This window comes from Pristiophorus japonicus, unplaced genomic scaffold (assembly GCF_044704955.1).
Source record: "Pristiophorus japonicus isolate sPriJap1 unplaced genomic scaffold, sPriJap1.hap1 HAP1_SCAFFOLD_531, whole genome shotgun sequence".
Classification (NCBI taxonomy): domain Eukaryota; kingdom Metazoa; phylum Chordata; class Chondrichthyes; family Pristiophoridae; genus Pristiophorus; species Pristiophorus japonicus.
Window position 1 is genome coordinate 24,976 of NW_027254438.1, and position 54,296 is coordinate 79,271.

The 54,296-nt window shown below is 50.0% G+C and overlaps 1 protein-coding gene across 1 annotated transcript; it reads right to left on the reverse strand.

The window, feature by feature from the left end:
* Positions 1-1,143: 1,143 nt before the first annotated feature.
* LOC139254077 (pancreatic secretory granule membrane major glycoprotein GP2-like) lies at positions 1,144-44,628 on the reverse strand. The gene is made up of 9 exons (XM_070873622.1): positions 44,577-44,628; positions 43,668-43,717; positions 31,380-31,524; positions 31,081-31,157; positions 30,826-30,987; positions 25,221-25,316; positions 16,985-17,080; positions 4,955-5,040; positions 1,144-3,369 (listed from the first exon to the last, which is right to left on the reverse strand). Exons 2-9 carry the CDS (start codon positions 43,699-43,701, stop codon positions 3,286-3,288), a joined length of 780 nt encoding a protein of 259 aa, XP_070729723.1. The 5' UTR covers positions 43,702-43,717; positions 44,577-44,628; the 3' UTR covers positions 1,144-3,285.
* Between the last annotated feature and the right edge of the window lie 9,668 nt (positions 44,629-54,296).

Here is a 54,296-nt window from a genome sequence, read left to right on the forward strand (position 1 = left end):
CACACTCCCCGGGGACCCCCTGTAAATACCGACACACTCCCCGGGGACTCCCTGTAAATACTGACACACTCCCTGGGGACCCCCGTAAATACTGACACACTCCCCGGGGACCCCCTGTAAATACTGAGACACTCCCTGGGGACCCCTGTAAATACTGACACACTCCCCGGGGACTCCCTGTAAATACTGACACACTCCCTGGGGACCCCCGTAAATACTGACACACTCCCCGGGGACCCCCTGTAAATACTGACACACTCCCCGGGGACCCCCTGTAAATACTGACACACTCCCCGGGACTCCCTGTAAATACTGACACACTCCCCGGGGACCCCCTGTAAATACTGACACACTCCCCGGGGACCCCCTGTAAATACCGACACACTCCCCGGGGACCCCCTGTAAATACTGACACACTCCCCGGGGACCCCCTGTAAATACCGACACACTCCCCGGAGACTCCCTGTAAATACCGACACACTCCCTGGGGACCCCCTGTAAATACTGACACACTCCCCGGGGACCCCCTGTAAATACTGACACACTCCCCGGGGACCCCCTGTAAATACCGACACACTCCCCGGAGACTCCCTGTAAATACTGATCCATTGGTTGGTCCTTTACTCTTTGGAGTTTAGAAGAATGAGAGGTGATCTTACTTAAAAGTATAAGATTCTGAGGGGGCTGGACAGGGTAGATGCAGTGAGGATGTTTCCCCTCGAACGGGAATCTAGAACTAGGGGACATAGTCTCAGAATAAGGGGTCGTACAGTTAAGACGGAGTTAAGGAGGAATTTCTTCTGGTGAATCTGTGGAATTCCCTGTCCCAGAGAGCTGTGGGGGCTGTGTCACTGAATTTATTTAAGGCGGGGATAGACAGATTTTTGAGTGATAAGGGAGTGAAAGGGTTATGGGGAGCGGGCGGGGAAGTGGAGCTGAGACCATGATCAGATCAGCCACGATGGTATTAAATGGCGGAGCAGGCTCGAGGGGGCTTATGGCCCACTCCTGCTCCTATTTCTTATGTTCTTATCAGTGAAAAAAACACCGGCATTTTCTGATCAGCTTTTCTGGCCATTCCACCAAGATCAATAAGTTTTTGGACACGTGCAGGTGAAGCGTTTGTTGATTTATTGAGCAGTACAGATCATGCAGTAGCGTTTAAACACACAGTAAAAAGACAGGGCTTACAGACACAGCCGATGTTGAAGGGGGCTCAAAGGGCCTTACAGTTCTGAGCTCAGTTTTCAGGCCCCTACAAACCCCCTTTGCAAAGCAAATCCTCATTCCGGTCCGTCACTTTATTGCTACATCGCTGAGCTCCAGGTTCCTCCCTTGTCCAAATCTCCATCAGTGGAAGGTACAACTGCCCTGACCATGTCTGGCTCACCTCTCCAGGTTTCCACCGTCACACCACAGAACGGGGAACCAACCACTGGCTCATTTCCACAAGCCGCCTGTTGACTGACGTGGGTCAGGATGCAATCCTTCGGCTTCTCCACTTCCTCAGGAATAAAACTCCGTGTCAGGAGAATCTCACCGGACCCGCCCGTGACCAGTAACTTCGACACCCTCACTTATTTAACACTGCGCTCATGAGCTATGTATATCTCCGGTCCTCCCTCATCTTATCAAAACGTTGAGCTTTTATCGCGTATAATTGCTGTTCTACCAAAGAATATCTTTACTTATAAGTCTGTAATTAATTCTGTAAGAAACATAGAAACATAGACAATAGGTTCAGGAGTGGGCCATTGGGCCCTTCGAGCCTGCACCACCATTCAATAAGATCATGGCTGATCATTCCCTCAGTACCCCTTTCCTGCTTTCTCTCCATACCCCGTGATCCCTTTAGCTGTAAGGGCCACATCTAACTCCCTCTGGAATATATCCAACGAACTGGTCCCAACAACTCTCTGTGGTAGAGAATTCCACAGGTTCACCACTCTCTGGGTGAAGAAGTTTCTCCTCATCTCGGTCCTAAATGGCTTACCCCTTATCCTTAGACTGTGTCCCCTGGTTCTGGACTTCCCCAACATCGGGAACATTCTTCCTGCATCTAACCTGTCCAGTCCCGTCAGTCTGTTCTATGTTTCTATGAGATCCCCTCTCATCCTTCTAAACTCCAGTGGGACCACAAACAACTAATTCCACCCCCGCCCCCACACACACACACACACTCGAGAAACCCTACTTAAAATCAAGATATCTACCCAGAGGCTCGCCTTTCGACAGGACTATAAAAAGATAGGAAACAGGAGCAGGAGTCGGTCATTCGGACCCTTGAACCTGCTCCACCATTCAATAAGATCATGGCTGATCTGATCTCGGCTTACCTGCCCGCTCCCCATCATCCTTCACTCCCTTATCCACCAAAATTCTGTCTATCTCCCCCTTCAGTATGTTCAATGACCCAGCCTCCACAGCTCTCTGGGGCAGAGAATTCCAAACATTCACCAGAAGAAATGTCTCCTCCTCTCCGTTCTCAATGGGGTCCACTTCTGCTTAACCTAAGCCCCCTGGTCCTCGATTCCCCCGCGGGGGGACACATCCTCTCTGCATCTGCCCTGTCCAGCCCCCTCAGTACCTTATATGTTTCAATCAGACCCCCTCTCATTCTCCTAAACTCCAATGTGTACAGATAGAACCAGCTCACCGCTTCTGATCATAATTCCTGTCCCTTCATCACCTGAACAAAGGTTTCGTTTTGTCTCACATAACTGCTGTTCTACCAAAGAATATATTTACTGATAAGTCTATAATTAATTGTGTGTGGACCAAAACCAGCGCATTCCCTCCCCGCTCTCGAGAAAGCCCAATTACAATGATGACCTCCATCCAGAGGTTGTCCTTTGGCCAGGAGTACCTGCCCGCCCGCCCAGTGTCAGCACTGACTGACAGCTCCCTGACTCTCAGCAACCTCTGCACAATGCTGGGTGGCTGGCTCTTTGCTGAGGTTCTCTTACTGAGCAGGAGGTCCCCTCAGCCTCAAACAGGCCCCAGCTGGAGGCTCGGTCTCACGTCAACAGTCCAGTGGTCACTACTTCAATATGGGATGGTGTTTCCCACGGCTAATGCTCAAAGCTCCCGCGCCCTTGCAGTAGGAAGAGGCATCAATAGCAATACAAGAACAGCACGCCTCTCGTTGGAGATGGACCTTTGGCGGAGAGTTGCCCTGGGTTGAACGAGACGACTGTCGGTCAGGCAGAGCCGGAATCTCGGCAGGCTGTCACACACACAGACGTGGAGACAGTGTCACGGGCTCTGACTGACGGGCTCGCTCGGTCAATTCTCATCCGAAGACTCAACGTCCTCCGCTTTGAAATTGAATTTCTCGTTCGGGCACTGTTCGTTCAACATCTTATTCATCTGCATCGCAGAAAGGAGAACGGGTGAGTGTTGCAGCAAGGGTGGGAGTGCAGGGGCAGAGAGGGGCTAGAGAGAGAGACAGAGAGAGAGGGAAGGGAGGAGAGAGAGAGAGACAGAGACAGAGAGAGGGGATAGAGAGAGGGAGACAGAGAGGGAAGGGAGGAGAGAGAGAGAGAGAGACAGAGACAGAGAGAGAGGGGATAGAGAGAGAGAGACAGAGAGGGAAGGGAGGAGAGAGCGAGAGAGAGAGAGGGGATAGAGAGAGGGAGAGAGAGGGGATAGAGAGACAGACTGAGAGAGTCAGAGAGAGAGAGTGACAGTGATAGATAGAAAGAGAAACGAGGATAGATAGAGTGACAGTGATCAAGAGAGACAGGGGTGATAGAGAGAGAGCGGGGGCAGGGGCGGGGGGAGAGAGAGACACACCGAGAGAGAGAGGGGGTGGTAGATATTGAGACAGAGAGAGTGATAGAGATAGAGAGAGAGAGTGACAGTGACAGAGAGAAAGGGGGGATAGAGAGAGAGAGAGAGAGAAAGAGGGAGAAAGAGAGAGGGGGAGAAAGTGATAATGGCAGAGAGAGAGACAGAGATAAACAGTGACAGAGAGAGAGCGAGATGGGGATAGAGAGAGTTACAGTGACAGAGAGCGTGGAGAGATAGATAGATAGTTCGAGACAGTGTGAGAGAGACACAGACAGTGTGTGAGAGAGACAGACAATGAGATCGATAGCGATAGTGGCAGAGAGAGGAAGACAGCAGGTGAGAGAGAGAAAGAGATAGTGGGTGCGAAATAGAGAGAGAGACAGACATTGAGAGATAGAATGAGAGAGAAAGAGACACAGATGGAGATAGAATGAAAGAGAAAGTGAGAGAGACAGAAAGAGAGAGAGAGAGGGAGAGAAAACAGAGCGACAAAGAGAAATGATCCTACCATCAGGAGGCCCATTCTGTCCCTCGAGTCTGTTACACAGGACCAGGAGGCCCATTCAGCCCCTCGAGCCTGTTACACAGGAACAGGAGGAGGCCCATTCAGTCCCTCGAGCCTGTAACACAGGAACAGGAGGAGGCCCATTCAGCCCCTCGAGCCTGTTACACAGGAACAGGAGGAGGCCCATTCAGCCCCTCGAGCCTGTTACACAGGAACAGGAGGAGGTCCATTCAGCCCCTCGAGCCTGTTACACAGGAACAGGAGGAGGCCCATTCAGCCCCTCGAGTCTGTTACACAGGAACAGGAGGAGGCCCATTCAGCCCCTCGAGTCTGTTACACAGGAACAGGAGGAGGCCCATTCAGCCCCTCGAGCCTGTTACATAGGAACAGGAGGAGGCCCATTCAGCCCCTCGAGCCTGTTACACAGGGACAGGAGGCCCATTCAGCCCCTCGAGCCTGTTACACAGGAACAGGAGGCCCATTGAGCCCCTCGAGCCTGTTACACAGCTCCATGAATGTTGTGTTGGAGGGGACAGGACGATACCCAGAGGGGGAAGTGGAACTGGTGAGGTGTCTAAGGTGAATTCAGACGGCGAGGGAGGGGGATGTGGTGTGGTGTGGCCCCGTGTTGGCCCTCAGTGCCGTGCTGTCTCTCACCTGATCAGCAACGATCTTTTTCTTCGTTTCACCGTCGAGCTTGGTCGATGAAGTAAGCTGCACGTGAATACACCGCTCCTTGGGATCTAAAAACAACAGTCACAACTTCAAAAGGCTAAACAGGGCAAGAGTTCAGCGCAGGTCAAAGGGCTGGATTCAGAATTCTTGCTCATCTCTAGTTCCTGCTCTCCTTCCTCTGTTTTTGCATTCTCTCTCTCTCCTTCCCCTCCCTTTTATTCACTTTCTAGCTCACCCCCTCTTGTCTCCATTCTACTCTCTCTCGATTTGCATTCTGGGCCTTCGTTTGGAAAGCAGTGACAGGATTGGTCCAAGTCAGCATGGATTTATGAAAGGGAATTCCTGCTTGACAAATCTACTGGAATCTTTTGAGGATGTAACTAGTAGAGTGGACAAGAGAGAACCAGTGGATGTGGTGTATTTGGACTTTCAACAGGCTTTTGACAAGGTCCCACACAAGAGATTGGTGTGCAAAATCAAAGCACATGGTATTGGGGGTAATGTACTGACGTGGATAGAGAACTGGTTGGCAGACGGGAAGCGGAGAGTCGGGATAAATGGGTCCTTTTCAGAATGGCAGGCAGTGACTAGTGGAGTGCCGCAGGGCTCAGTGCTGGAACCCCAGCTATTTACAATATACATCAATGATTTAAATGAAGGAATTGAATGTAATATCTCCAAGTTTGCAGATGACTCTAAACCTGGGTGGCGGTGTGAGCTGTGAGGGGGATGCTAAGAGGCTGCAGGGTGACTTGGACAGGTTAGGTGAGTGGGCAAATACATGGCAGATGCAGTATAATGTAGATAAATGTGAGGTTATCCACTATGGGGGCAAAAACAGGAAGGCAGAATATTATCTGAATGGCGGCAGATGAGGAAAAGGGGAGGTGCAACGAGACCTGGGTGTCATGGTTCATCAGTCATTGAAGGTTGGCATGCAGGTACAGCAGGCGGTGAAGAAGGCAAATGGCATGTTGGCCTTCATAGCGAGGGGATTTGTGTATAGGAGCAGGGAGGTCTTACTGCAGTTGTACAGGGCCTTGGTGAGGCCTCACCTGGAATATTGTGTTCAGTTTTGTTCTCCTAATCTGAGGAAGGAAATTCTTGCTATTGAGGGAGTGCAGCGAAGGTTCACCAGACTGATTCCCGGGATGGCTGGACTGACCTATGAAGAAAGACTGGATCAACTGGGCCTTTATACACTGGAGTTTAGAAGGATGAGAGGGGATCTCATAGAAACGTATAAAATTCTAACGGGATTGGACAGGTTAGATGCAGGAAGAATGTTCCCGATGTTGGGGAAGTCCAGAACCAGGGACACAGTCTAAGGATAAGGGGTAAGCCATTTAGGACTGAGATGAGGAGAAACTTCTTCACCCAGAGAGTGGTGAACCTGTGGAATTCCCTGCCACAGAGAGTTGTTGAGGCCAGTTCATTGGATATATTCCAGAGGGAGTTAGATATGGTGCTTGCAGCTAAAGGGATCAAGCGGTATGGAAAGAAAGCAGGAAAGGGGGACTGAGGTGAATGATCAGCCATGATCTTATTGAATGGTGGTGCAGGCTTGAAGGGCCGAATGGCCCACTCCTGAACCTATTTTCTATGTTTCTATTTTTCTACGACTGACAGTGATGGCTCTGCGAGCACACACCTTTTGGGGAGATTCGGGCCCGATCTATTTGCGCCTGACTAGGACACAGGGAGGGATTTCATTTCCCTGAAATGTTCTCACCCTCAACAAAATCCAACTGAAAGTTGGGTGTGGTCAGAGCGTCCACTGATGTAAAACAGTCCCGGAGTTCGAGGGTCAAATAAAAACAACCTGAATTTCAGTGGGATTCTGACTGGTTGATGGACTGGAGAGAGGACAGGAGGGAGAGAGAGACGGAGAGGACAGGAGGGAGAGAGAGACAGAGGACAGGAGGGAGAGAGAGACAGAGAGGACAGGAGGGAGAGAGAGACAGAGAGGACAGGAGGGAGAGAGAGACAGAGAGGACAGCAGGGAGAGAGAGACAGAGAGGACAGGAGGGAGAGAGAGACAGAGGACAGGAGGGAGAGAGACACAGAGAGGACAGGAGGGAGAGAGAGACAGAGAGGACAGGAGGGAGAGAGTGACAGAGGACAGGAGGGAGAGAGAGACAGAGAGGACAGGAGGGATAGAGAGATAGAGGAGGACAGGAGGGAGAGAGAGATAGAGGAGGACAGGAGGGAGAGAGAGATAGAGGAGGATAGGAGGGAGAGGCAGAGAGAGAGGATAGGAGGGAGAGAGAGAGAGAGGATAGGAGGGAGAGAGAGACAGAGAGGATAGGAGGGAGAGGCAGACAGACAGAGAGAGAGGACAGGAGGGAGAGAGAGAGAGAGGACAGGAGGGGGAGAGAGAGAGAGAGAGGACAGGAGGGAGAGAGAGAGAGAGAGAGGACATGAGGGAGAGAGAGAGAGAGAGAGAGGACAGGAAGGAGAGAGAGAGCGAGAGGACAGGAGGGAGAGAGACGGAGAGGACAGGAGGGAGAGAGAGGCGGAGAGGAAAGGAGGGAGAGAGAGATAGAGAGGACAGGAGGGAGAGAGAGATAGAGAGGACAGGAGGGAGAGAGAGGCGGAGAGGACAGGAGGGAGAGAGAGACAGAGAGGACAGGAGGGAGAGAGAGACAGAGAGGACAGGAGGGAGAGAGAGACAGAGAGGATAGGAGGGGAAGGCAGACAGACAGAGAGAGAGATAAAGGCAGGGGCACAGAGAGGAAGAGACATCGTGATAAAGACAAGGACACAGAGAGAAAAAGAGATGGACAGAGAGAGACAGAGATACAGGAAGGGACGCAGAGGGATACAGACAGGGCCACAGAGAGAAAGAGAGACAGACAGAGGGAGATACAGTAATGATGGTGAACAGTCTGCGTAGAATGGACCCTACACGGCAGATACCCAGGTCGAGTGTTAGAAACCAGACTTTATAGAACCCAGAATCACCAAACCCACTCCCCTCAGTCACTGCATTTTTTATTCGGTCCTGGGTTGTGGGCGACACTGGCAAGCCGGCATTTATTGCCCATCTCTAATTGCCCGAGAGACCTTGGTCGTGAGCCGCCTTCGTGAATACGACAGAGTGACTGGCTAATTTCAGAGAGCAGTTAAGTTTCCAAGACATTGCTGTGGGTCAGGAGACGTATAAAGTCCAGAGCAGGTCAGGACAGTAGGTTTACTTCCCTGAAGGACTTAGTATTTATATAACCCATAATAACCCCATCCCACTCCCCTCGGTCACTGCATCCCACTCCCCTCGGTCACTACATCCCACTCCCCTCGGTCACTACATCCCACTGCCCTCGGTCACTGCATCCCACTCCCCTCGGTCACTGCATCCCACTCCCCTCGGTCACTACATCCCACTCCCCTCGGTCACTGCATCCCACTCCCCTCGGTCACTACATCCCACTCCCCTCGGTCACTACATCCCACTCCCCTCGGTCACTACATCCCACTCCCTCGATCACTACATCCCACTCCCCTCGGTCACTACATCCCACTCCCCTCGGTCACTACATCCCACTCCCCTCGGTCACTACATCCCACTCCCCTCGGTCACTACATCCCACTCCCCTCGGTCACTACATCCCACTCCCCTCGGTCACTACATCCCACTCCCCTCGGTTACTACATCCCACTCCCCTCGGTCACTACATCCCACTTCCCTCGGTCACTACATCCCACTCCCCTCGGTCACTACATCCCACTCCCCTCGGTCACTACATCCCACTCCCTCGGTCACTGCATCCCACTCCCCTCGGTCACTACATCCCACTCCCCTCGGTCACTACATCCCACTCCCCTCGGTCACTGCATCCCACTCCCCTCGGTAACTACATCCCACTCCTCGGTCACTACATCCCACTCCCTCGGTCACTACATCCCACTCCCCTCGGTCACTACATCCCACTCCCCTCGGTCACTACATCCCACTCCCCTCGGTCACTACATCCCACTCCCCTCGGTCACTGCATCCCACTCCCCTCGGTCACTGCATCCCACTCCCCTCGGTCACTACATCCCACTCCCCTCGGTCACTACATCCCACTCCCCTCGGTCACTGCATCCCACTCCCCTCGGTCACTACATCCCACTCCCCTCGGTCACTACATCCCACTCCCCTCGGTCACTACATCCCACTCCCCTCGGTCACTACATCCCACTCCCCTCGGTCACTGCATCCCACTCCCCTCGGTCACTGCATCCCACTCCCCTCGGTCACTACATTTCACTCCCCTCGGTCACTACATCCCACTCCCCTCGGTCACTACATTTCACTCCCCTCGGTCACTACATCCCACTCCCCTCGGTCACTACATCCCACTCCCCTCGGTAACTACATCCCACTCCCTCGGTCACTACATCCCACTCCCCTCGGTCACTACATCCCACTCCCTCGGTCACTGCATCCCACTCCCCTCGGTCACTACATCCCACTCCCCTCGGTAACTACATCCCACTCCTCGGTCACTACATCCCACTCCCTCGGTCACTACATCCCACTCCCCTCGGTCACTACATCCCACTCCCCTCAGTCACTACATCCCACTCCCCTCGGTCACTACATCCCACTCCCCTCGGTCACTACATCCCACTCCCCTCGGTCACTACATCCCACTCCCCTCGGTCACTACATCCCACTCCCCTCGGTCACTACATCCCACTCCCCTCGGTCACTGCATCCCACTCCCCTCGGTCACTGCATCCCACTCCCCTCGGTCACTACATCCCACTCCCCTCGGTCACTACATCCCACTCCCCTCGGTCACTACATCCCACTCCCCTCGGTCACTACATCCCACTCCCCTCGGTCACTACATCCCACTCCCCTCGGTCACTACATCCCACTCCCCTCGGTCACTACATCCCACTCCCCTCGGTCACTACATCCCACTCCCCTCGGTCACTACATCCCACTCCCCTCGGTCACTACATCCCACTCCCCTCGGTCACTGCATCCCACTCCCCTCGGTCACTGCATCCCACTCCCCTCGGTCACTGCATCCCACTCCCCTCGGTCACTACATCCCACTCCCCTCGGTCACTACATCCCACTCCCCTCGGTCATTACATCCCACTCCCCTCGGTCACTACATCCCACTCCCCTCGGTCACTACATCCCAGTCCCCTCGGTCACTACATCCCACTCCCCTCGGTCACTACATCCCACTCCCCTCGGTCACTACATCCCACTCCGCTCAGTCACCACATCCCACTCCCCTCGGTCACTACATCCCACTCCCCTCGGTCACTACATCCCACTCCCCTCGGTCACTACATCCCAATCTCCTCGGTCACTACATCCCACTCCCCTCGGTCACTACATCCCACTCCACATCCCACTCCCCTCAGTCACTACATCCCACTCCCCTCGGTCACTACATCCCACTCCCCTCGGTCACTACATCCCACTCCCCTCGGTCACTACATCCCACTCTCCTCAGTCACTACATCCCACTCCCCTCGGTCACTGCATCCCACTCCCCTCGGTCACTACATCCCACTCCCCTCGGTCACTACATCCCACTCCCCTCGGTCACTACATCCCACTCCCCTCGGTCACTGCATCCCACTACCCTCGGTCACTGCATCCCACTTCCCTCGGTCACTACATCCCACTCCCCTCGGTCACTACATCCCACTCCCCTCGGTCACTACATCCCACTCCCCTCGGTCACTGCATCCCACTCCCCTCAGTCACTACATCCCACTCCCCTCGGTCACTACATCCCACTCCCCTCGGTCACTGCATCCCACACCCCTCGGTCACTACATCCCACTCCCCTCGGTCACTACATCCCACTCCCCTCGGTCACTGCATCCCACTCCCCTCGGTCACTGCATCCCACTCCCCTCGGTCACTACATCCCACTCCCCTCGGTCACTGCATCCCACTCCCCTCGGTCACTACATCCAACTCTCGTCGGTCACTACATCCCACTCCCCTCGGTCACTACATCCCACTCCCCTCGGTCACTACATCCCACTCCCCTCGGTCACTGCATCCCACTTCCCTCGGTCACTGCATCCCACTCCCCTCGGTCACTGCATCCCACTCCCCTCGGTCACTACATCCCACTCCCTCGGTCACTACATCCCACTCCCCTCGGTCACTACATCCCACTCCCCTCGGTCACTACATCCCACTCCCCTCGGTCACTACATCCCACTCCCCTCGGTCACTACATCCCACTCCCCTCGGTCACTACATCCCACTCCCCTCGGTCACTGCATCCCACTCCCCTCGGTCACTGCATCCCACTCCCCTCAGTCACTACATCCCACTCCCCTCGGTCACTACATCCCACTCCCCTCGGTCACTACATCCCACTCCCCTCGGTCACTACATCCCACTCCCCTCGGTCACTACATCCCACTCCCCTCGGTCACTACATCCCACTCCCCTCGGTCACTGCATCCCACTCCCCTCGGTCACTGCATCCCACTCCCCTCGGTCACTGCATCCCACTCCCCTCGGTCACTGCATCCCACTCCCCTCGGTCACTACATCCCACTCCCCTCGGTCACTACATCCCACTCCACTCGGTCACTGCATCCCACTCCCCTCGGTCACTGCATCCCACTCCCCTCAGTCACCGCATCCCACTCCCCTCGGTCACTGCATCCCACTCCCCTCGGTCACTACATCCCACTCCCCTCGGTCACTACATTTCACTCCCCTCGGTCACTACATCCCACTCCCCTCGGTCACTACATCCCACTCCCCTCGGTCACTACATCCCACTCCCCTCGGTCACTACATCCCCTTCCCTCGGTCACTACATCCCACTCCCCTCGGTAACTACATCCCACTCCCTCGGTCACTACATCCCACTCCCCTCGGTCACTACATCCCACTCCCTCGGTCACTGCATCCCACTCCCCTCGGTCACTACATCCCACTCCCCTCGGTAACTACATCCCACTCCTCCGTCACTACATCCCACTCCCTCGGTCACTACATCCCACTCCCCTCGGTCACTACATCCCACTCCCCTCGGTCACTACATCCCACTCCCCTCGGTCACTACATCCCACTCCCCTCGGTCACTACATCCCACTCCCCTCGGTCACTACATCCCACTCCCCTCGGTCACTACATCCCACTCCCCTCGGTCACTACATCCCACTCCCCTCGTTCACTACATCCCACTCCCCTCGGTCACTACATCCCACTCCCCTCGGTCACTACATCCCACTCCCCTCGGTCACTACATCCCACTCCCCTCGGTCACTACATCCCACTCCCCTCGGTCACTGCATCCCACTCCCCTCAGTCACTACATCCCACTCCCATCGGTCACTACATCCCACTCCCCTCGGTCACTGCATCCCACTCCCCTCGGTCACTGCATCCCACTCCCCTCGGTCACTGCATCCCACTCCCCTCGGTCACTGCATCCCACTCCCCTCGGTCACTACATCCCACTCCCCTCGGTCACTACATCCCACTCCCCTCGTTCACTACATCCCACTCCCCTCGGTCACTACATCCCACTCCCCTCGGTCACTACATCCCACTCCCCTCGGTCACTACATCCCACTCCCCTCGTTCACTACATCCCACGCCCCTCGGTCACTACATCCCACTCCCCTCGGTCACTACATCCCACTCCCCTCGGTCACTGCATTCCACTCCCCTCGGTCACTACATCCCACTCCCCTCGGTCACTACATCCCACTCCCCTCCGTCACTACATCCCACTCCCCTCGGTCACTGCATCCCACTCCCCTCGGTCACTACATCCCACTCCCCTCGGTCACTACATCCCACTCCCCTCGGTCACTACATCCCACTCCCCTCGTTCACTACATCCCACTCCCCTCGGTCACTACATCCCACTCCCCTCGGTCACTACATCCCACGCCCCTCGGTCACTACATCCCACTCCCCTCGGTCACTACATCCCACTCCCCTCGGTCACTGCATTCCACTCCCCTCGGTCACTACATCCCACTCCCCTCAGTCACTACATCCCACTCCCCTCCGTCACTACATCCCACTCCCCTCGGTCACTACATCCCACTCCCCTCAGTCACTACATCCCACTCCGCTCAGTCACCACATCCCACTCCCCTCGGTCACTACATCCCACTCCCCTCGGTCACTACATCCCACTCCCCTCGGTCACTACATCCCACTCCCCTCGGTCACTACATCCCACTCCCCTCGGTCACCACATCCCACTCCCCTCGGTCACTACATCCCACTCCCCTCGGTCACTACATCCCACTCCCCTCGGTCACTACATCCCACTCCCCTCGTTCACTACATCCCACGCCCCTCGGTCACTACATCCCACTCCCCTCGGTCACTACATCCCACTCCCCTCGGTCACTGCATTCCACTCCCCTCGGTCACTACATCCCACTCCCCTCGGTCACTACATCCCACTCCCCTCCGTCACTACATCCCACTCCCCTCGGTCACTGCATCCCACTCCCCTCGGTCACTACATCCCACTCCCCTCGGTCACTACATCCCACTCCCCTCGGTCACTACATCCCACTCCCCTCGTTCACTACATCCCACTCCCCTCGGTCACTACATCCCACTCCCCTCGGTCACTACATCCCACGCCCCTCGGTCACTACATCCCACTCCCCTCGGTCACTACATCCCACTCCCCTCGGTCACTGCATTCCACTCCCCTCGGTCACTACATCCCACTCCCCTCAGTCACTACATCCCACTCCCCTCCGTCACTACATCCCACTCCCCTCGGTCACTACATCCCACTCCCCTCAGTCACTACATCCCACTCCGCTCAGTCACCACATCCCACTCCCCTCGGTCACTACATCCCACTCCCCTCGGTCACTACATCCCACTCCCCTCGGTCACTACATCCCACTCCCCTCGGTCACTACATCCCACTCCCCTCGGTCACTACATCCCACTCCCCTCGGTCACCACATCCCACTCCCCTCGGTCACTACATCCCACTCCCCTCGGTCACTACATCCCACTCCCCTCGGTCACTACATCCCACTCCCCTCGGTCACTACATCCCACTCCCCTCGGTCACTACATCCCACTCCGCTCAGTCACCACATCCCACTCCCCTCGGTCACTACATCCCACTCCCCTCGGTCACTACATCCCACTCCCCTCGGTCACTACATCCCACTCCCCTCGGTCACTACATCCCACTCCCCTCGGTCACTACATCCCACTCTCCTCCGTCACTACATGCCACTCCCCTCGGTCACTACATCCCACTCCCCTCGGTCACTACATCCCACTCCCCTCGGTCACTACATCCCACTCCCCTCGGTCACTACATCCCACTCCCCTCGGTCACTACATCCCACTCCGCTCAGTCACCACATCCCACTCCCCTCGGTCACTACATCCCACTCCCCTCGGTCACTACATCCCACTCCCCTCGGTCACTACATCCCACTCCCCTCGGTCACTACATCCCACTCCCCTCGGTCACTACATCCCACTCCCCTCGGTCACTACATCCCACTCCCCTCGGTCACTACATCCCACTCCCCTCGGTCACTACATCCCACTCCCCTTGGTCACTACATCCCACTCCGCTCAGTCACCACATCCCACTCCCCTCGGTCACTACATCCCACTCCCCTCGGTCACTACATCCCACTCCCCTCGGTCACTACATCACACTCCCCTCGGTCACTACATCCCACTACCCTCGGTCACTACATCCCACTCCCCTCGGTCACCACATCCCACTCCCCTCGGTCACTACATCCCACTCCCCTCGGTCACTACATCCCACTCCCCTCGGTCACTACATCCCACTCCCCTCGGTCACTACATCCCACTCCCCTCGGTCACTACATCCCACTCCGCTCAGTCACCACATCCCACTCCCCTCTGTCACTACATCCCACTCCCCTCGGTCACTACATCCCACTCCCCTCGGTCACTACATCCCACTCCCCTCGGTCACTACATCCCACTCCCCTCGGTCACTACATCCCACTCCCCTCGGTCACTACATCCCACTCCCCTCGGTCACTACATCCCACTCTCCTCGGTCACTACATCCCACTCCCCTCGGTCACTACATCCCACTCCCCTCGGTCACTACATCCCACTCCCCTCGGTCACTACATCCCACTCCCCTCGGTCACTACATCCCACTCCCCTCGGTCACTACATCCCACTCTCCTCCGTCACTACATGCCACTCCCCTCGGTCACTACATCCCACTCCCCTCGGTCACTACATCCCACTCCCCTCGGTCACTACATCCCACTCCCCTCGGTCACTACATCCAACTCCCCTCGGTCACTACATCCCACTCCCCTCGGTCACTACATCCCACTCCCCTCGGTCACTGCATCCCACTCCCCTCGGTCACTGCATCCCACTCCCCTCGGTCACTACATCCCACTCCCCTCGGTCACTGCATCCCACTATCCTCGGTCACTACATCCCACTCCCCTCGGTCACTGCATCCCACTCCCCTCGGTAACTGCATCCCACTCCCCTCGGTCACTACATCCCACTCCCCTCGGTCACTACATCCCACTCCCCTCGGTCACTACATCCCACTCCCCTCGGTCACTACATCCCACTCCCCTCGGTCACTGCATCCCACTCCCCTCGGTCACTACATCCCACTCCCCTCGGTCACTACATCCCACTCCCCTCGGTCACTACATCCCACTCCCCTCGGTCACTGCATCCCACTCCCCTCGGTCACTACATCCCACTCCCCTCGGTCACTACATCCCACTCCCCTCGGTCACTACATCCCACTCCCCTCGGTCACTACATCCCACTCCCCTCGGTCACTACATCCCACTCCCCTCGGTCACTACATCCCACTCCCCTCGGTCACTACATCCCACTCCCCTCGGTCACAACATCCCACTCCCCTCGGTCACTACATCCCACTCCCCTCGGTCACTTCATCCCACTCCCCTCGGTCACTACATCCCACTCCCCTCGGTCACTACATCCCACTCCCCTCGGTCACTACATCCCACTCCCCTCGGTCACTACATCCCACTCCCCTCGGTCACTACATCCCACTCCCCTCGTTCACTACATCCCACTCCCCTCGGTCACTACATCCCACTCCCCTCGGTCACTACATCCCACTCCCCTCGGTCACTACATCCCACTCCCCTCGGTCACTACATCCCACTCCCCTCGGTCACTGCATCCCACTCCCCTCGGTCACTGCATCCCACTCCCCTCGGTAACTACATCCCACTCCCCTCGGTCACTACATCCCACTCCCCTCGGTCACTACATCCCACGCCCCTCGGTCACTACATCCCACTCCCCTCGGTCACTACATCCCACTCCCCTCGGTCACTGCATCCCACTCCCCTCGGTCACTGCATCCCACTCCCCTCGGTCACTGCATCCCACTCCCCTCGGTCACTACATCCCACTCCCCTCGGTCACTACATCCCACTCCCCTCGGTCACTACATCCCACTCCCCTCGTTCACTACATCCCACTCCCCTCGGTCACTACATCCCACTCCCCTCGGTCACTACATCCCACTCCCCTCGGTCACTACATCCCACTCCCCTCGTTCACTACATCCCACGCCCCTCGGTCACTACATCCCACTCCCCTCGGTCACTACATCCCACTTCCCTCGGTCACTGCATTCCACTCCCCTCGGTCACTACATCCCACTCCCCTCGGTCACTACATCCCACTCCCCTCGGTCACTGCATCCCACTCCCCTCGGTCACTACATCCCACTCCCCTCGGTCACTACATCCCACTCCCCTCGGTCACTACATCCCACTCCCCTCGGTCACTACATCCCACTCCCCTCGGTCACTACATCCCACTCCCCTCAGTCACTACATCCCACTCCCCTCGGTCACTACATCCCACTCCCCTCGGTCACTACATCCCACTCCCCTCGGTCACTACATCCCACTCCCCTCAGTAAGAGACTGGAATTAATCTGCGGGACTGAATATTTATGTAGTTACAGTGGGAGCAAGGAACAGTTAGAATGGACCCCACAAGGCAGATACCTGAGTCCTCAGACACCGCTGGGATAGTGGATGGACGCTCAGTCGATTCTCGAGTCGATTGTTCCTCGGGCCCCTGAGTTGGGGATGTCTCGGTATCTGCAATAAAGGAAGAGAGACATGGGAGAGTGCAGAGTGGAGAACCTCAGAACAGATCATCAGGCTGGTACTAGATCCCCGGAGATTGTCAGACACCAGTGTTTGTATAACGCAGAATCATCCAATCCCATGCCCCTCAGTCTCTACGTCCCACTCCCCTCACTCACTGTATTATTGTTTTATTCAGTCCCAGCATGTGGGAGTCACTGGCAAGGCCAGATGCGGGAAGAATGTTCCCGATGTTGGGGAAGTCCAGAACCAGGGGACACAGTCTTAGGATAAGGGGTAAGCCATTTAGGACCGAGATGAGGAGAAACTTCTTCACTCAGAGAGTGGTGAACCTGTGGAATTCCCGGCCGCAGAGAGTTGTTGGGGCCAGTTCATTGGATATATTCCAGAGGGAGTTAGATGTGGTCCTTACGGCTAAAGGGATCAAGGGGTATGGAGAGAAAGCAGGAAAGGGGTACTAAGGGAATGATCAGCCATGATCTTATTGAATGGTGGTGCAGGCTCGAGGGGCCGAATGGCCTACTCCTGAACCTATTTTCTGTGTTTCTATGTTTTTCTCTCGCCCCTTTTCCTCTCCTCCTGTCCGCTCTTCGGATATGATTTATTTTCTCCCTTTGTGACTTTCTCATAAGGACATAAGGAACAGCAGCAGGAGTCGACCATTCGGCCCCTCGAGCCTGCTCCGCCATTCAGCAGGATCATGGTCAATCATCGGCCTCAACTCCACCTTCCCGCGCTGTCCCCTGTCCCTCTGTACCCCAAAACTTTCCACCTCTGTCTTCAACGTACTCAGTGACTGAGCTCTCCCACATTTGCCCCATCTTTCAGTGAGAGGGAAAGATAGTCAGAGAGAGAGAGAGAGAGCATTAGAGAGACAGAGGGAGAGCGAGACAGATAGAGACAAGGAGAGAGACAAGGAGAGAGACAGTGAGAGAGATAGACAGAGAGAGGCAAAGAGAGAGAGAGAGCATTAGAGAGACAGAGGGAGAGCGAGACAGATAGAGAGTCAGAGAGAGACAAGAAGAGAGACAGTGAGAGAGAGAGAGAGACAGAGAGAGGCAGAGAGAGAGAGAGTTAGAGAGACAGAGGGAGAGCGAGACAGATAGAGACAAGGAGAGAGACAAGGAGAGAGATAGATAGAGAGAGGCAGAGAGAGATAGAGCTACACACAGAGATAGAGAAAGAGTTAGGGAGATCTAGAGAGATGGAGACAGAGAGAAAGGGAGACAGTGACAGAGGCAGAGAGATAGACAGAGAGAGGCATAAATATTGGTCAGTAACTTTTAACATTGTTATTACCAGTTTAAGTGTATCTAAGGGTTAAGACATGGCAGGAGAGCTCGGTCGGGTGTTGTGCTCCTCCTGTACCATGTGGGAACTCAGGGACGCTTCCGGTGTCCCTGACGACTATGTGTGCGGGAAGTGTATCCGCCTCCAGCTCCTGACGGTCCGCGTTACGGAATTGGAGCTGAAGGTGGATTCACTCTGGAGCATCCACGATGCTGAGAATGACGTGAGTATCACGTGTAGTGAGTTGGTCTTACCGCAGGGAAAGGGTCCACAGCCAGATAGGGAATGGAAGACCAGCAGGAAGAGTAGAGCAAGGAAGGTAGTGCAGGGGTCCCCTGCGGTCATCCCCCTGCAAAACAGATACACCGCTTTGGGTACTGTTGAGGGGAATGACTCATCAGGGGAGGGCAGCAGCAGCCAAGTTCATGGCACCGTGGCTGGCTCTGCTGCACAGGAGGGCAAGAAAAAGAGTGGGAGAGCGATAGTGATAGGGGATTCAATTGTGAGGGGAATAGATAGGCGTTTCTGCGGCCGCAACCGAGACTCCAGGATGGTATGTTGCCTCCCTGGTGCAAGGGTCAAGGATGTCTCGGAGCGGGTGCAGGACATTCTGAAATGGGAGGGAGAACAGCCAGTTGTCGTGGTGCACATTGGTACCAACGACATAGGCAAAAAAAGGGATGAGGTCCTACGAAACGAATTTAAGGAGCTAGGAGCTAAATTAAAAAGTAGGACCTCAAAAGTAGTAATCTCGGGATTGCTACCAGTGCCACGTGATAGTCAGAGTAGGAATCGCAGGATAGCGCAGATGAATACGTGGCTTGAGCAGTGGTGCAGCAGGGAGGGATTCAAATTCCTGGGGCATTGGGACCGGTTCTGGGGGAGGTGGGACCAGTACAAACCGGACGGTCTGCACCTGGGCAGGACTGGAACCAATGTCCTCGGGGGAGTGTTTGCTAGTGCTGTTGGGGAGGATTTAAACTAATATGGCAGGGGGATGGGAACCAATGCAGGGAGACAGAGGGAAACAAAAAGGAGCCAAAAGCAAAAGACAGAAAGGAGATGAGGAAAAGTGTAGGGCAGAGAAACCCAAGGCAAAGAACAAAAAGGGCCACTGTACAGCAAAATTCTAAAAGGACAAAGGGTGTTAATAAAACAAGCCTGAAGGCTTTGTGTCTTAATGCAAGGAGTATCCGCAATAAGGTGGATGAATTAATTGTGCAAATAGATGTTAACAAATATGATGTGATTGGGATTACGGAGACGTGGCTCCAGGATGATCAGGGCTGGGAACTCAACATTCAGGGGTATTCAACATTCAGGAAGGATAGAATAAAAGGAAAAGGAGGTGGGGTAGCATTGCTGGTTAAAGAGGAGATTAATGCAATAGTTAGGAAAGACATTAGCTTGGATGATGTGGAATCTATATGGGTAGAGCTGCAGAACACCAAAGGGCAAAAAACGTTAGTAGGAGTTGTGTACAGACCTCCAAACAGTAATAGGGATGTTGGGGAGGGCATCAAACAGGAAATTAGGGGTGCATGCAATAAAGGTGTAGCAGTTATAATGGGTGACTTTAATATGCACATAGATTGGGCTAGCCAAACTGGAAGCAATACGGTGGAGGAGGATTTCCTGGAGTGCATAAGGGATGGTTTTCTAGACCAATATGTTGAGGAACCAACTAGGGGGGAGGCCATCTTAGACTGGGTGTTGTGTAATGAGAGAGGATTAATTAGCAATCTCATTGTGCGAGGCCCCTTGGGGAAGAGTGACCATAATATGGTGGAATTCTGCATTAGGATGGAGAATGAAACAGTAAATTCAGAGACCATGGTCCAGAACTTAAAGAAGGGTAACTTTGAAGGTATGAGGCGAGAATTGGCTAGGATAGATTGGCGAATGATACTTAGGGGGTTGACTGTGGATGGGCAATGGCAGACATTTAGAGACCGCATGGATGAAGTACAACAATTGTACATTCCTGTCTGGCGTAAAAATAAAAAGGGGAAGGTGGCTCAACCGTGGCTATCTAGGGAAATCAGGGATAGTATTAAAGCCAAGGAAGTGGCATACAAATTGGCCAGAAATAGCAGCGAACCTGGGGACTGGGAGAAATTTAGAACTCAGCAGAGGAGGACAAAGGGTTTGATTAGGACAGGGAAAATGGAGTACGAGAAGAAGCTTGCAGGGAACATTAAGGCGGATTGCAAAAGTTTCTATAGGTATGTAAAGAGAAAAAGGTTGGTGAAGACAAACGTAGGTCCCCTGCAGTCAGAATCAGGGGAAGTCATAACGGGGAACAAAGAAATGGCGGATCAATTGAACAAGTACTTTGGTTCGGTATTCACTAAGGAGGATACAAACAACCTTCCGGATATAAAAGGGGTCAGAGGGTCTAGTAAGGAAGAGGAACTGAGGGAAATCTTTATTAGTCGGGAAATTGTGTTGGGGAAATTGATGGGATTGAAGGCAGATAAATCCCCAGGGCCTGATGGCCTGCATCCTAGAGTACTTAAGGAGGTGGCCTTGGAAATAGCGGATGCATTGACAGTCATTTTCCAACATTCCATTGACTCTGGATCAGTTCCTATGGAGTGGAGAGTAGCCAATGTAACCCCACTTTTTAAAAAAGGAGGGAGAGAGAAAACAGGGAATTATAGACCGGTCAGCCTGACCTCAGTAGTGGGTAAAATGATGGAATCAATTATTAAGGATGTCATAGCAGTGCATCTGGAAAATGGTGACATGATAGGTCCAAGTCAGCATGGATTTGTGAAAGGGAAATCATGCTTGACAAATCTTCTGGAATTTTTTGAGGATGTTTCCAGTAAAGTGGACAAAGGAGAACCAGTTGATGTGGTATATTTGGACTTTCAGAAGGCTTTCGACAAGGTCCCACACAAGAGATTAATGTGCAAAGTTAAAGCACATGGGATTGGGGGTAGTGTGCTGACGTGGATTGAGAACTGGTTGTCAGACAGGAAGCAAAGAGTAGGAGTAAACGGGTACTTTTCAGAATGGCAGGCAGTGACTAGTGGAGTGCCGCAAGGTTCTGTGCTGGGGCCCCAGCTGTTTACATTGTACATTAATGATTTAGACGAGGGGATTAAATGCAGTATCTCCAAATTTGCGGATGATACTAAGTTGGGTGGCAGTGTGAGCTGCGAGGAGGATGCTATTAGGCTGCAGAGTGACTTGGATAGGTTAGGTGAGTGGGCAAATGCATGGCAGATGAAGTATAATGTGGATAAATGTGAGGTTATCCACTTTGGTGGTAAAAACAGAGAGACAGACTATTATCTGAATGGTGACAGATTAGGAAAAGGGAAGGTGCAACGAGACCTGGGTGTCATGGTACATCAATCATTGAAGGTTGGCATGCAGGTACAGCAGGCGGTTAAGAAAGCAAATGGCATGTTGGCCTTCATAGCGAGGGGATTTGAATACAGGGGCAGGGAGGTGTTGCTACAGTTGTACAGGGCCTTGGTGAGGCCACACCTGGAGTATTGTGTACAGTTTTGGTCTCCTAACTTGAGGAAGGACATTCTTGCTATTGAGGGAGTGCAGCGAAGGTTCACCAGACTGATTCCCGGGATGGCGGGACTGACCTATCAAGAATGATTGGATCAATTGGGCTTGTATTCACTGGAGTTCAGAAGAATGAGAGGGGACCTCATAGAAACGTTTAAAATTCTGACGGGTTTAGACAGGTTAGATGCAGAAAGAATGTTCCCAATGTTGGGGAAGTCCAGAACCAGGGGTCAAAGTCTGAGGATAAGGGGTAAGCCATTTAGGACCGAGATGAGGAGAAACTTCTTCACCCAGAGAGTGGTGAACCTGTGGAATTCTCTACCACAGAAAGTAGTTGAGGCCAATTCACTAAATATATTCAAAAGGGAGTTAGATGAAGTCCTTACTACTCGGGGGATCAAGGGTTATGGCGAGAAAGCAGGAAGGGGGTACTGAAGTTTCATGTTCAGCCATGAACTCATTGAATGGCGGTGCAGGCTAGAAGGGCTGAATGGCCTGCTCCTGCACCTATTTTCTATGTTTCTATGTTTCTAAAGCTACACACAGAGATAGAGAAAGAATTAGAGACCTGGAGAGATAGAGACAGAGAGAAAGGGAGATATTGAGAGAGGCAGAGAGAGAGGTAGAGAGTGAGAGACGGAGAGGGAGACCGAGACAGGCCGAGAGTCAGGGAGAGACAAATATACAGAGAACGAGAGGTGCGAGAGAGCAAGAGGACGAGAGACAGACACACAGAAGGAGAGGTGCAGAGAGAGAGAGAGAGAGAGAGAGAGACAGACACACAGAAGGAGAGGTGCAGAGAGAGAGAGAGAGAGAGATAGTCTTGGAGAGAGATTGAGAGATAGAAACACAGAGAGAAATAGAAAATGGAGAGAGAGAGAGAGACGAAGAGGCAGAATGAGACAGCAGTAGAGAGTGAGAGAGTGAGAAAAAATATATAGAGAGAGCGACAAAGAGAACGGGAAAGACAGAGAGAGAGAGTCAAAAACATGGAGAGAGACAGAGATAGAGAGTGAGAGAGTGAGAGAGATGTGGAAAGAGACAGACAGAAAGAAAGGGAGATAAACAGAGAGATGACATCAGCGAGAGTGAGGGGGAGTTGTGGGAGCGAGAAGATTAGTGAAGCGGCATATGATATGTTCCAGTGTTGGCCCCAGTGGTTTTACAGTGAATACAAGAGACAGCACCGACCGGGCAAAGTCAGTGACTGACAGTGATGGCTCTGTGTGCACAAACCTGCTTTGGGAGACTCGGGCCCCATCTACTTGCGCCTGACTAAGACAGAGGGAGGGATTTCATTTCCCTGAATTGTTGAGAATCTGAAATGTTCTCAACCTCAACAAAATCCTCCTGAAAGTTGGGTGTGGTCAGGGCGTCCACTGATGTAAAACAGTCCCCGAGTTCGAGGGTCAAATAAAGACAACCTGAATTTCACTGGGATTCTGACTGGTTGATGGACTGGAGAGAGGACAGGAGGGAGAGTGAGACAGAGAGGACAGGAGGGAGAGAGAGACGGAGAGGACAGGAGGGAGAGAGAGACAGAGTGGGCAGGAGGGAGAGAGAGATAGAGAAGACAGGAGGGAGAGAGAAGAGACAGAGAGGACAGGAGGGAGAGAGAGAGAGATGGAGAGGACAGGAGGGAGAGAGAGACGGAGAGGACAGGAGGGAGAGAGAGACAGAGTGGGCAGGAGGGAGAAAGAGATAGAGAGGACAGGAGGGAGAGAGAGATAGAGAGGACAGGAGGGAGAGAGAGACGGAGAGGACAGGAGGGAGAGAGAGACAGAGAGGACAGGAGGGAGAGAGAGACGGAGAGGACAGGAGGGAGAGAGAGACGGAGAGGACAGGAGTGAGAGAGAGATAGAGTGGACAGGAGGGAGAGAGAGAGAGAGAGGACAGGATGGAGAGAGAGAGGACTGGAGGGAGAGAGAGATAGAGAGGACAGGAGGGAGAGAGAGACGGAGAGGACAGGAGGGAGAGAGAGACAGAGAGGACAGGAGTGAGAGAGAGATAGAGGGGACAGGAGGGAGAGAGAGGCGGAGAGGACAGGAGGGAGAGAGAGACGGAGAGGATAGGAGGGGAAGGCAGACAGACAGAGAGAGAGACAGGCAGGGGCACTGAGAGAAAGAGAAATTGTGATAGAGACTGGGACACAGAGAGAAAAAGAGACGGACAGAGAGAGACAGAGATACAGGAAGGGACGCAGAGGGATGCAGACAGGGCCACAGAGAGAAAGAGAGACAGACAGAGGGAGATACAGTAATGATGGTGAACAGTCTGCGTAGAATGGACCCTACACGGCAGATACCCAGGTCGAGTGTTAGAAACCAGACTTTATAGAACCCAGAATCACCAAACCCACTCCCCTCAGTCACTGCATTTTTTATTCGGTCCTGGCTTGTGGGCGACACTGGCAAGCCGGCATTTATTGCCCATCTCTAATTGCCCGAGAGACCTTGGTCGTGAGCCGCCTTCGTGAATACGACTGAGTGACTGGCTAATTTCAGAGAGCAGTTAAGTTTCCAAGACATTGCTGTGGGTCAGGAGACGTATAAAGGCCAGAGCAGGTCAGGACAGTAGGTTTACTTCCCTGAAGGACTTAGTATTTATATAACCCATAATAACCCCATCCCACTCCCCTCGGTCACTACATCCCACTCCCCTCGGTCACTACATCCCACTCCCCTCGGTCACTACATCCCACTCCCCTCGGTCACTACATCCCACTCCCCTCGGTCACTACATCCCACTCCCCTCGGTCACTACATCCCACTCCCCTCGGTCACTACATCCCACTCCCCTCGGTCACTACATCCCACTCCCCTCGGTCACTACATCCCACTCCCCTCGGTCACTACATCCCACTCCTCTCAGTCACTACATCCCACTCCCCTCAGTCACTACATCCCACTCCCCTCGGTCACTACATCCCACTCCCCTCGGTCACTACATCCCACTCCCCTCGGTCACTACATCCCACTCCCCTCCGCCACTACATCTCACTCCCCTCGGTCACTGCATCCCACTCCCCTCGGTCACTACATCCCACTCCCCTCGGTCACTACATCCCACTCCCCTCGGTCACTACATCCCACTCCCCTCGGTCACTACATCCCACTCCCCTCGGTCACTACATTCCACTCCCCTCGGTCACTACATCCCACTCCCCTCGGTCACTACATCCCACTCCCCTCGGTCACTACATCCCACTCCCCTCAGTAAGAGACTGGAATTAATCTGCGGGACTGAATATTTATGTAGTTACAGTGGGAGCAAGGAACAGTTAGAATGGACCCCACAAGGCAGATACCTGAGTCCTCAGACCCCGCTGGGATAGTGGCTGGACGCTCAGTCGATTCTCGAGTCGATTGTTCCTCGGGCCCCTGAGTTGGGGATGTCTCGGTATCTGTAATAAAGGAAGAGAGACATGGGAGAGTGCAGAGTGGAGAACCCCAGAACAGATCATCAGGCTGGTACTAGATCCCCGGAGATTGTCAGACACCAGTGTTTGTATAACGCAGAATCATTCAATCCCATGTCCCTCAGTCTCTACATCCCACTCCCCTCACTCACTGTATTATTGTTTTATTCAGTCCCAGCATGTGGGAGTCACTGGCAAGGCCAGATGCGGGAAGAATGTTCCCGATGTTGGGGAAGTCCAGAACCAGGGGACACTGTCTAAGGATAAGGGGTAAGACATTTAGGACCGAGATGAGGAGAAACTTCTTCACCCAGAGAGTGGTGAACCTGTGGAATTCTCTACCGCAGAGAGTTGTTGGGACCAGTTCATTGGATATATTCCAGAGGGAGTTAGATATGGCCCTTACAGCTAAAGGGATCACGGGGTATGGAGAGAAAGCAGGAAAGGGTTACTGAGGGAATGATCAGCCATGATCTTATTGAATGGTGGTGCAGGCTCGAAGGGCCGAATGGCCTACTCCTGAACCTATTTTCTATGCGTCTATGTTTTTCTCTCGCTCCTTTTCGTCTCCTCCTGTCCGCTCTTCCGATATGATTTATTTTCTCCCTTTGTGACTTTCTCATAAGGACATAAGGAACAGCAGCAGGAGTCGACCATTCGGCCCCTCGAGCCTGCTCCGCCATTCAGCAGTTTCATGGTCAATCATCGGCCTGAACTCCACCTTCCCGCCCTGTCCCCCTGTCCCTCTGCACCCCAAAACTTTCCACCTCTGTCTTCAACGTACTCAGTGACTGAGCTCTCCCACATTTGCCCCATCTTTCAGTGAGAGGGAAAGATAGGCAGAGAGAGAGAGAGCGTTAGAGAGACAGAGGGAGAGCGAGACAGATAGAGACAAGGAGAGAGACAAGAAGAGAGACAGTGAGAGAGATAGACAGAGAGAGAGAGAGAGTTAGAGAGACAGAGGGAGAGCGAGACAGATAGAGAGTCAGAGAGAGACAAGGAGAGAGACAGTGAGAGAGATAGACAGAGAGAGAGAGAGAGTTAGAGAGACAGAGGGAGAGCGAGACAGATAGAGAGTCAGAGAGAGACAAGGAGAGAGACAGTGAGAGAGATAGACAGAGAGAGAGAGAGAGTTAGAGAGACAGAGGGAGAGCGAGACAGATAGAGAGTCAGAGAGAGACAAGGAGAGAGACAGTGAGAGAGATAGACAGAGAGAGAGAGAGAGAGTTAGAGAGACAGAGGGAGAGTGAGACAGATCGAGAGTCAGAGAGAGACAAGGAGGGAGACAGTGAGAGAGATAGACAGAGAGAGGCAGAGAGAGAGAGAGTTAGAGAGACAGAGGGAGAGCGAGACAGATCGAGAGTCAGAGAGAGACAATGAGGGAGACAGTGAGAGAGACAGACAGAGAGAGGCAGAGAGAGACAAGGAGAGAGATAGACAGAGAGAGGCAGAGAGAGAAAGAGCTACACACAGAGATAGAGAAAGAGTTAGAGAGACCTGGAGAGATAGAGACAGTGAGAAAGGGAGATGGAGATAGAGGCAAAGTGATAGACAGAGAGAGAGGGAGAGACAGTGAGAGACAGAGTTACACACAGAGATAGAGAAAGAGTTCGAGAGACCTGGAGCGATAGAGATAGAGAGAGAGGGAGAGGGAGAGGGAGACCGAGACAGGCCGAGAGTCAGGGAGAGACAAATATACAGAGAACGAGAGGTGCGAGAGAGCAAGAGGACGAGAGACAGACACACAGAAGGAGAGGTGCGAGAGAGAGAGAGATAGTCTTGGAGAGAGATAGAAAGACAGACAGAAATAGAAAATGGAGAGAGAGAGAGAGATGAAGAGGCAGAATGAGACAGCAGTAGAGAGTGAGAGAGTGAGAAAAAATATATAGAGAGAGCGACAAAGAGAACGGGAAAGACAGAGAGAGAGTCAAAAACACGGAGAGAGACAGAGATAGAGAGTGAGAGAGTGAGAGAGATGTGGAAAGAGACAGAAAGAAAGGGAGATAAACAGAGAGATGACATCAGCGAGAGTGAGGGGGAGTTGTGGGAGCGAGAAGATTAGTGAAGCAGCATATGATAAGTTCCCGTGTTGGCCCCAGTGGTTTTACAGTGAATACAAGAGACAGCACCGACCGGGCAAAGTCAGTGACTGACAGTGATGGCTCTGTGAGCACAGACCTGCTTTGGGAGACTCGGGCCCGTTCTATTTGCGCCTGACTAAGACAGAGGGAGGGTTTTCATTTCCCGGAATTGTTGAGAATCTGAAATGTCCTCAACCTCAACAAAATCCTCCTGAAAGTTGGGTGTGGTCAGGGCGTCCACTGATGTAAAACAGTCCCCGAGTTCGAGGGTCAAATAAAGACAACCTGAATTTCACTGGGATTCTGACTGGTTGATGGACTGGAGAGAGGACAGGAGGGAGAGTGAGACAGAGAGGACAGGAGGGAGAGAGAGAGACAAGAGGACAGGAGGGAGAGAGAGACGGAGAGGACAGGAGGGAGAGAGAGAGACAAGAGGACAGGAGGGAGAGAGAGACGGAGAGGACAGGAGGGAGAGAGAGAGGGAGAGGACAGGAAGGAGAGGCAGACAGACAGAGAGAGAGGACAGGAGGGAGAGAGAGACGGAGAGGACAGGAGGGGGAGAGAGACAGAGAGGACAGGAGGGAGAGAGAGACGGAGAGGACAGGAGGGATAGAGAGACAGAGAGGACAGGAAGGAGAGGCAGACAGACAGAGAGAGAGGACAGGAGGGAGAGAGAGACGGAGAGGACAGGAGGGAGAGAGAGACGGAGATGACAGGAAGGAGAGGCAGACAGACAGAGAGAGAGACAGGCAGGGGCACAGAGAGGAAGAGACATCGTGATAGAGACAGGGACACAGAGAGAAAAAGAGACGGACAGAGAGAGACAGAGATACAGGAAGGGACGCAGAGGGATGCAGACAGGGCCACAGAGAGACAGAGAGACAGACAGAGAGAGATACAGTAATGATGGTGAACAGTCTGCGTAGAATGGACCCTACACGGCAGATACCCAGGTCGAGTGTTAGAAACCAGACTTTATAGAACCCAGAATCACCAAACCCACTCCCCTCAGTCACTGCATTTTTTATTGGGTCCTGGCTTGTGGGCGACACTGGCAAGCCGGCATTTATTGCCCATCTCTAATTGCCCGAGAGACCTTGGTCGTGAGCCGCCTTCGTGAATACGACTGAGTGACTGGCTCATTTCAGAGAGCAGTTAAGTTTCCAAGACATTGCTGTGGGTCAGGAGACGCATAAAGTCCAGAGCAGGTCAGGACAGTAGGTTTACTTCCCTGAAGGTCTTAGTATTTATATAACCCATAATAACCCCATCCCACTCCCCTTGGTCACTGCATCCCACTCCCCTCGCTCACTACATCCCACTCCCTCGGTCACTACATCCCACTCCCCTCGGTCACTACATCCCACTCCCCTCGGTCACTACATCCCACTCCCCTCGGTCACTACATCCCACTCCCCTCGGTCACTACATCCCACTCCCCTCGGTCACTACATCCCACTCCCCTCGGTCACTACATCCCACTCCCCTCGGTCACGACATCCCACTCCCCTCAGTAAGAGACTGGAATTAATCTGCGGGACTGAATATTTATGTAGTTACAGTGGGAGCAAGGAACAGTTAGAATGGACCACACAAGGCAGATACCTGAGTCCTCAGACCCCACTGGGATAGTGGATGGACGCTCAGTCGATTCTCGAGTTGATTGTTCCTCGGGTCCCTGAGTTGGGGATGTCTCGGTATCTGTAATAAAGGAAGAGAGACATGGGAGAGTGCAGAGTGGAGAACCCCAGAACAGATCATCAGGCTGGTACTAGATCCCCGGAGATTGTCAGACACCAGTGTTTGTATAACGCAGAATCATCCAATCCCATGTCCCTCAGTCTCTACATCCCACTCCCCTCACTCACTGTATTATTGTTTTATTCAGTCCCAGCATGTGGGAGTCACTGGCAAGGCCAGAATTTGTTGCCCATCCCTAATCGCCATTAAGAAAGGGGTGGGGTGCCATCTTCTTGAATAGAACTGAGTAGATTGCTGGGCAATTTCAGAGGGCAGTTCAGAGTCAACCACATTGCTGTGGTTCTGGAGTCACATATCGGCCAGTCCGGGTAAGGACGGCAGATTTCCTTCCCTAAAGGACACTAACCCATTATCATCCCATTCCACTCCCCTCAGTCACTACATCCCACTCCCCTCAGTCTCCCCATCCCACTCCCCTCAGTCTTTTCATCCCACTCCCCTCAGTCACTACATCCCACTCCACTCAGTCACTACATCCCACTCCCCTCAGTCACTACATCCCACTCCCCTCGGTCACTACATCCCACTCCCCTCAGTCACTACATCCCACTCCCCTCAGTCACTACATCCCACTCCCCTCGGTCACTACATCCCACTCCCCTCAGTCTCCCCATCCCACTCCCCTCAGTCTTTTCATCCCACTCCCCTCAGTCACTACATCCCACTCCCCTCGGTCACTACATCCCACTCCCTCAGTCCCCTCAGCCTACTCCCCTCAGTCTTTTCATCCCACTCACCTCAGTCCCCTCAGCCTACTCCCCTCAGTCTTTTCATCCCACTCACCTCAGTCCCCTCAGCCTACTCCCCTCAGTCTCCCCATCCCACTCCCCTCAGTCCCCTCAGCCTACTCCCCTCAGTCTCCCCATTCCACTCCCCTCAGTCACTACATCCCACTCCCTCAGTCCCCTCAGCCTACTCCCCCCAGTCTCCTCATCCCACTCCCCTCAGTCACTACATCCCACTCCCCTCAGTCTTTTCATCCCACTCCCCTCAGTCTCCTCATCCCACTCCCCTCAGTCTCCCCATCCCACTCCCCTCAGTCTCCTCATCCCACTCCCCTCAGTAAGAGACTGGATGACTCTGAGGGACTGAGTATTTCAGCAGTTACACTGGGTGAACAGTCTGTGTAGAATGGACCCCACAAGGCAGATACCTGGGGCTGTAGACCCCGCTGGGATAGTGGATGGACGGGCAGTGGATTCGAGAGTCGATTGTTCCTCGGGCCCCTGAGTTGGGGATGTCTCGGGATCTGTAACAAAGGAAGAGAGACAGGGGAGAGTGGAGAACAGCTGGACAGTTCATCAGGCTGATAATGAAGCCCGGAGATTGTCTTTCTATAACCCCGAATATCGCAATCCCACTCCCCGGGACCTGTAAATCTAGGAGAGGGAGCGTGGGGGGGGCCCAGTGCTACACTGGGGATCTATCGCCATCACTGGGCACCCCAGGGAACAGAGTGTCCGACACACACACTGAGAACAGAGTCTGATTCAGCTCCCTGGAGTTTTGGTGAAAAGATCACTTTGTGTTTCAGACACTTTATCCGTTGTGTCCTATACAACCAGGAGGGGCGCGTGTAACTTTCTTATTGGTGTTGCTGACACGGGACATCCCAGGGTCACCCTCTGGGTCATTCACAATCGCCAATGTACCTGTGCAATAAACAGCGTCACAGTGTGTCGGCTTCAACTGGTAAACGGAGTAACTGGTGCAGTTTTTGATCGTTATCTCCCGGGTATAGTAGCAGGGAGTTGCAAACCAGGTAAAACACACTGTCCCCGTCACTACTCCCTGTCCCACGGTGGGATGAGTTCCTGAAATGAGGATTATAAATATTGAAGAATGTAACGGAGGTGAACAGTGCTGGACAGTGAATGTAAATCTGAGATTATAAAGCCTGAAAGTACCGTTTAACCAGCCTGGGGCCCGTGTGGAGCAGTGATATTCTGGGACCGCAGTCTCCGGAATCTTCCATCCGCCAGAACTGAAACAACAATCACACAGAGTCAGTCAGTCCCTGAACTGATTCAATGATCAACTGAGAGAAGCTGTTCCCCTTTCCCTTTATCCACTCCCTGCCCCATTGCTCTGACTGATGGTCCCGCTCTCTCGACACAACCGCTTCCTAATCTCACACTTTGCTCTCTTCAGTACATTTACTCCTGGTTTATTGATCAGTTTATCTGTCACTTCCCCCTCACGTTACCTTTTAAATCTGTACCATCCTTGGACAAGATTCCCATCACACTGAGTGTTTCCGATGCAGTCAGTCTCACCACAATCCGTGCTCCTCCAGGGCTGGTCCAGGACTGTGTGATTTACACACGGGTCAGTGAGTGTGGAGTCTGCAACTGAGGGACAGAAAGGTGTTTAATGTTAATATAAAGCACAGTTAATGTTACACAGCGCCTTGTACCCCTGAAGCACCAATAAGCTCAGTCTTACTCTCCGCCCTGGTACAAACTCCCCCAAATTAAACCTGGATCCTTTCCTCCTTCTCTAAACCAGGTTCTAATCTGTCTCCCAGCTCAGCCTCCCCTCCAACTCACTGTTCACAGACAGACCTCATGGGGTATCTCAGTCCCCAGGTGAACACTGAGTGTAGAGAGTGGGGACACTGGATGGTCAGTGGCAGATACCATGGGGTATCTCAGTCCCCAGGTGAACGCTGAGTGTCGAGGGTGGGGACACTGGATGGTCAGTGGGAGATACCATGGGGTATCTCAAGTCCCCAGGTGAACACTGAGTGTAGAGGGTGGGGACACTGGATGGTCAGTGGGAGATACCATGGGGTATCTCAGTCCCCGGGTGAACACTGAGTGTAGAGGGTGGGGACACTGGATGATCAATGGGAGATACCATGGGGTATCTCAGTCCTCAGGTGAACACTGAGTGTAGAGGGTGGGGACACTGGATGGTCAGTGGGAGATACCATGGGGTATCTCAATCCCCGGGTGAACACTGAGTGTAGAGGGTGGGGACACTGGATGGTCAATGGGAGATACCATGGGGTATCTCAGTCCCCAGGGGAACACTGAGTGTAGAGGGTGGGGACAATGGATGGTCAGTGGGAGATACCATGGGGTATCTCAGTCCCCGGGTGAACACTGAGTGTAGAGGGTGGGGACACTGGATGGTCAGTGGGAGATACCATGGGGTATCTCAGTCCCTGGGTGAACACTGAATGTAGAGGGTGGGGACACTGGATGGTCAGTGGGAGATACCATGGGGTATCTCAGTCCCCGGGTGAACACTGCGTGTAGAGGGTGGGGGCACTGGATGGTCAGTGGGAGATACCATGGGATATCTCAGTCCCTGGGTGAACACTGAATGTAGAGGGTGGGGACACTGGATGGTCAGTGGGAGATACCATGGGGTATCTCAGTCCCTGGGTGAACACTGAGTTTAGAGGGTGGGGACACTGGATGGTCAGTGGGAGATCCCATGGGGTATCTCAGTCCCTGGGTGAACACTGAATGTAGAGGGTGGGGACACTGGATGGTCAGTGGGAGATACCATGGGGTATCTCAGTCCCCAGGTGAACACTGAGTGTAGAGAGTGGGGACACTGGATGGTCAGTGGGAGATACCATGGGGTATCTCAGTCCCTGGGTGAACACTGAGTGTAGAGAGTGGGGACACTGGATGGTCAGTGGGAGATACCATGGGGTATCTCAGTCCCCAGGTGAACACTGAGTGTAGAGGGGGGGGACACTGGATGGTCAGTGAGAGATACCATGGGGTATCTCAGTTCCCGGGTGAACACTGAGTGTAGAGGGTGGGGACATTCGATGGTCAGTGGGGGATACCATGGGGTATCTCAGTCCCTGGGTGAACACTGAGTTTAGAGGGTGGGGACACTGGATGGTCAGTGGGAGATACCATGGGGTATCTCAGTCCCTGGGTGAACACTGAGTGTAGAGGGTGGGGACACTGGATGGTCAGTGGGAGATACCATGGGGTATCTCAGTCCCCAGGTGAACACTGAGTGTAGAGAGTGGGGACACTGGATGGTCAGTGGGAGATACCATGGGGTATCTCAGTCCCTGGGTGAACACTGAGTGTAGAGAGTGGGGACACTGGATGGTCAGTGGGAGATACCATGGGGTATCTCAGTCCCCAGGTGAACACTGAGTGTAGAGGGGGGGGACACTGGATGGTCAGTGAGAGATACCATGGGGTATCTCAGTTCCCGGGTGAACACTGAGTGTAGAGGGTGGGGACATTCGATGGTCAGTGGGGGATACCATGGGGTATCTCAGTCCCTGGGTGAACACTGAGTTTAGAGGGTGGGGACACTGGATGGTCAGTGGGAGATACCATGGGGTATCTCAGTCCCTGGGTGAACACTGAGTGTAGAGGGTGGGGACACTGGATGGTCAGTGGGAGATACCATGGGGTATCTCAGTCCCCAGGTGAACACTGAGTGTAGAGGGTGGGGACACTGGATGGTCAGTGGGAGATACCATGGGGTATCTCAGTCCCCGGGTGAACACTGAGTGTAGAGGGGGGGACACTGGATGGTCAGTGGGAGATACCATGGGGTATCTCAGTCCCCGGGTGAACACTGAGTGTAGAGGGTGGGGACACTGGATGATCAATGGGAGATACCATGGGGTATCTCAGTCCTCAGGTGAACACTGAGTGTAGAGGGTGGGGACACTGGATGGTCAGTGGGAGATACCATGGGGTATCTCAGTCCCCCGGTGAACACTGAGTGTAGAGGGTGAGGACACTGGATGGTCAGTCAGAGATACCATGGGGTATCTCAGTCCCCAGGTGAACACTGAGTGTAGAGGGTGGGGACACTGGATGGTCAGTGGGGAGATACCATGGGGTATCTCAGTCCCCCGGTGAACACTGAGTGTAGAGGGTGGGGACACTGGATGGTCAGTGGGGAGATACCATGGGGTATCTCAGTCCCCAGGTGAACACTGAGTGTAGAGGGTGGGGACACTGGATGGTCAGTGGGAGATACCATGGGGTATCTCAGTCCCCAGGTGATCACTGAGTGTAGAGGGTGGGGACACTGGATGGTCAGTGGGAGATACCATGGGGTATCTCAGTCCGCGGGTGAACACTGAGTGTAGAGGGTGGGGACACTGGATGGTCAGTGGGAGATACCATGGGGTATCTCAATCCCCAGGTGAACACTGAGTGTAGAGGGTGGGGACACTGGATGGTCAGTGGGAGATACCATGGGGTATCTCAGTCCCCGGGTGAACACTGAGTGTAGAGGTTTGGGACACTGGATCGTCAGTGGGAGATACCATGGGGTATCTCAGTCCCCGGGTGAACACTGAGTGTAGAGAGTGGGGACACTGGATGGTCAGTGGGAGATACCATGGGGTATCTCAGTCCCCAGGTGAACACTGAGTGTAGAGGGTGGGGACACTGGATGGTCAGTGGGAGATACCATGGGGTATCTCAGTCCCCGGGTGAACACTGAGTGTAGAGGGTGGGGACACTGGATGGTCAGTGTCTTAATTCTTGGGTTAAATTCGATTAGAAATAATTCGGTGTTCTTGGTTCTTCATTGATAAACCTATAACATTATTTATATATATATATATATGTATATGTCAATGATGAAGATATTAATCCTGAATCTATAAATGTTGAATATCAAATGTATTTTCATAATATATTGAATATAATCTGATAAATATTCTGATAGAATGACTGAGTGTAGGAATATCACAGAATCACAGAACAGTATAGCACAGAAGGAGGTCACTCGGCCCATCGAATCTGTGCTTGTTGTTTCAAACAGAAATCCAGTTAGTCCCACTCGCTCCCTCTTTCCCCACATCGTTGCGGTTTTTTTTCATCATGTTTGCATCCAATTCCCTTCTGAAGGTTACTATTGAATCTGTTTCCATCAGGCTATCCGGCAATGTATTCAAACTTCTCTATTATTCATTCCTGGGATGTGGGCAAGGCCAGGATTTATTGCCCGACCCGAATGGCCCCTTGACAAGCTGGTTGTGAGCCGCCTGCTTGAACCGCTGCAGTCCGTGTGGTGAAGGTGCTCCCACAGTGCTGTTAGGGAGGGGGTTCCTGGGTTTGGACCCAGCGGCGATGAAGGAACGGCCGATATATTTCCAAGTCGGGATGTGTGTGTGTGACTGGGAGGGGAACGTGGAGGTGGTGGTGTTCCCACGCGCCTGCTGCCCTTGTCCTTCGAGGCGGCAGAGGTCGCGGGTTTGGGATGAGCTCCTGATGAAGCCTTGGCGAGTTGCTGCAGTGCATCTTGTAGACAGTAGCCACGGAGCGCCGGTGGTGGAGGGAGTGAATGTTTAAATCCTTCGATCTAAATCCTTCATGGCTTTAAGCACCTCCCTCAATTCTCCTCTTCACCTTCTCGACACTGAGACCAACAGCCCCAGTTTCTCCAGTCTATCACAGTAACTACAATCCCACATCTCTGTAACCATTCCAGTAAATCCTCTTCTGCACCCTCTCCAAAGCTGCAGATACTTCCTAAAGTGTGGTGCCCAGACTTGGACACAATTCTCCTGCTGGGACCCAAATCGTGAATTTGAAATCTAAATTTTAAGATAAATTTAAGAATGGAACGTGAAGGTGATAAATTAATGATCGTGAGGAATATAAACAAACATACGAATGTAAATGATCATTTAAACGTGCAAATACTTAAGTATCAGTATTACATATAAAAAACAAATCCAGCTGTCTAAATATTAGAAAGAGTTGTGTAAATATAACTATAATATTTACAGTACAAATCCGTTTATATGTGCAAAGAAAGATCGGTGATTTAAGGGCATCTTACAAATAAAAAACATAAGATGAACATTCTTAAATCTCTTGAGGTGTAACCAGACTCGAGGAAGGAGGGGAATTAATAATATCGATTAACAATGCCAATATTAAATATCGATCATAAATAAATCATGCAAATATGAATCGATAATACAAATATTAAGTATCTATTACAAAACCCGAATGAATATTATGAATCAATAAAGCAGTTAAATATCGATCATAAATACATCATGCAAATATGAATCGATAATACAAATATTAAATAACTATTTCAAGTACATAATAAATAATATATGAAGATAAGAAATAGGAGCAGGTGTCGGCCATTTAGCCCCTCGAGCCTGTTGCACCATTATATAAGATCACGGCTGATCTGACCTTGGTCTCAACACTTCCTCGCCCGCTCCCCATAACACCATAATATGAATCAATAATACAAATAATATATATCTATTACAAATACATAATCATTATATGAATCAATAATGAAAATAATAAATAGCTATTAAAATCGCATAATTAATATTAATCAATAATGAAAATATTAAAGATATATTACAAATTCATAAATAATATAAATCGGTAATGCAAATATTAATATCTGACAAATGCATAATAAATAATTTGAATCAATGATGCAAATATTAAATATCTATTACAAATGCTTAATAAATAATATCAATCAGTAACATAAAAATTTAAAATATATTACATCGAAACATAGAAAATAGGTTCAGGAGTCGGCCATTCGGCCCTTGGAGCCTGCACCACCATTCAATAAGATCATGGCTGATCATTCCTTCAGTACCCCTTTCCTGCTTTCTCTCCATACCCCTCGATCCCTTTAGGCGTAAGGACCACATCTAACTCCCTCTGGAATATATCCAATGAACTGGTTTCAACAACTCTCTGCGGCAGGGAATTCCACAGGTTCACCACTCTCTGAGTGAAGAAGTTTCCCCTCATCTCGGTCCTAAATGGCTTACCCCTTATCCTAAAACTGTGTCCCCTGGTTCTGGACTTCCCCAACATCGGGAACATTCTTCCTGCATCTAACCTGTCCAGTCCCGTCAGAATTATATATGTTTCTATGAGATTCCCTCTCATCCTTCTAAACTCCAGTGAATACAGGCCCAGTCGATCCAGTCTCTCCTCATATGTCAGTCCTGCCATCCCGGGAATCAGTCTGGTGAACCTTCGCTGCACTCCCCCAATAGCAAGAACGTCCTTCCTCAGATTAGGAGACCAAAACATAAGAACATAAGAACATAAGAACATGGAACAGGAGTCGGCTATCTAGCCCCTCGAGCCTGCTCCGCCATTCAATAAGATCATGGCTGATCTGGCCGTGGACTCAGCTCCACTTACCCGCCCTCTCCCCGTAACCCTTAATTCCCTTATTGGTTAAACATCTATCTATCTGTGACTTGAATACATTCAATGAGCTAGCCTCAACTGCTTCCCTGGGCAGAGAATTCCACAGATTCACAACCCTCTGGGAGAAGAAATTCCTTCTCAACTCAGTTTAAAATTGGCTCCTCCGTATTTTGAGGCTGTGCCCCCTAGTTCTAGTCTCCCCGACCAGTGGACACAACCTCTCTGCCTCTCTCTTGTCTATCCCTTTCATTATTTTAAATGTTTCTGTAAGATCACCCCTCATCCTTCTGAACTCCAACGAGTAAAGACCCAGTCTACTCAATCTATCATCATAAGGTAACCCCCTCATCTCCGGAATCAGCCTAGTGAACCGTCTCTGTGTCTCCTCCAAAGCTAGTATATCCTTCCTGAAGTAAGGTGACCAAAACTGCACGCAGTGCTCCAGGTGCGGCCTCACCAATACCCTGTACAGTTGCAGCAGGACCTCCCTGCTTTTGTACTCCATCCCTCTCGCAATGAAGGCCAACATCCCATTCGCCTTCCTGATTACCTGCTGCACCTTCAAACTAACTTTTTGGGATTCATGCACAAGGACCCCCAGCTCCCTCTGCAACGCAGCATGTTGTAATTTCTCCCCATTCAAATAATATTCCCTTTTACTGTTTTTTTTCCCAAGGTGGATGACCTCACATTTTCCAACATTGTATTCCATCTGCCAAACCTTAGCCCATTCGCTTAACCTATCTAAATCTCCTTGCAGCCTCTCTGTGTCCTCTACACAACCTGCTTTCCCACTAATCTTTGTGTCGTCTGCAAATTTTGTTGCACTACACTCTGTCCCCTCTTCCAGGTCATCTATGTATATTGTAAACAGTTGTGGTCCCAGCACCGATCCCTGTGGCACACCACTAACCACTGATTTCCAACCGGAAAAGGACCCATTTGTCCCGACTCTCTGCTTTCTGTTGGTCAGCCAATTCTCTATCCATGCTAATACATTTCCTCTGACTCCATGTACCTTTATCTTCTGCAGTAACCTTTTGTGTGGCACCTTATCGAATGCCTTTTGATTACACATGCAGAATAAAATAATAAATCACTAATACAAATATTAAATACTATTGGGGCATGAACTATTTACAATCTATATTAATGATTTGGATGAAGGGATGAGAGTAATGGAGACATGTTTGCTGATGATACAAAGATGGGTGGGAGAGCCAGTTGTGAGCAGGACACAATGTACAAATAGATATAGGCAGGCAAAGTGTGTGGGTAAAAAATTGGCCGATGAAGTATTAGGTGGGAAACTGTGAGGTTATCCACTTTGGGAGGAAAAATAAAAAAGCTAATTATTATTTAAATGGGGAGAAATTGCAAAGTGCGGCAGTACAGCGGGACCTGGGGGTTACTTGTACATGAAACACAAAAGGATAGTGTGCAGGTACAGCAAGTGATCAGGAAGGGCCAATGGTATCTGGGCCTTTATTGCAAAGGGGATGGAATATAAAAGCAGGGAAGTCTTGCTCCAGTTACACAGGGTATTGGTGAGGCCACACCTGGAGTACTGCGTGCACAGTTCTGGTCTCCTTAATTAAGGAGGAATATACTTGCATTGGAAGCAGTTCAGAAAATGTTCACTGGGATGAATGCGAAGATGACGGGTTTGTCTTATGAAGAAAGGTTCAGCCGGTTGGGCCTCTACTCATTGGAGTTTAGAAGAATGAGGTGTGAACTTGTTGAAACATATAAGATTCTGAGGGGGCTCGACAGGGTAGATGCCGAGAGGATTTTCCCCTTGTGGGAAAATCGAGAACTAGGGGGCATAGTTTCCGAATAAGGTGCCGCCCCTTTAGAACGGAGCTGAGGAGGAATTTCTTCTCTCAGAGGGTCGTGTATTTTTGGAAATCTCTGCCCCAGAGAGCTGTGGAGGCTGGGTCATTGATTATATTTAAGGTGGAGATAGACAGATTTTTGAACGATTATGGAGTGAAGGCATATGGGGAGTGGGCGGGGAAGTGGATTTGAGGCCAAGATCAGATCAGCCACGATATTATTGAATGGCGGAGCAGGCTCGAGGGGCCAAATGGTCGACCCCTGCTGCTATTTCTTATGTTCTTATGCTCTATTAACAAATGTGTAATAAACAATATGAATCAGTACTCCAATTATAGAAGATAAGTTACAAGTGCATAATAATTAACATGAATCAATAATGTAAGTATGAAATATCCATCACAAATGCATAATAAATAATATAAATCTGTAATGCAAATATTAAAGTTATAACACAAAAGAATAATGAATAATATAAATCTGTAATGCAAAGATTAAAGTGATATTTTAAAGGAATAATGAATAATATGCATCAATAATGCAATACTTGAGATATATTAAAAATATATAATAAAATCAATAAAAATAGCAAATAGTAAATACTGTAACAAATGCATTATAATTAATAATCAATGGTTCAAATGTGAAATATCGATCACAGATGCATTATAATAATATGAATCAATAAGGCAATACTTGAGATATATTACAAATGTCTAATTAATAATATAAATCTGTAATAAAAATATTAAATACTATACCAAATGTACAATAATTAATATTAATCAAATATGCAAATGTGAAACATCCATCACAAATCCATTATAACAAAATGAATCAATAATGAAAATATTCATGAACATGCAGAATATGAATTAGTAATGAAAAAATAAGATTTATAACAAATGTGTAATAAATCATGTCAATCTTAATGCAAAAATTGAAGATATGTTACAAATGCATAATAATTAATATTAATCAACGATGCAAATGTTGAATATGTATAAAAAATGCATAATACATTAGATGAATCTATAATGCAAATGATTAAGAACTAAAACAAATGTTTAATGATTAATAATAATCAGTAATGCCTATATTAAAGATATAATAAAATATATATAATAAAATATGAATCGATATTGCAAGTATTAAATTCTATGACCAATGCATAATAAATAACATAAATCAGTAATGCAAAAATTAAAGATATATTACAAAGGAATAAAAAATAATATCAATAATGCAATATTTGAGATATATTAAAATGTAAAATTAGTAATATCAATCAGAATTACAAACATTTTATATATATTACAAATGCAGAATACTATTAATCAAAGGTACAAATGTGAAATCTCTATCACAATTGTATAATAATTAACATGAATCGATAATGCAAATACTCAAGATCTATTACAAAGGAATGCTAAAAATATCAATTAGTATTGCAAATATTAAATATCACAACAAATGCATAATAATTAATGTTAATCAAAGATGGAAATGTAAAATATCTATCACAGGTGCATCATAACAAAATGAATCAATAATACAACAATACAATAATACAATATTGCAGAGATTGCAAAGATGCAAATGTGAAATATCACAGGTGCATCATAATGAAATGAATCAATAATGCAATATTTGAGATATATTACTAATGCCTAATAAATAACATAAATCCATAACAAAAATATTAAACACTATACCAAATGCATAATAATTAATATTAGTCAAATATGCAAATGCAAAACATCCATCACAAATGCATTATAAATAATATGTATCAAAATTGAAAACATTCATCAACTATTAAAAATGCAGAATAAGAATTACTAATGAAAAAAATAAGCTATATAACAAAGGCGTAATAAATTATATCAATGCGTAATGCAAAAATTAAAGATATGTTACAGAGGCATATTAATTAATATTAATCAGTAACGCAAATATTAAATACTATTACAAATGCATAATAATTAATATTAATCAAAAATGCAAATGTGAAATATCGATCAGAGATGCATCATAACAAAATGAATCAATAATACAATACTTGAGATATATTACTAATGCCTAATAAATAATATAAATCTGTAATAAAAAGATTAAATACTATACCAAATGTATAATAATTAATCGTAAATAAATCTCTCACAAATGCATAATAAATGGTATGGATCAATAATGAAAAAATTCAGCAACTATTACAAATGCAGAATCTGAATCAGTCATGAAAAAAATAAGCTATATAACAGGCATAATAAATTATAGCAATGTGTAATGCGAAAATTAAAGATATGTTACAGACGCACATTAATTAATATTAATCAGTAATGCAAATATTAAATACTATTGCAAATGCAGAATAATTAATACTAATCAAAGATGCAATTGTGAAATATCGATCACAATTGTATAATAATTAATGACAATCAATAATGCAAATACTCAAGATCTATTACAAAGGAATGCTAAACAATATCAATCAGTATTGTAAATATTAAATACCTGTGACAAATGCATAATAAATACCAGGAATTCGAAATGCAAAAATTAAAGATAGATCACAAATGTATAATAAATAATATTAATCAGTAATGCAAATGTTAAATACTATGACAAATGCATAATAAGTAATATTAATCAAAGATGCAAATGTGAAATATCGATCACAGATGCATTATAACAAAATGAATCAATAAGGCAATACTTGAGATATATTACTAAAGCCTAATAAATAATATAAATCTATAAGAAAAATATTAACTACGATACTATATGCATAATAATTAATATTGATAAAATATGCAAATACGAAACATCTATCACAAATACATAATAAATAGTATGAATCAATAATGAAAAAATTCATTAATTGTTACGAATGGAGAATAAGAATTACTAATGAAAAAAAATAAGATATAATAATGGCGTAATAAATTATATCAATGTGTAATGCAAAAATTAAAGATAGGTTACAGATGCAGAATAATTAATATTAATCAACGATGCAAATGTTAAATATCGATAAAATGCATAATAAATTATATGACTTTATAATATAATGATCAAGAACTATAACAATGTATAATGAATAATATCAGTCAATAATGCAAATATTAAAGATATATTAAAATGCGTATAATATAATATGAATCAACAATAAAAGTTTGAAAGTTTATTACAAGTACATCATACATAATATCAATCAGTATTGCAAATATTAAATATCTGTGACAAATGCATAATAAATACCATGAATTAGTAATGTCAAATTAAAGATATATTATAAATGCATAATGAGTAAAATCAATCATTATTGCAAATATGAAATATTTATTACAATTACATAATAATTAATCATAATCAAAAACGCAAATGTGAAATATCTATCATGAATGTATAATAAATAATTTGAATCAATAACGCAAATATTAAATATCTGTAACTAATGTAAAATGAATAATATGAATCAATAATGCAAATACTAAAGATATGTTAAAATGCATATTATATAATATGAATCAAAAATGCAAGTATTATAGTTTATTACTAACGCATAATAAATAATAAGTCAGTACTGCAAAAATTAATTATACATAACATATGTGTAATAAATAATATAAATCAGTAATGAAAATATTACAAATGTTGAATTTTTACACCTGTTTGGTAATTAAGGTTATGTATATAATATTGTGTAAGTATGTATGGCACGGAATTATAATTAATTTACAGGCGCAGGAAGAGGCAATTTTCCCGACCTGGTCCGAACACTGATTATGCTCCACACGAGCCTCCTCCCAGCCGTCTTCCTCTCAGTCCATCAACATATCCTTCTATTCCTTTCCCTCTGTATGTTCATCGAGCTCAGCCGTGGATAACCTCTGCCTCTCGCCTCAGCCCCTCTGTCTGGTGACGAGCTCCCCATTCTCCCCACTCTCTGGGTAAAGAAGTTTCTCCTGAATTCCCCATTGGATTTATTGGTGACAGATTTATCTTATATTGGTGGCTCCCGAGATCTCGTCTCGTCCATAAGTGGAAACACCTTCCACACGTTCACTGTCAGAATTTTAAAGCCCTCGATCAGGTCCCCCTCAGCTACCCAACTTGTTCAGTGTTTCCTGATAGTTCTAACAGCTCAGTTCTGGTTTCATCTTGTAAAAGTTGACTCGCTCCCTCTCCAGTGCCTCTACATCCCTTTTGTGTAATGTGGAGAACAAAACTGTGCACAGAAATGATGGAATACCTATCACAAATCCATAGCTTCTAAATCTGATCAGTAATTAAAAGTATAAATAATAGCAATGGAAGAATTTCAATTTAAGATCCATGTCGGAACCTCTCCGCTCAGATTTCCAGCCCTGCCACAGACCTGAAGCTGCCCTGATGCAAATCACACACCTGAGGAGATTTTGCAGATTTTCATACATGAAGACATTAAATACACACAGTGCAGTTTGTCGATAATGAAAATGACTTACTCAGATAACCCAGAATAAGCAGCAGATTCCTCATTTTACTGGGGGATATTCTGGAAGTGAAAACAGGGATTTAATATTGGAGAAAGTTGAGGGGACAGGGAGATCAAAGGGAACTGTAAATAGGGAGTTGGACAGGGAATCAGAGGGTACATCAATTTATAATCGGGAAGCTCCACCCCTCTCCCTCACTGGGACCCTACCGACAGAGGTGAGCTCTCCCTCTCTCCCTCACTGGGACACTACAGACAGAGGTGAGCTCTATCTCTCTCTGTCACTGGGACCCTATAGACAGAGGTGAGCTCTCCCTCTCTCCCTCACTGGGTCCCTACAGACAGAGGTAAGCTCTCCCTCACTCCCTCACTGGGACCCTACAGACAGAGGTGAGCTCTCCCTCTCTCCCTCACTGGGACACTACTGACAGAGGTGAGCTCGATCTCTCTCCCTCACTGGGACCCTACAGACAGAGAGGTGAGCTCTATTTCTCTCCCTCACTGGGACCCTACAGACAGAGGTGAGATCTCCCTCTCTCCCTCACTGGGACCCTACAGACAGAGGTGAGCTCCTCCTCTCTCCCTCACTGGGACCCAACAGACAGAGGTGAGCTCTAACTCTCTCCCTCACGGGACACGACAGACAGAGTTCAGTGCCAGCCTCTCTCCTGTCCCCGATAAACACCAGTTCTTTGACTAGAATCCTTCCCTGGTTTTTCCAATTCTCGAATACCACTGGTTAAACCGTGCTGACTCTCTCCCCCCCAGGTCCCTCTCCAGTCTCCCTTGATTATAAACCTTTTAACACAGTCCATTACTGAGGCCTGAACCTGGAGAGGACAAGCTCCACACAGCCCTGGGTCCCAACTTCAGACCCGCTGAGCTGCTGCTAAAATCCCCTCCACACCCCACTGCTTACCCGAGTCTCCAAACGCGGTGTCGCTGTGTGAGATACAGAGTTCTGATCACCGGCAATCTTCTCAGTCCTAGTTAGAGCTCACTGTGAGCAGTGACAGTCTCAGTGACAGCTCATATAACCAGACCCACAGCACCAGAGGTGCGTGCAGCTATCGGCAGTGCTGATTGGCTCTCACCTTATCATTTACTGATGATCTATAACCTGGCAGAATCCATGCAAATGTAACATTTTTAAAAAAGGACCTGTGATAGACAAATGAGTAAACATCTCTTTTGGGCCCATGGTAACCGGGTGGGCTTTTCTGATGCAACAGAATTTGTCTTCAGCTGCCCAGCATGAAGGGTGTCGGGACAGTGGGACTGGGGAGGGTCTGAGCATGTTATGGTCAGTATTGGGGAAAGGTCTGTGTGTGTATTGGGACTGGGGAGGGTCTGAGCATGTTCTGGTCAGTATTGGGGAAAGGTTTGTGTGTGTATTGGGACTGGGGAGGGTCTGAGCATGTTATGGTCAGTATTGAGGAAAGGTCGGTGTGTGTATTGGAACTCTAAAGGCCATGCGAACATTGGAAATAGGAGCAGAATTCGGCCATCTGAGCATGTTATGGTCAGTATTGCGGAAAGGTCTGTGTGTGTATTGGGACTGGGGAGGGTCTGAGTAAGTTATGGTCAGTATTGGGAAAATGTCTGTGTGTGTATTGGAACTCTAAAGGCCATGCGAACATTGGAAATAGGAGCAGGATTCGGCCATTCGGCCCCTCGAACCTGTTCCGCCATTCAATAAGATCATGGCTGATCCTCTACCTCACTCCACCGTCCTGCCCAATCCCCATATCCCTTGGTTCTCAACGTCTATCGATCTCTGTCCTGAATATACTCAATGACTGGTCCTCCACAGCCCTCTGGGGCAGAGAACTCCGAAGATTCACCACCCTCTGAGTGAATAAATTTCTCCTCATCTCAGCCCTAAATGGCCGAGCCCTTATCCTGAGACTGTGTGACCCCTGATTCCGGACTCTCCAGCCAGGGGAGAAAAGAATCTCTCGGTGTCTACCCTGTCAAGCCCTCGAAGAATTGTACACATTTTCAATGAGATGACCGCTCATTGTTCTAAACTCCAGAGAGTATGGGCCCATTCCACTCAATCTCTCGTCACGGGACCTAGTGCCCGATCGCCTTCGGCCGGGAGAGCCAAACTTCGTTCTGCCCAGCACACTGCGTCAGTGCATCAGGCTGAACGTGCCGAGTCAGGGCACCCCTCGGGGGCCGGGTCAGTCCATCCATTGCAGAGCCTGTAGCGATAGCCCTTCCCCCAAAGGTGCAGGGTTTGTCCGGTGCCAACATCAGTGTGTGTATGGGCCTTAAAAGGACTGATTTTTGGTTGCTGTGAAATGCAGCAGGAGCCATGGGACAAGGCCCAACGGTGACGTCACGAAAGGCAGAAACATTTTCATTTCGAACTTTGTGTGATTTGTGGAAAAACACCTTTTGTTCGTGGGGCGGCACCTGGAGTATTGTGAGCAGTTCTGGTCTCCTTACCTCAGGAAGGATACACTTGTCACAGAGGGAGTGCAGCGAAGGTTCACCAGACTGATTCCTGGGATGGCAGGACTGTGGTACGAGGAGAGATTGGGTGGACTGGGCCTGTATTCAGTGGAGTTTAGAAGAATGACAGGGGATCTGATTGAAAGGTATAACATTCTGACGGGGTTGGACAGACTGGATGTGGGGAGTGTGTTTCCCGGGGCTGGGAAGTCTAGAACAAGGGGTCACACTGTCTCAGGATACTGGGGAGGAAATTTAGGAGCGAGATGAGGAGAAATGTTTTCACTCCGAGGGAGGTGAACCTGTGGAATTCTCTACCACAGAAGGCTGTGGGGGCCACGTCACTGAATATATTTAAGAGGGAGATAGATAGGTTTCTAGACACAAAAGGCATCAAGGGGAATGGGGACAAAGCGGGAAGATGGTGTTGAGATAGAGCATCTGTCATGTTCATATTGAATGGTGCTGCAGATTCGAGGGGCCGAATGGCCGACTACTGCTCCTATTTTCTATGTTTCTGTATTTCTAAGTTTTTATGTAACAGAGGGAGGGTGGGAGTCCCGGACCCCGGCAACACTGCCCGCCCAGCGCTCCCCTCCCCCAGGCGGATTTCACCCTCCGCTCCCTCCATTGGAGGAGAGAAGACCGAGAGGTGGTCTTATTGAAACGTGTGAAGATGCTGAGGGGGGCTGGAAGAGGGTCGATGCAGAGAGGATCTTTCCCCCCTGGTGGGGGGGTGGGGAATTCTAGAACTGGAGGGGGATGGGGAATTCTAGAACTCGGGGGGGGCACGGTTTCAGAATGGAGACCAGGATGAATTTCTTCTCCTGAATCTGTGCCATTCTCTGCTCCCGGCGAGATATGGCGACTAAATTTTGGACATTTAGTTTAAGAACAAACACAGAGTCCCATTCCTTGTCCCAGTATGAGTGGGCAAGCCACAGTCAGGGTTCTGGGACTTTGCTTCCTGATCGGGGGCTGTCAGCAGTGCTGCCTGATCTGGTTTCCATAATTCATTCTCCGAGCTCGCCTTAGTTTGCATACGTTGCTAAATGTGCTCCCATTAAAATATACATCTATGTGCCTGATGTGAAGCATCTATTGTTCTCAGTGCATGAGCATCATTTGATAAAGATTACCTCATAGAACCACAGAATGATACAGCACGGAAGGAGACAATTCTGCCCATGGTGTTGTGCCAGATCTATGAAAGAGCGATCCGGTTAATCCCACTCACCCCGCTCGTTCCCCGCAGACCGGGACACCTCACTCCTTCAACTACTTTTCCAATTCCTCTTTTGAAAGTCACCTTTGAATCTGTTCCCACCGCCCTTTCGGGCAGTGCGTTTTATAAGAACATAAATAGGAGCAGGAGTAGGCCATTCGGCCCCTCGATCCTGCTTCACCATTTAATACCATCATGGCTGATCCGATCATGGACACAGCTCCACTTCCCTGCCTGCCCCCTTATCCCCTCATCGGTTAAGGAACTGTCTATCTCTGTCTTAAATGTATTCAATGTCCCGGCTCCCACAGCTCTCTGAGGCAGCGAGTTCCACAGATTTACAACCCTCTGAGAGAAGAAATTCCTCCTCATCTCCGTTTTAAATGGGTGGCCCCTTATTCTAAGACCATGCCCCCTAGTTCTAGTCTCCCCCATCAGTGGGAACATCCTCTCTGCATCCACCTTGTCAAGTCCCCTCATAATCTGATAGGTTTCGATAAGATCACCTCTCATTCTTCTGAACTCCAATGAGTAGAGGCCCAACCTCCTCAACCTTTCCTCATAAGTCAACCCCCTCATCCCCGGAATCAACCGAGTGAACCTTCTCTGAATTCTGTGGAATTCTCTGCCTCAGAGAGCTGTGAAGGCTGGGTCTTTGAATATATTTAAGGTGCAGTTACACAGATTTTTGAGCGATAAGGGAGTGAAGGGTTCTGGGGAGCGGGCGGGGAAGTGGAGTTGAGTCCATGATTGGATCAGCCATGATCGTATTGAATGGCGGAGCAGACTCGAGGGGCCGAATGGCCGACTACTGTGCCTACTTCTTATGTTCTTACGAGTGACTCACCTCCTGACTCCCCAAAGCCTTTCCAAGGCGGGTAGATGGGGTTCAGGTACAGATATAGCAATGATCCCATTGAATGGCGGCGTGGGCTGGAGGGGTTAAATTGCTCTTTCCGTGTTGCGATGACTCTCAGAATTCTCTCTCTCTCTGTCTCTCCTAAGTAGTTTGCATGAGATCTGAAATGTACACCTGTGGCAGATCCTATCGGTGTTTCTGATCTGAACAGTTCTCTGTCTCTCAGCACTCTCTGACGCACACAACAAGCCCCCAGCTTTTTGAAGCCTGCCACTGTCCGAGCTGCAACACACAGCGTGCAACATTCAAATCCGTTAGCCACAGGGATGCAAAGGTCAGGCCCACACAGCATTGACAATGGGCCCACAGTCGCTTCGAGTAACTTCCTTGTCCGCTGGTACTAACAGGGATTGAGAGACTCGGGAACCTGGGGAGGAAGAAGATTGTGGGGGACTATTGGGCACTGGGCCTTTTCACACACACTGCAACACTGGGCGATCGGGTACTACACAGGGATTGGGACCATTGAGGGTCGGGTAGCATTGTGCTAATGTCATGACCCCAGTCTCCCAACACATTGAGATCTGCCTGAATCAGACCAGCCTCTGCTACAGCTCTGACACTCGCACAGATCTTGGTATCGCCTGAAAATTGTGCCCCACACCCTGACTCCAGACCATTAATACAAACTGCAGGACACCCCTGGTGACTGGTCTCTAAACAGATCCAGATCCAACTATAACTGCTCTTTGCCTGTGTCCTGCCAGATAGTTCTGAATCCAGCTCAATATAATTCACCTCACCGCAGAGGCTCCGATCTTATAGAGAAGCCTCTTGTGTGTTACCTCGTCAAAAGCTTTTTGGAAATCTAAGTAGACAATATCTACTGGACTTCCCTCATCCAGCAGCTTTGTAACTTCTTCAAACAATACAATTAGATTTGTGAAACGTGACCCCTTTTTTTCTGAAACCATGTAGTGTGTCCCGAATATGTCTGTCCCGATCCAACTGTTCATATATTGCATCGCTTATGATTCTTTCAAGCATTTTAATGTGAAGCTAAAGGTGCAAAATTAAAGCACATGGTATTGGGGGTAATGTACTGACGTGGATAGAGAACTGGTTGGCAGACAGGAAGCAGAGAGTTGGGATAAACGGGTCATTTTCAGAATGGCAGCCAGTGACGAGTGGAGCAGTGCCACAGGGCTCAGTGCTGGGTACTGCCCCTCCGACAGTGCGGCACTCCCTCAGTACTGCTCCTCCGACAGTACGGCACTCCCTCAGTACTGCTCCTCCGACAGAGCAGCAAAGCCTCAGTACTGCCCCTCCGACAATGCAGCGCTCCCTCAGTACTGCCCCTCCGACAGTGCAGCGCTCCCTCAGTACTGCCCCTCCAACAGTGCTGCACTCCCTCAGTAATGCCCCTCCGACAGTGCTGCACTCCCTCAGTACTGCCCCTCCGACAGTGCAGCGCTCTCTCAGTACTGCCGCTCCGACAGTGCGGCGCTCCCTCAGTACTGCCCCTCCGACAGTGCTGCACTCCCTCAGTGCTGCCCCTCCGACAGTGCGGCACTCCGTCAGTACTGCCCCTCCGACAGTGCGGCACTCCCTCAGTACTGCCCCTCCGACAGTGCTGCACTCCCTCAGTGCTGCCCCTCCGACAGTGCGGCACTCCCTCAGTACTGTCCCTCTGACAGTGCGGCACTCCGTCAGTACTGCCCCTCCGACAGTGCGGCACACCCTCAGTACTGCCCCTCCGACAGTGCAGCACTCCCTCAGTGCTGCCCCTCCGACAGTGCGGCACTCCCTCAGTACTGTCCCTCTGACAGTGCGGCACTCCCTCAGTACTGCCCCTCCGACAGTGCAGCGCTCCCTCAGTACTACTCCTCCGACAGTGCAGCACTCCCTCAGTACTGTCCCTCCGACAGTGCGGCACTCCCTCAGTATGCCCCTCCGACAGCGCAGTACGGCACTCCCTCAGTACTGCTCAGTCTCTGGGATCGGATGCCCAGCCCTTTGACTCAGACACTGCAGTGGGGGGAAAACAGGTTTGAAATCAGGTGGATTTAATGTGCACTGAGCGATTTTGAGATCACTGATGGAGCAGTGCCTGAGCACATTCCAAGAGCATGTGGGAATTAGTGTGGCGATAAAAGCCATCAGACCCTCTCTCTCGCTGGTTTGCCTCCAGACAGGGGATTAACCAGAAAGAAACCACATTCCTTTGCTTGTGTGAAGTTCTCTGCACAGAACTGCTCCCAGCGCTGAACACTCAGAAACACGGTAAGTCTTGCTGAGAGAGAAAGGGTACGAGGGGAGTGGAGCGTTTCTGGCTGTCAGGCGCAAAGGGAGAGTGGTGTGGGGAGAGAAAGAGAGAGGAACAGAGAGAGACAGAGACAAAGGGAGAGAGAGAGAGAGAGAGACAGACAGACAGAGAGAGAGAGACAGAGGGAGAGAGAGAGAAAGAGAGTCAGAGAAAGAGAGTCAGAGAGAGAGAGACAGAGAGAGACAGAGAGACAGAGACAGAGAGACAGAGAGACAGAGAGAGAAAGAGAGTGACTGAGAGAGAGAGAGAGAGACAGAGAGATCGAGAGAGAGAGAGACCGAGCGAGAAAGAGAGAGAGACCGACAGAGAGAGTGAGAAACAGAGAGAGAGAGAGACAGAGAGATCGAGAGAGAGAGAGACTGAGAGAGAAAGAGAGAGAGACCGACAGAGAGAGAGAGAAACAGAGAGAGAGAGAGACAGGCAGAGAGAGAGAGAGAGACAGAGGGAGAGAGAGAGAGAGAGAGACAGACAGACAGAGGGAGAGAGAGAGAGAAAGAGAGAGTGACTAAGAGAGAAAGAGAGAGTGACTAAGAGAGAAAGACAGAGAGACAGAGAGACAGAGAGACAGAGTGAGAGAGAGACAGAGAGACAGAGAGAGAGAAAGAGAGAGTGACTAAGAGAGAGAGAGAGTCAGAGATAGAGAAAGAGACAGAGAGAGATAGAGACAGAGAGACAGAGAGAGAGAGAGAGAGAGACAGAGAGAGAGAGAGGCAGAGAGAGACAGAGAGACAGAGGGAGAGAGAAAGAGAGAGTGACTAAGAGAGAAAGAGAGAGAGAGGGAGAGTCAGAGAGAGTCAGAGAGAGAGAGACAGAGAGACAGAGAGAGAGAGAGACAGAGAGAGATAGAGACAGAGACAGAGAGAGAGAGAGAGTCCGAGTGAGACAGAGAGTGAAACAGAGAGAGAGAGAGAGAGAGAGAGACAGAGTGAGGCAGAGCGAGAGAGAGAGAGAGACCAAGTGAGACAGAGAGAGAGAGAGAGACCGAGTGAGACAGAGAGAGAGAGAGAGAGAGAGAGAGCGAGTGAGACAAAGAGAGAGAGAGAGACGGAGTGAGACAGAGAGAGAGAGAGAGAGAGAGAGAGAGACCGACTGAGAAAGAGAGTGTGACAGAGAGAGAGAGAGAGACCGAGTGAGACAGACAGAGAGAGAGAGAGAGAGACCGAGTGAGACAGCGAGAGAGATAGAGACGGAGTGAGACAGAGAGAGAGAGAGAGACCGAGTGAGACAGAGAGAGAGAGAGAGACTGAGTGAGACAGACAGTGAGAGAGAGAGACCGAGTGAGACAGAGAGAGAGAGAGAGAGACCGAGTGAGACAGAGAGAGAGAGAGAGACCGAATGAGACAGAGAGAGAGAGAGAGACTGAGTGAGACAGACAGAGAGAGAGAGAGAGACCGAGTGAAACAGAGAGAGAGAGAGAGACCGAGTGAGACAGTGAGAGAGAGAGAGACGGAGTGAGACAGAGAGAGAGAGAGACCGAGTGAGACAGAGAGAGAGAGAGAGAGACTGAGTGAGACAGACAGAGAGAGAGAGAGAGAGACGGAGTGAGACAGAGAGAGAGAGAGAGACGGAGTGAGACAGAGGGAGAGAGAGAGACCGAGTGAGACAGAGAGAGAGAGAGAGAGACTGAATGAGACAGACAGAGAGAGAGAGAGAGACGGAGTGAGACAGAGAGAGAGAGAGAGACGGAGTGAGACAGAGAGAGAGAGAGAGAGAGACCGAGTGAGAACTCTCGGTGTCTCAGTTAAACGCCCCAGTGTACAACTGTTGTTGCGATCGGGAACTCACTGCCGGAAAGGTCGCTGGAGACAGATGCAAATTGTGTTTCAAAAGGCAGTTGTTTAATTATTGAAAAGGAAAATGTTGCAGGGCTGTGGGGAGAGAGCGGGGCAAGGGGTCGGTGGGGAGCCGGGGGGGTGGGTGAGATTAATCGGATTGGCCTTTCACAGAGCCAGCAGGGACACGATGGACAGAACAGCCTCATTCTGTGCTGTGACGTTCTGTGACTCTCCGATTCTCTGAATCAAGCTCAGATCCTCAGCGGGCCACGACTGCCCTGTTTTGTGTCTCCTGGTCAGCGCCCCAACAAGGCCGCTTAACGCCGGCTGGCATGGAAAGAGGAGGAGGCCATTCGGCCCCTCGAGCCCGTTCCGCCATTCAATGAGCTCATGGCTGATCTTCGACCTCAACTCCACTTCACCGCCCGATCCCCAAATCTCCACCTCGAATATACTCAGCGACTGAGCTTCCACAGCCCTCTGGGGCAGAGAATTCCACAGTTTCACCTCCCTCTGAGTGAAGGAATTTCTCCTCATCTCCGTCCTAAATGGCCGACCCCTTATCCTGAGACTGTGTGACCGCTGGTTCTAGACTCCCCAGCCCCGGGGTAACACCCTCCCTGCATCTATCCTGTCAAGCCCTGTCAGAATGTTTCAATGCGATCACCTCTCATTCTTCTCAACTCGAGAGAATATCGGCCCAGTCTGTTCAATCTCTCCTCATAGGACAATCCTCCCATCCCAGGAGTCAGTCTGGTGAACCTTCGCTGCACTCCCTCTGTGGCAAGTATATCCTTCCTTCGGTACGGAGATTGGAACTGTACACAATACTCCAGGTGTGGTCTCACCAGGGCCCTGTACAATTATAATAAGACATCTTTACTTTTATCCTCCAATCCTCCTGTAATAAAGGCCAACATACCATTTGCTTTAATCACTTGCTGTAGCTGCAGGTTAACTTTCAGTGATTGGTGTACAAGGACACCCAGGTCCCTCTGAACACCAAATTCTCCCAAACTTTCACCGTTTCAAAAATACTCTGCTTTGCTATTTTTCCGACCAAAATGGACAATTTCACATTTCCCCACATTATATTCCATTTGCCGTGTTCTTGCCCACTCACTGAGCCCGTTTATTTCCCCGTGAAGCCTCTTTGCATCCTCCTCACAACTTACATTCCCACCGAGCTTTGTATCATCAGCAAACTTGGATATATTACACTCGGTCCCCTCAGCCAAATCGTTGATATAGATTCTAAATAGCTGAGTCCCCAGCACTGGTCCCTGCAGTATCCCCACTAGAAACATAGAAAATAGGTGCAGGAGTGGGCCATTCGGCCCTTCGAGCCTGCACCGCCATTCAATAAGACCATGGCTGATCATTCCCTCAGTACCCCATTCCTGTTTTCTCTCCATAACCCTTGATCCCTTTAGCCGTAAGGGGCAGATCTAACTCCCTCTGGAATATATCCAACGAACTGGCCTCAACAACTTTCTGTGGTAGGGAATTCCACAGGTTCACCACTCTCTGGGTGAAGCAGTTTCTCCTCATCTCGGTCCTATATGAGGAGAAACTTCTTCACTCAGAGAAGTTACCAGTTACATTCTGCCAACCCAAAAATGACCCGTTTATTCCGACTCTATGTTTTCTGTCCGTTAACCAATCCTCAGTCCAGGTTCTGTGAATATGATTCTATGGATGAATCGAAAGTTATATGAATGATTTATAGAATCATAGAAATTTACCGCACGGAAGGAGGCCATTTCGGCCCATCGTGTCCGTGCCGGCCGACCAAGAGTGATCTGACCTAATCCCACTTTCCCACTCTGGGTCCGTAACCCTGTATGTTCCGGCACTTCAAGATGCAGTGCCAAATGTGGGGAGTGTTTCTGCCTCTACCCCCCTTTCAGGCCGTGAGCTCCACCCCAGACCCCCACCATCCTCTCGGTGAAGACATTTCCCCTCAAGTCCCCTCTAATCCTCCCCCCAATTAA

Coding starts and splice junctions, on each gene's coding strand:
- LOC139254077 (XM_070873622.1), bottom strand. CDS start 43,701: ATGAGGAATCTGCTGCTTATTCTGGGTTATCTGA. Junction 31,158..31,379: donor GGATGGTACAGATTTAAAAG/GTAACGTGAGGG, acceptor TTGTTGTTTCAG/TTCTGGCGGATGGAAGATTC. Junction 3,370..4,954: donor AAAAGATCGTTGCTGATCAG/GTGAGAGACAGC, acceptor TCTGCGATGCAG/ATGAATAAGATGTTGAACGA.